This window comes from Aquarana catesbeiana, linkage group LG11 (genome assembly GCF_042186555.1).
Source record: "Aquarana catesbeiana isolate 2022-GZ linkage group LG11, ASM4218655v1, whole genome shotgun sequence".
Lineage (NCBI taxonomy): Eukaryota > Metazoa > Chordata > Amphibia > Anura > Ranidae > Aquarana > Aquarana catesbeiana.
In genome coordinates, this window is record NC_133334.1 from 262,040,722 (window position 1) to 262,112,810 (window position 72,089).

Genomic DNA, 72,089 nt, shown 5'->3' on the forward strand with positions numbered 1-72,089 from the left:
AAAAACAAAAAAAAAAAAACAAAACAAAAAAAAAAACAAAACAAAAAAAAACTTCTGTGCACTCCCAGCACACTCACCAGTGGGGGCTCAGAAAACTCCCAATGCAAACTTGCAAATCGTGAGCTTTTTGATCATGTGACCGCTGTGACAGCCAATCACAGAAGTGACGGCAACATTTAGCTTCCCAGCATTTAGAAAGCTCTTGAAGGGCCAGGAAGCGGTGGCAGTAAGGGGTTAAATAGTTTAGGTCAAGGAGGCCCAAATTATTTCCTGTACTAACAGATGCTTTTGCTGGGTGCAAGGTATTTACTGTATGTAGCCTCAACTACAGTATACTGCGCTGTGTACCAGCAGTGGTATAGGACCTTCCTTTCTCACTTCCAGAACAAGAGTCAGGCTGAGCACTGCTCAGCCAATCACAGGAAGTTTTATATTCTATAAATGAACACAAAGCTTCCTCCGATTGGCTGAGATTGTGACAGCCCACCTCGGCCAATCAGAGAAAGCTTTGTATTCATTCATAGGCGATGCTTTAAAAGCCTTTACAGATTACCAATTTAGAATGAAACATGAGCTTCGGTGTTCTATCAAGAAGTGCCTCCTGTCAAAAAATGCCTCTGATGGGTCTGCGCATGTGCAGTACCATACGACACTCCAGCTATGTTGATCAGCTGGCATGACAATAACACAGCGCATGCGCAGATTGTCGGAGCCATTATTCGACACTATGCAAACAGCGGCGGGGGGGGTTGGGGGACGTAGTTGTCAGATTGAGCCTCACTGTTGCAGGGCAGGTTTTGTGTGTTGCAACCCACCCTTACACACAGCCAAAACCTGCCGTTGGAACACACCAGAGCCGCCCTGCAAAACTAACAAAACACGCCCTTTAGCAGACGGGAAACCCACCCTGCAACAACGAGGCACAATCTGACAAGTACACTCTCCCTCTGCTGTTTGCGTAGTGTTGATGTCACACCAGCTGATCAACATATCAACTGGAGTGAAGTTTTGTACTGTGCATGTGCAGACCCATCAGAGGCATTTTTCGGCAGGAGGCACTTTGATAGAACACTGGCACTAGAATTTATGCTCTAGCGCTGACGGATGCAGCGATACCTCATGTGTGGCACATGTTTACTGTTTCCATGTGTGTGCAGGACCTACATGAGCATTTGCACGTGAGCATGGGGGTGCTTTCATTTTTATACTTGTTTTTCTATACCTTTTTTTTTTTTTTTAAACTTTATTGCCATCACAAGGGATGAACACGTTTGCCCACTGACAAATGATCAGTCTATAATTTTAATGGTAGGTTTATTTTAACAAAAATATCCAGAAAAACAAAAATTTCAAAAAAGTTATACATAGATTTTCATTTTAATGAGTGAAATAAGTATTTGACCCCTTTGCAAAACATGACTTAGTACTTGGTAGCAAAACCCTTGTTGGCAATCACAGAGGTCAAACATTTCTTGTAGTTGGCCACCAGGTTTGCACACATCTCAGGAGGGATTTTGTTCCACTCCACTTTGCACATCTTCTCCAAGTCATGAAGGTTTGGAGGCTGGCGTTTGGTAACTTGAACCTTCAGCTCCCTACACATATTTTCTATTGGATTAAGGTCTGGAGACTGGCTAGTCCGCTCCAGGACATTAATGTGCTTCTTCTGGAGCCACTCCTTTATTGCCTTAGCCGTATGTTTTGGGTCAGTCATGCTGGAATACCCATCCATGACCCATTTTCTGAGGGAAGGAGGTTCTCACCCAAGATTTACATGGCCCAGTTCACCCCCATAGCCTGTTTCCACCGCCATGTTTGACAGTAGGGATGGTGTTTTTGGGGTCATAGGCAGCATTCCTCCTCCTCCAAAAACACAGCGAGTTGGGTTGATGCCAAAGAGCTCGATTTTGGTCTCATCTGACCACTTTCACCCAGTTCTCCTCTGAATCATTCAGATGTTCATCAGCAATCTTCAGATGGGCCTGTACATGTGCTTTCTTGAGCAGGGGGACCTTGCGGGCGCTACAGGATTTCAGTCATTCATGGCGTAGTGTGTTACCAATTGTTTTCTTGGTGTTTATGGTCCCAGCTGCCTTGAGATCATTGACAAGATTCTCCTGTGTAGTTCTGGGCTGATTCCTCACCGTTCTCATGATCATTGAAACTCCACAAGGTGAAATCTTGCATGGAGCCCCAGACCCAGTTTGTTGTTTTTCTGCCATTTGCAAATAATCGCACCAACTGTTGTCACCCTCTCACCAAGAGGTCTTTTAGCCCATTCCAGCCTTGTGTAGGTCTAAAATCTTGTTCCCGACATCCTTGGACAGCTCTTTGGTCTTGGCCATGGTGGAGAGATTGGAATCGGATTGATTCTGTGGATCTTGTATACAGGTAACAAGCTGAGATTAGGAGCACTCCCTTTAAGAGCTAATCTCAGCTCGTTACCTGTATAGAAGACACCTGCGAGCCAGAAATCATGCCGATTGATAGGGGATCAAATACTTATTTCACTCATTAAAATGCAAATCAATTTATAACTTTTTTTGAAGTTTGTTTTTCTGGATATTTTTGACTGACCATTTGTCAGTGGGCAAATGTACAAAATCAGCAGGGGATCAAATACTCTTTTCCCTCACTGTAGCTTGGGCAGTGACAGGCCCTCTTTATGGAGAGATTAGGGGTCCAGTTAGACCCCTCATCCCTCCTCCGCAGCCAAACAGATCCATTTGATCAGCACTGAAACTCAAAGTAACAAAATCCTCATCACTTCCGGCTTATTCAACACAGAGGAGATGTGCCAACGGATGTTCCTCCAGCAGCTGATTTATGGCCAGTTCCAGGCTCCCCAGTGCAAGCTGTGAAAGGAGGGGGGCAGGGGGTCGAGGAATTGGATGGGTAGAGAGTTTTGGCACAGTAGGAATTAGGGGGGGGGGGTGTACAAAAAAACAAGACAAAAACAAAACAAAACAAAAAAAAAAAACACATACACACAACCTAAATATTTGGATTTCATTGAACTTTTATTCTGGACTTAAAATAAAAACCTTTTCATTTGCAGGGTACTCCAAAAAAAATACAATGTTGTTCTTTGTACAAGTACAAAAAGAAGGAAAAATATAGACACAACCCTGATCAATTGTCCAAAGAAGTCAGGAAAATTCAAAAGTATCATCACAGCAGTTATGCACAGGACAGTTCTTTCCAACAGGTGGCTGAGCCGATCGCACTGTCCCTCTTTCAATCTCGTGTAGTCTTGAATAACACTGTCATGTTTAGTCTGCAGACTCACAGCCTGTTGGAAACACCCTGAAGAGATAACTGCAGTGTTGTAGAATCAAACACTAGAAATGTCACTGCTTTAAATCAGCACTGTGCTTAAAGTTTCTATAGATCACCTATTTAGAGGATTTCAGGAGGGCGTTCACGAGAAGCAAAAGTGATATCACCACTTCTGAGTGAACCGTTAGGCTATATAATATTAAATCTCCCATCATGGCTTCTTCCAGTATGAAGGTATCACGCCTACCAAATCAGGATTTGAAGCCATAGTCCACTTTTCTGATCAATGTCACCAGGGCAGGGAAATCTTACAAGAAAAAAAAAAAAAAAAAGAAGAATATCCCATTTTGTCTCGTACTGCATTTAATAAAATGGTAAGAAAATATACCACACTTTGACCCAACGGTTCTCACCCAGTTTACAGGCGCAGGATAGTCGGTCAGTAGACAACACTGTAATAAACTGCAGGTCAGCATCGCAAGAATACCCCTGGACTCCACATGGCAGATGAGCGTTTTTCTGCAACAAACAGGTCTCCAGGTTCCAATTTAATGTGGAACTATTCCTATCCCTTTACAGCCAAGGAAGCTGCCATTCTAGCCTCAGCTTGATCTGCAATGGTCATTGTGCTGCACATGGGATCAGCTATGACAGCAGTCATTTAAAAGGCTTTACATTTTGGTTGAGAACAAACATAAGCACACTAGTAACTAATAGTTATTCAACAAATGCATTGCATGTAATTGATTCAGGAAATATTTAAATGTATTGGGTTTAGTTCCACTTTAATGGAGACGTGTGGGTGACCACTCTAAAAAAGGGCATTTTCACACTGATCCACTGCAAAAACGCATAAGTGTTTTTATGCCGCAATTTTACCACATTTGCAGTGCGGTTTTAGAAGACGTGACTCAAAAACCGCACCAAAAAACACATCACGGGCAAGTTTTTGCCCCGGTTTCCATTGCTTTGAATGGGAAGAGGTGGTTTTTTTTTCACCGCAACAAAAGTGCGCCGCCCCAGTGTGAACACATTCATTGTATTTTAAAAAAGTAATCATTTTTCTTGAGTTTTTCAGGTTTTTTTTTTTTTTTTTTAAATGCAAAAGCGCTTTAAAAAAAACTCTTCAGTGTGAAAGGGCCCTTAAGCAGTGTTTGTCCCACTTTTTTTAAAGCAGCAGGTCCCGTCACATTTGAAACCTTTTGCTTTTGAGCAGTGCTGCATTAGAATGCAAGAGGGAGCATACAACAAGCCTCGCCTACATGCACCCTTCAAGTACCAATTTTTCCCTCGGTGGAAAAAGGTTTATATTTTCTTCCCAGGGAAATTAATAAAGTCCACATTTATTGTCCCCTTAGTTTGATTGGGTCAAGCTAGCACAAGTCAACTATTTACTGCATTTGCTGGGCCTTCGCTACATACATTATACAGCACCGTGTCCAGCAGCGGGACAAGGCCTTACCATCTCACTACCAGAACAAGATAGAGTTGGGCTGAGCTCTGCTCAGCTATTCACAGGCAGGTGGATGATGTCACAGAACCACAAAGTGGATGATGTCATATCCCCAGAACCACAAAGCTTCCCATGAATGGCTGAACACTCAGCCTGACTATTTTGTTCCGGGAAGTCCCTAACCCACTGCCAAACACAGAGCTGTGTATTTTATGTAGCGGAGGCTACATACAGTTCATACAGCATGCCCAGAAAGCACAACAGATACAACATGCCCAGCAAGCGCACCAGATACTGCAATAGTTTGGCCCAAACTATTTAAAAAAGGGACATTAAATGTTGGTGTTAGGTTTGAGCTCATGTTCACATTGGTTCAATTCAACATACGTTTTGACATGCCAAATCAGAGCATATTGCCGGCAACGTCACTGTCCGAACCGGTGGAACGCCGATTTTGCTACACCGCAACGGATTCCCAAAAGTAGTTCCTGCACTACTTTTGGCAACTTCAGGGGCGATTTCAATAGATATCTGTGCATGAACGTGCACAATTTCAAACCCGCATTTAGTGTGAACCTAGACTTAAAAGACAGAAGAAATTCTGTGTCAATGCAAAATTTTATAGACAATGGCTGGGAACAGCTAGAAGCTGTGCCTATAGATCACCCACCACAGCAAGCAGTAATACATTTTATAAATTAGGAACAGGTAACCATCATACTTTACTGCCCCGACTTTAGATTTTCAGTTTTGCCAGAAAAATAGGATCTGCCTTATAGAAAACTATAGAAGCCATGCCAATTGAACCTTCGGTTTTTCAACATGCTATGCTGTCTTGGGTGTTGGCAGCAATAATCAGCCACTGTCTGCTTCCGCAGGCCTGTAATCCATTGCACATAAGTAGTATACCTGTAGAATAAATAAGACCTGACTAGACTGTAAAAGTATATATGTGGGCAAGATAAAAAAAACAAACAAAAAAACCACTGCAGTTACAGAAAACTGCGTGCCAGAATTTCACTAAGCTGCAAACTTCCTGTATTGAGCTGACAACGCTACACTGATATCCTAAGCATTGTTTTCAAACCCTGCCCAGTTCTCCTCTGGATTAAAGAACATATCCCCTTTATGACAACCCAACACATGGTGGCTTTAACACCCATTCGAGTTGCTGGGCGGCCAACATTTATGTGCCGAGACTAGCACAAACAGCCAGACTAAGACTCGGTAGCCGATAGGACAGACTTTTGGTCATGTGACTACTGACAGTGGTCACAATTGTCACTATCCTTCCCTCAGGCATTCAGAACTGTTTAAAAAGGGACACTGGGGTGGGCAGGAAAGGGTACTTGGGCAAAGCTGACAACACTGCTGGGAATACCAGTGCAGCAGTGGCAACAGTGTACTTTTTTTAAACTGCAGCATATTTAAATATGACAAAACAAAGAAAATGCCAGGTATTGCCGAGAGTTAGGCAGCCAATCAAAGCAAACAGTAGTCACATGATTGCCGCTATCCTTCCCTCAGGCATGCAGAATGATTTAAAAGGGACATTGGGGTGGTTTGTAGTCCAGGTGAGGGAGAATTAGAGCAGGGCTGACAACAGTGCTGGGAATTTCAGTGCAGCAGTGCCAATGTTGTCAGCTACTGCAGGAATTAGGATCGCTTTAATTTCTGGCAGATGAACAGGTTTTTTTTTTTTTTTCACCTGCAGCATTTTTAATATGAGAAAACATGGAGGAAAAATGCCATGTATTGCTGAGATTTATTATTTTGCCTTAAAGGTACATTTTAATAAAATAAGTTAGGAGACCAATCATAGCAAACAGTGGTCCTGTGGCTGAACATAGCTGCCAACACATGTTTTTGCAGGAGCATGTCTGATAGAAACGACAGGGATCCGATTCCACAATATCATGCTGGTTTTTTTTTTTCACTGCAGATCAAGCAAGGTTATTTGAAGATAGGTTTCAAGTACAGCTGTCCTTATTTAAAGTGCCATTATTTCCGCTTGGTTTGTAACCTTATCATATGTTTACATTGTTATCTGGGAAGAGTATATTAGTCTGTTATTGTCCCTTTGGTTGGGAGGACAGATTTTGTTACCAGAGTGGTCCATTACTGAAGTCCCACAATGGAAGGCAGGCTTTGCCACAAGAGACTTTAAACCTAAAAACGGGGGGTGTGCCTCACCATAAGAAGAGCTTATTGAAGACCGTCACTTTACAAAAAAGGGAACCTGTCAGAATTGAAAGATTGGGAGCTTCATTTGAAAAGTGCAAGCTCTTCAGCCATCATCCTTTGAGTCGCTGAACTAAAACAAGGATGCACAAATTGACATAAAACACGCAAGTCTAGCCAAAATTTTTTTTTTTTTTTTAATATATAGACTGTGGAATGATTAGAATCCTTTGCAGGTTTTTATTACTATCCAGGGCTCAGTGAGAAATTTTCACTTGCTGGCGACACAGCTCCGCTAGACAGAGTCTGCATCAGTAACACCAACAGAATACAATCTTCCTATGGTGCTTGGGTAGTGAAGTGGAAGTCTAAGGCAGGCCATAGACTAGATTGGTTTCCTTTCCTGCAACCACAGGCTCCAGGAAAAAAAGATGCTTGATTTTCCCCATCAGCAGTGTTTATGAGGGAATCCCTCCCACAGAGCTATTATGATTATTGCTAGCAGCTATAACAGCCACTAGCAATAATCGCATTCAAAATCTAACAGGCTGGTTGTGCATTCAGCCTGCCCATAATTTGAACAGTCTATGGCCAGCTTAAAACCCCTATCAGCTTTTTTTTTTTGCCATGTGTCTGTTCAAGATTCTACCTGGAAAATGTTTTTACAGGGACAACATGCGGGGGAAAATCCAACAGGGGTTCTAATCCTTTGACACTATCCAAAACTAAGAAAATAAATGTTGGCTTTAGATAGATTTTAATATAAACCTGTGCCCAGATCACACACACACACATTAAATTATTTACAGATTGTGAACAAGCAGTAAAAACATATTAAAACGCAATCTCTGCATCTATGAGCATTGGGGAGAAGCTAATCATTAAATATCACAACAAAGACTGAAATCTTAGTTTTTTTCCCCCTATTACTTTCACTGCTTGTTGAATATGTAAAATAGTTTACAGTCCACAGTCAAGTGCACTTAAAAAAAAAAAAAAAAAAAAAAAAAAAAAAAAAACACATTTTAATTGCTCAAGCCCCCTGACCTAAACAACCCCCCTGCTACAGATGCATGCTTATCACAACAGGACAGCCACAACTCAATTATGTCCAACGCCGCAAGTCTTCACGGTCCTGATAAGCGTACATATTCGCCAGCACACCATGGATCAGCAATTTTTCGTCCAAAAAGTTTTAATGAAAAAGATCACATCACAAAGGAAGGTGCAACGTTTCAGAGCCACGCAGGACCCCTTTGTCAGGCCTGACGAAGGGGTCCTGCGCGGCTCCGAAACGTTGCACCTTCCTTTGTGATGTGATCTTTTTCATTAAAACTTTTTGGATGAAAAATTGCTGATCTATGGTGTGCTGGCGAATATGTACGCTTGTTCGATGTTTCCAGGACCCAACTGGTAATCGCTGCAGCACCCACCATTTTATGAGCCATTTCTACCAGGAACGTGTGCGATAGGAATATTGATCAGTTCACTGTCCTGATCACGCCTACGTATTACAGTTCCAATGACTTTGATGAGACCGTCTGCAGCTCCATAGAAGTTCCACAAGGGAATAATGCACAGGTGCCTCCAGGACAGAGAAAACTTGGACGTACACAAAACAGAACTGCGTCCATCGGAAGACTTTCCGCACACCTAGTACTGCAGTTTTTGCTGTCCTGGCCACATATCAGTGCCCCACAGAACGCTACGGGGCTGTGTTCCAAGGCCATAGAAGCCTGCGGGCTGTAATGCACAGTGGCAGCCAGGCCAGTGAAGACTTGCTGTGCTGGATGTTAAATGCAGTCCTGGCCATGCCTGTACATCGGTGCCCCACAGAATTCTATGGGGCTGTGCCCTGAGGCCATAGACACATGCGGGCAGTAATTTACATGGGCAGCCAGGACAGCTGCTGGATCAAGATAATTATGCATCCACGGAGGGGGGGCAGTGGGTTAATTTAGGTCATGGGAACAGGCCAAAAAAAAAAGGATAAGGGCACTTTGTTTTAAAGTGCCCTTATTCTTTAACTGTCAGAAAGACTGGTTAAACTTGGTGACTTGCTAGGCTGACTGAACGAAAAAAAAAAAAAAAAAAAAAAAGCAATCAGCGCCAATGCCTTTAAAACCCTAAGTGGCAGAGGCATATTCTAGATTTGTCAGAACAAACTACTTTTAATCACAGGGCAAGGTGAAAAGTAAGCTCTTGCCACATTAAAAAAAAAAAAAAAAAATCTGCACTGCGCGACTTCAAACTTACAACTCTGATGAGAAAGATGCGGCTTTCAACATCATTGATATGATGGCACCCAAGTGCATTATACAACGAAACTCTAAGTGCCAATCACTGGCCTACATAAGGATAAAAGCCTGTGTTCCACCACAAGCAGTGGTTTTCAATTTACAGCAGTGGGCAAAGCTACCTTAAGTACTTCATTTTGCGCCGGCAAAAATCACTTTTAGCATTTAAACAAAAAAAAAAAAAAACAAAAAAAACACAATAAACAAATGAAAGTTTAAAATCCTACTAACATCTTTGGATCCCTTTATTTTATTGTTTTGTAGAACTAATACACAAAATGCCTCTTTTAGAAAGTAAATCTTGTGAGGGAGCAAAAAAAATATATAGTACAGGAGGCACCCAAACAGGATAACGTAAAGGTGTTGGCAGATCACTTGTGTCTTGTACTGTCTACACCAACTGATGAATTGTGCTCTATAAAAACGTATGCTGCTCAAACGAACTAAACTTCCACTCGGGTCTAGAAAAGACTTTTCAGAAGCTGGAAAACTCTTAAGTCAAACCCCACCTCTGGGCACCACAAAAAAAAAAAAAAAAAAAAAGTTTTTTGCTCCCCCAGAACTGCAAAGGATAAAATGCTTGTCAAGTCTATGTATAGAGTAATAAGCTGCAAGAGCTCATGGACATGGGTGCCGGGAGGAGAATTGTAAACCTCCTCGCATGAGCCACAGCCATCCAGAGAAAAATCAATCAATGGTCCTTTACAGATATACACTGGTATTTGTGTAAAAACACAGATTTGTTAGGATGTATGACCCCGGGTACAGATAGTCTCCATCCAGAGGCATATATCCATTATGCATGCATGTGTGCATAGAAGTGCTGGCATATACTTGTATGTGCCATAGCATTTTTTGTTGTTTTGGTTTTTTTTTTTTTTCTAGGTGGCTGCAGGCATCAGTGGTTCCTTGTCAGGAACATTCTTTATGTTGTGTTGTGTGGCTCCCGGCACCCGTACACATGAGGCCTGATACTTACCGCATTCCTTGCTCTGGCAAGCTTCCTCCGCACCACAGCCGGTCCCCCACTGCCTCTTCTCTAAGGCACGCCAACTGACGCTTTATTATCATATACAATGCAGGGCCAATAGTATTGCATTGTACAACGGGGATGGTGAGAGCCCGCTCACATCCCAGAGTGTGGGAGACAAGAGGTTAGCGCCAAAAGGAATGATGCAAGTATCTCATTCCTATACTTAGAGCATTTAACCCGTGGGGAAGGGGCACTACAAGATATTTTTTTTTTTTTTTTAATCCTGGAACCTTACATATCAAAACTAAAAAAGGAACCTTTTCCTCGGAATCTGCTACAATTACTTTTAGTTGGCCATCCACATGCACAGCAGAGAACCCTAGAAAACTAGCCTGTCCTTTTCCACAACAATCCAACAGCCATAAACGGCATCGTTCAGAACCCAAACGGCTCCCGCAGCGGTGCCATTATCCTCGGCAAGGACGCCATCATATTTACCGACATAATACAAACTCATCAACTATCGAACTTGTGACATCACCGAGAGCCGAAGTTCCTCCATGGCGCCTCTAAGATTGGATCAGAAAAAACTGGGGGCGGCCGGTCCCAGGCAGGCTACTTCTGAATTTGTGCACAATTTACGAACAGACAAAGCCCAAGACTAAATAAATTTTTAAACATTATGACACTTCAAAATATGCATTGCATCTCTGCCTATAGAAAAAGGACAAGTATACATCTAATGGAAGCGTTACAAAAAGACAAAAACTAGAATTGGCCCATAACAATATCAATTGTACACCCCATTAGATGTGCTGAATACAAAAAGGTATCGTTTTCCTCCATTTTTTTTTTCGTTTTTGTTATTTTTTTTTTTTTTACAGCTATACAAAGCTCTGTTTCTTTGGCAGTGGGAATATAATGCAATCTTGCAGCTATAGAAAACTGTCATTTGACTTAGAAACTGTACTAAGGATTTTTTTTTTCTCTTTACAACATCCAACTAACGTGCTGCTATCTGGTTTGTGACCACACGAGGGTCCGACTAGGATAACAAGCAGTAATGACAACGCTCTTACCCATCATACAGAGAATATACAAAAAGGATAAAACCTCACAGTATCAACGGCATTCTGGGTAGATGCTCGCAGCGACTACACAATACAAAGTGTTGAAAAGGAAAAAAAAATAAAAACCTCCCGTTTTCATCAACTGTGTTTTTCATGTTCTGTTAAACTATACATACCAAAAAAACTCAGTCTCCTATCTCAAATATGCTTAATGCTCAACATATTTCAAAGCTGCCCTGTCTTATTTTCTTTCAGAACTGCTGATCGCGCATCAGTCCTTTAGTGTTGCAGGGGCCACAAAAGACGCGAGGAAAAAAAAAAAAAAAAGTTCTGGTAGGACCCCGCGGCACTGAAGAAGCCCCGTCCGGTAGTCACAATTGAAGTGCTGGTGACAACTATACGGCAAGTTTAACCTCATTCTTCACAAAGACCGAAAACATCTTCCTGGGACTGCAAATGGTAAAAATAGAGAGCTTCATCCACAACTAAGCAGCCACCTTGTTGTCTTTCTGCAGGAAAAGGAGAGAAAACAAACAAAAAAAAAAAACTGTCAAAATTGATTCATAAATATATCAGAAATGTATAAAGGCTTCTTTGGTGCAAAAAGACCTTGGTGAATCACCAAAAATGCTTGGATCATAGAATAAAAACAAACAAAACAAATAAAAAACAAACAAAAAAACAAACAGGAATTCTGGATTTTGATAAATACAGAGTGATATTCCATAAATATATGTTATGTTGTACAAGGTGATATAGCGGAAGTGAAGTCGTCATTATAACCTGCCCGCATCTGCAATCACCTTATACATACCACTCATTGATGGCATCCAAAGCTGTTCTATCCACAAGGGGAAGATATGACACCTGGTGACATCACTAGCGCATAACCATTGTTCTCACATTGAGGGCAAGAGCCCCCTGCCGAGGTGCCCTCCTCATCTGTCTCAGACACTGGTACTCAGGTCTTACTTCCTGAAACCACATGTGAATAGCAAAATCACAGGGGTTGAAAAATAAAAAAAAAAAATTCTCTTAAAGCGGTAGTAAACGTTTAAAATTTTTTTTTAAATACTACCTCCTGCAGGGTGATGCCATAAGGTCTTAGTCTGCACAGCATACTAACACATTATGGCAGACTTAAATGTCCTAAAATGCCTTCCTGCTCTGTGCAGTCACTGAGCCCCCAGGTGCTTCCATCTGCGACTGGTTTTCCTTACAGATTCTGTTCTTTTGGTAGCTTAAATGGACCGGGCCGCAATTGCGTCACTCCTGCACATGCGAGTCACATCGCTGCGGCGCAGTTCTGGTGGCGTTAATGTATGCGGAGCTTCAGATGCAAGGCTCAATGTACAGTACAGCTGACAAGCAACAGGGAGCATTTATAGCAGAGGAGACTGATTGGTTCTCTGTCATAAAAAACACTCTACCCATCTGCAGTTTACTACCTCTTTAAAATGCCACCTTCTGAAGCTGCATGTGCACCTTGGAAGACACCTTCACCATTACAACCTTCAACTGAAAAAAAAACACGGCTTAGACTCTTGGTACATACCAGGGGGGATATAAAGCAATGATTTTTTTAAAATAAAAAAATTAAATAAAAAATATATTTTGGATAAAATGCTTTTGGAGTAAAAAACTATCTTAAGATAGTTTTCTATTTAAGATACATTAATAATTTAGTTTATTCAGCATGAAATGGAGCTTAGTTATATAGTATGAGGCTGTATATTCTGCAATATTTACATTTTTGGTAAACTCGTTCAATGAATCCAAGCTCTGCAAGCTGAGATAACATGCACTGCATTGATGCATTCACAAAATGTCACAGTAACCATGAGATAAACCAGGAATATTCCTTTATCCCGTTTTTTGCAAATCTATGTACACTACAAACTGTATGATTTAATCGGTTCTGATATCGCTGTTTTACTAACCTGACAGCTTATTCTAAATAGAATCTTTAATATTTGCAAACAAAATGAAGGTTTTCTAACTTTCTAACGACCAACTGTCATTTCAGATCCATTATGGCAGCACCTGTTAGCGGGAATCCACTCACCTGCTGCCGCCACGTCCCTCACCTTGTTGCATCACTGCCGCATCACCAGCCGTCCCACTAAAGTGAACGGGACTTTTGGTGAGCCAGCAGTGGGTCAGAGGAGGAGCCACTGCAAGACAGTTGCGGTTTCAAAATTACGATTTAAATAGAGTTGATGTAAATCAAGCCTTTTTACTAGTGATTTAAATAGATTTGATTTAAATCAAATCCACCCTGGTCCACACACCTGTAGGAATTTGACTAGATCCCTGGAAAGCAGAAGCAGCGATGGGGAAAGTAAATGTCTACAAGATGTTACCAGCTTCACCAAAAGTAGGGTAGAACAACAGCAACTTAAGGATACAAACAAAATTCTTGCGCATTTACCAAATATTTGCTAATCTGTGGAAATGGAGTGCTGAGTTTTTGTGGTGGAGAGTTTACTCCCGCTTTAAGACAGGTCTTTTGATTCACAAATTGACTAATAGATGGGGGGGGGCAATGATCGTAATAAACTGAAAATGTTTGGACTTGCATTTATTAGAGACTTTCACTTTGCCCGTATTTCTTTAGGATGGGAGGGGAGTTACAGAAGGGATCACTAACCCAAAGGACATGGGCTTCTTTAGACAGGAATTGGGCAGGACCAACATCTCCTTGGGTACAGATTGTTACCAACTCTAGATACCTGTAAGATCCTATGTGGCTGAAGCTTGCAGGTATTAGGCCCTACTAAAGGGTTCTGACCGCAGAGGCCAAAAAAAAAAAAAAAAAAACCCTCTTCAGGGGTCAGGTCTCTGTTAAGAAGGAGATAAGCAGGAAGTCAGGCCAACCTTGAAAATGTGGAAGGATAATGCTGAGGGTTACACCAATTGTCCCAGGGGAACAAGAGGAAGAACTGGAGGACTCATGAGTGCAGTTGTGCCCAAACAATGGCTGGTGTGCTTGCTGACATCAGGCCCAGCTCTTAGTACCTCCCTTCTGGAGCGTGAGGGGGCTTTCATCAAGTCCCCCACAGACGAAGCTAGTTTTACTACTTTGTCTTCTGGTAAGAAGAGTTTCTGTAGTCTGGTGTCTGCCGGGTAGCCTAGGAAGGTCTTGACCCGTTCTGGCTCAAGGAAGGATTTTTCCCATGCCGACTATCCAGCCTAGGGTCTCCAGGGCAGAGGTTACTATGTTGGTATCTGACCTGGGCCACTGAGGGACCAAAGATTAGCAGGTTGTCTAGGTAGGGGATCAGTTATACCCTGGAGATGCAGAAAGGCTACTGCTTCCGCTAGGATTTTGGAAAAAAAATCCTTGGGCTGCCTGTTAACCCGAACAGTAGGGCTCTGAACTGGCAGTGAAAAATCTCCCCTCTGTTGGCTACTGCGAACCTCAAGAATGCCCGATGATCCATGTGAATTGGAACATGCAGGGAGGCATCCCTGGAGGTCCAGTGCCATCATAAAGGCCTCCTTCAGGAGCTTTTTGCGTACGGAGAAGATACTCTCCATTGTAAAGCTTTTGTATTCCAAGCATTTGTTCAGATTTCTTAGGTTTATTATAAACCTTGGTATTGTTCTTTCGGTACAGGTACCACCTGCTGCTCTACCAGCTCCTGGTTTCCCTCCAGAAGGGCTGATCTTTTCAGAGCATGCCTGGGGGGGATGCGCAAGGGTGATCATGGAAGGGGGCTTTGCAGGGAATGCCAGGCAATAGACTTTTCGCAGGGTCTGTCAGATGTAGGCGCTGTCTAATATTTTTCCCACTTGGGAACAAAATGAGAAAGCCGGCCCCCCCACCCTGATCCTGGTGTCACTTAGCTTTTTTGGTGCCAATGCTGGGGGAGGAGAACAAAAATTGTTTTTCCTTCCCCTACAATTGCCCCACTTCCATTGGGGCTCTTTCTTTGCTGCAATTGCCCTGGGGGGGGGGGCAACAACATTTTTTATTTTCTTCCTTTTTGGGCTTCACTGGGAACTTCTTCCCCTTTTCAGAGGACCTAGACAGTGCCTCCTCTAAGCCCGGGCCGAACAGCAAAACCCTGAAAGGGAAGGCCACAGTTTAACTTTTGATGTGACATCTCCTTCCCAGGCCTTAATCCAGACAGCTCTTCTAGCTGAATTGATGAATGCGGCCGTCCTAGCCGAAGCTCTTGCAGATTCAACTTCCACATCCGCAAGGCATGCAACAGCCTTTCCTATTACTAATAGTCAAGAATGTCATCGGAATCTGATTCCTAAGACACTTGTTTGGTCAGCTTATAAATCCAGAAGTCTGCATGCCTGGCTACACAGGCTGCTGCTAGGGCTCAACTCATGGCCGAGGTATTTGCATCCCATGCTTTCCTAAAAAGGGACTCTGATCTACAGTCCATCAGGTCCTTAACCACTTGCTGCCCACCATAAAGCAATATGATGGCAGCAAAGTGGTTTAGTTATCCTGATCGAACGTCATATGATGTGATCAGGATAACAAGCCGGGGTGCGCAGCCCGGCGATCGGAGGTGCTGTGCGTCAGTCTGACACACATTGATCGTGGTATGGAGCCTCTGACAGAGGCTTCTTACATGTGATCAGCTGTGACCAATCACAGCTGATCATCATGTGAATCAAAATAAGGGAAGGATTTCCGCGCTCACGGACCTAGAGGCTTGCAGCCTCCCCTTGCACTTACCCCCGAAGGGGTGAGTTGAATAATGGAAGGAATTGATTAGGGGTGGATGGCGCTACCTTATCTGGGTATCTTGACTTATAATTTAATGAACCTCAAAAGGAACCAGGTACTATATAATAATAAATGCACCCCTTTATCCCTCATTAGGTAGTGGATCTAGATGTCCCACGTTACCTGAGTGGACTGTGCTAGCAAATCAGTCTCATACCTATATACAGGTGTACACCATGTGATTAATCAACACAAATTAATTAAGTGACAATTGATAAAAAAAACCAATAGTGGCAACCAAACAAAACAAAAATAAAGTTGAATAAAATACCACAGTACGAACTTATATTAATCCCCAAATGTGTCCAAATGTGCTTATAAGCAAAAATGTGAATATGAATAGTCCCAACATTAGACATATAGTGCAGGGTTGCTCATTAAATAATATAAAGCTGATGGAAAAATAATGGAAATTGGTGAACAACTTAGTGGAAAAAATTTTTTTTTTTTTTGATGAAAAAAATATATATAGTGTAAAAAGTGAAATAAAGTCCAATAGCAGGAAGTGAAAACGTCTGTAATCGGTGACTTTCGTGAGACCAGCTGATCAAATCCAGTGACTTGCGGTGCTCCCCCTCAAAGATCCCCACTCACCAGCTCCCTGCACCCCTGCAGGGGTAGTAGGCATGTAATAGTAGGCAGCAGTAAGATGTATATGGGTCATCAGGGTCCACCGCTCCAGCTGTAAGGTATCCTTCAGTGTATCCAATAGACTGGCATGAAATAGCATCCAATGATTTGCATTAGCAGGCAGTTGGAATCGTCATTGCTAGCGATGACTACAGATATAAATCTGCTCCTATATGTCCTGGATCAGCATGCTGATCCAGGACATATAGGAGCAGATTTATATCTCTAGTCATCGCTAGCAATGACGATTCCAACTGCCTGCTAATGCAAATCATTGGATGCTATTTCATGCCAGTCTATTGGATACACTGAAGGATACCTTACAGCTGGAGCGGTGGACCCTGATGACCCATATACATCTTACTGCTGCCTACTATTACATGCCTACTACCCCTGCAGGGGTGCAGGGAGCTGGTGAGTGGGGATCTTTGAGGGGGAGCACCGCAAGTCACTGGATTTGATCAGCTGGTCTCACGAAAGTCACCGATTACAGACGTTTTCACTTCCTGCTATTGGACTTTATTTCACTTTTTACACTATATATATTTTTTTCATCAAAAAAAAAAAAAATTTTTTCCACTAAGTTGTTCACCAATTTCCATTATTTTTCCATCAGCTTTATATTATTTAATGAGCAACCCTGCACTATATGTCTAATGTTGGGACTATTCATATTCACATTTTTGCTTATAAGCACATTTGGACACATTTGGGGATTAATATAAGTTCGTACTGTGGTATTTTATTCAACTTTATTTTTGTTTTGTTTGGTTGCCACTATTGGTTTTTTTTATCAATTGTCACTTAATTAATTTGTGTTGATTAATCACATGGTGTACACCTGTATATAGGTATGAGACTGATTTGCTAGCACAGTCCACTCAGGTAACGTGGGACATCTAGATCCACTACCTAATGAGGGATAAAGGGGTGCATTTATTATTATATAGTACCTGGTTCCTTTTGAGGTTCATTAAATTATAAGTCAAGATACCCAGATAAGGTAGCGCCATCCACCCCTAATCAATTCCTTCCATCATGTGAATCAGGAAGTGCCGGTAAATCCTAGGTGCACACCGAAAGGGAGAGCCGATCGGAAGCTCTCCCTGTCAGAGGGGGGTCTGCGCTGATGATCAGCACATTATTAGTGCAGCCCCCCATCAGATGTGCCCACCAGCTGCCAGCCTTTGCCCCATAACGCCTGCCAGTGCCCATATAAGTGGCAATCAGTGCCCCATCAGTAATGCCTGTCATTGCCCTTCAGTAGCTTCTCATAAGTTTTTTCTTTTTCCCAAAATGGTCAATTTTTTTTTTTGTTCATAGCGCAAAAAATAAAAACCGCAGAGGTGATCAATCATCACCATAAGAAATCTCTATTTGTGGGAAGAAAATTATAAAAAATTTAGTTTGGATACAGTGTTACATGACCACGCAATTGTCATTCAAAGTGTAAGACAGCGCTAAAAGCTGAAAATTATGGAGGGGGGGGGATGGGGGAGTGGCTGGTATTGAAGTGGTTAATTGGTTATTGAAGTGGTTAACCCAGCATCCTCAAAAGGAGAGGTCGAATCTTTTGTTAATTAAGACAGAGCAGCATAAAGTATGTCTCTTCATCACCCTCTTTAAACGGAACGTTTTTGGTCTGACCACTCTTTCAGGGTCTCTTTAATCCTGTAGGATCAGTCCTTTGGGGACTAATGGAGTGGAAATACCCTAGATTTGGCCTTGCCCAGCCCCTGTACACCTTGTCCTGTGCTGAGGTTTCTTTGGGGGTCTCTGGAATCTCTTCTGTGGCATACATCACCTGCAGGACCCCTTCCTGTGTTTCGCTTAATCGGTCTGGATCCACTTCCCCATCTGAGCTGTGGACTGATTTGACCTGACTTTCCATTTCTCCCCTGTCGTCCTGTGAGGGCAGGAGAACACCACTGGGCACCCTTCCAGAGAAACTTTCTTGGTAGGATGGCCCTTCCCTAGGGGCAGGCACCTCTGGGTCTGGGCCCTGGGTTGGTTGTCCAGCAGCTTCACGGAAAGACTTATTTGTTGCCAGTAATTCCATCTGCATTGGATGAAAGAAATGTCTTCATTAAGGCTGAAGCGGATTTCCCTGCTAGTTTAGTAATACATTTAAAGCAGAAGGGCTTTGAATGGGATCTTGGAAGCTTATCCCTGAAGTAACTACATTTTTTAAAGAAGCTAGGCCCTGCTGCGGCAGAAGGCTGTTTATTAGGGGCTTCCTGGGCTCCGCTGGGGGATTCTGTAAGACAGAGAGGTAGAGCATACCAGTAATTAACTCTTGCTGCCCCCTAACCGCAGGGGCCTATACTGAAAAGGGGAAGGGGATTAGGGGGACCCAACCAGTTCTGGAGACCCCCTCTGGTAACCAGGGCCCCTCACCTCCCTGGTGGGGGTTTACTCACCGGGCCCTGGCACAGACATGCTGGCAGTTGCCATTCCGTCCTGTTCCATGAGAAGGTTGGCTCGGTCCTGGGCTGCTGGTGCTTGGGTACATCTCCCCGATCACTTCCAGCAGCCTTGCTCTCTGATCTCCCCCCCCCCCCACGCCATGCCACTCTCCACGCCATTCTACTGGCGGTTTCCAGCAGCACTTCCGGGTCGCGCTGCTACTCCGATGCTGCCCACTTCCTGTGATGTGGCCGCGACCTCAGTGGTTCAGAGCGAGGCTTGGGGTGCAAGCCGTTCCTCTACAACGCGGGATGGCTCCTCCAGGAAGGATAGGAGCAAATTTAGTGCAGCCTTTCAAACCGACCTGTGAGAGGACGCCGTGATTGGCAGCCAGAGCTCCTAAACAGAATCATTACCGCTGGGTCCTAGTAGCTGCTTGTTTTTGATAGGGCGCATCTGGTTGATGTGCTCAATCCATTGCACATACACTGATGCCATGCATGCGGGCTGTATTCCGCAATAACAGGGATTTTCTGCACCTGCCTGTTTTAAGTTACTTTAATGCCTTTTGATTTTTAACGGCGGGATTCTGACGTTATATTGACGTCACAGGGTGGGGGTGTTACCATTTTTTCTATTTTTACATGTTCTGATTGGTGGTTAATATATTTTTATATTGCTTTTACACCGTTTCACTTTATCACATGCCTGACGAAGGGGCTCCGAAACATTACTTATCTCTGATCTCTTTCAATAAAAGAAACCTTTGGGCGGAAGTTGTCGATCCATGGTGTGCTGGCAAATATGTACACTTGCTTGATTTTCCAGGACTCAACTGATAAATCACTGCAGCATCCAACATGTCAAGAGCCATACTTGCCAGGAACAGGTGCAAAAGTAATATTGACAAGACTGAGAGGACAAGCCTGCATGTTAGTTCAGCTGCCCCCAGCTTCCCTAAGCCTGCCTCAACAGGGAACCATTCGACCTTCCCCTGTCATCTGGTCACAAACATAACAAACGTTTCGCTGAAGGGAGAAACAAAATACTGGGGAACAAGGGGATGGGAACTTATAACAAGCTGTCAATTGACTGTGTTTTCTGTAGGGAGGAGCCCTCATCTCTCAGGTGTGTGGCCCTGGAAGGTGATAGGAGAAAAGGTAATTAAATATTTACTAAAGTAACTGCATTTCTATGTACTGTGGGAGACCACAGTGAATGCAGGGTCCTGGGTTTAGTAATACTTTAGTAACACTAATGAATGATGGAGAATATTCTTTTAAGCAAACCTCCTCTTGAATAAACAAAGTGAAAGTCTCTTTAATAAGTGCACTTCCAGCACTGATTCTGAATTGTACCAGCTTTCTAAATCAAAAAAAAAATTAAAAAAAAAAAAAAAAAAAAAAAAAACAGAATTTTCGAACACAAGGATCTCCAATTTGAAATTTGTTTGTGCGCGTCCTTCCTTCAGCAGCTGCTCCCGGACACCAGAGGGAGCTAAATAAAAAAAAAAAAAAAAAGAAGGAGGTGCAACATTCCTACTGGGATATATGAAAATTTATCAGTTTTCCTTAAGCTCCCTCTTGTGGAGGCTGGGAGCAGAAAATGCAGAAAAGGATTTAGGTGTGAAGGTTACAGAAAAAAAACAAAACACACAACACCACACATTAATGGCCATGGGATGTTTAACAAGCTCATGGAGTAAGGATCAGGGTGTCCATAAACCATATAGTGTATGACAATTTCTGCAATTCTTCCCATTCCTTCAAATATGCCCTCAAGGGCCAAAACATCCCCCAGTATTAGCTAACTTAATGAAAACTTAAAAAAAAAGCAGAATATAAAATTGGCACCAAGAGATGAGATCTTCTGTCACACAAGGTCCCCTGAAATACTCTTCACTCACCCTGTATTCATAGTCTGTAAATTCCCTTCCCCCACGCCCTCCTCTGTAGCCTCCACGGAAACCTCTGGGTGCCCCAAAACCCCCGCCTCCTGGGGGGCCTCTCCTCTCGCCTCGCCCTCTTCCACCACGGTAGCCCATGTTCCCTCCTCGACCTCTGAAACCGCCACGACCTCTGGAGCGCAAAGGAACACCAAATGTCTCAACATTAATTCTTCGCTCCTCAGCCCACGTTGACCTTCGATCTCTGAAGTGTGGGGGGGGGAAAAAGAAACTATTTAGCATATTACAAGTATATACACACTAGTTTGTAGACACTACACTTAAACACAACAATTAACACTTATTGGAATTTTATTTTTTTGACATGACATGTAGCAGAAAACATTTTGGCCTAAATTTATAAAAGAAATTTGATTTTAATTGATATGTTTTTGAACTGAAAGTAGAAAATATCAGTTTTTCTTTTTTTTTTTTTGGGGCAATAAAAAAAAAAAAAAAAAAAAAAAAAAAAAACCCACACACCACACTCGTGTGACAAATACCATTAAAAAAAGCCATTTGTGTAAAAAAAAAACTATGTAGTGTTGCATGACCAAGTAATTGGCAGTTAAAGTAACAGTGCCGTATAGTAAAAAATGGCCTGGTCATGAAGGGGCAAAACTTTCCAGAGCCTAAAGTGTTACTAAACCCAGGACCCTGCATTCACTATATGTGGTCTCCCTCAGTACATGGAAATGCAATTACCGTATTTATCGGCGTATAACACGCACCCCAAGTTTAGGAGAGAATTTTAAGGAAAAAAACTTTTAGGAGGGAAGTTTAAGGAAAAGAAACTTACATTAAAATGCCCATCAATGCAGCCTTGTTAGTATCAGTGCAGCCTTGTCCCCAGTGTCCATGCCTCCTGCCGCCATACACATGGTAGTAGTTTTAAATATGGCGCCGCGGAGTTCGGAGGGACTTGGCGCCGGCGGAAGGGAACGAACGCCGCCGAGATACACATAGCCGAGGGTTCTCGGCTCTTTCCGGCGCCACTCACAGTCCCGCCCTATGATGGACATAACACAGGTCCAATGGCGGGACTGGGCGTGACTGTGAGCGGTGCCGGAAAGAGCCGAATACACCCGACTATGTGCATCTCGGCTCTGTGATTTCGGAGGCGCTCGTTCAGCACCGCCGAGTCCCTCCGAACTCCGCGGCGCCATATTTGAAACTACTCGCTATGTGAATGTCGGCGGCGATCGCCGACATTCACATAGCGATAGCGGGGATCGGCGTATAACACGCACCCACGACTTTCTCCTGATTTTAAGGGGAAAAAAGTGCGTGTTATACGCCGATAAATACGGTATTTTAGTAAGTATAACCTGCTAAAAAAAAAACAAAAAAAAACACCACAACAACTTCTCTCATCAGCAGTATACACCAGTCTTGTGACTTCTGTTTCTGTTAAAAACTTGTAGGAGGCGTTTTCATACTGCACAGAGCCATCCTATCAGGATCCATGGCTCCTGACCCTCTGTCTGGACAGTGCTGATTGGCCCTGTGCTGATCACATGCACTCTCCCAAGGAAAAAGAAAAAACTAGCAATACAAACTGAGCATATGCTGCCTGACTCCAGTAACTGTCTGTTATGAAGTCAGTGGAAGAACAGGAGGATATGTGCATACAGGATCAAGCAACCTTTTTACACAATGCGGAGGATTAACCCATTAAGTTCCACAGGAAGTATACCAAGCATGCTTTACTACATATACAGACTGATTTTACTGTTGTGGGTTTAGTAACACTTCAAGTGGTTGCGACAGCGACTGACCAATGAAAACTTCCACTCGTGATGAGCAGATACAGCGTAGTCATTACCTGTTATCATCACAAGAGATGTTGTCGAAGAAAGATTTGGTTTTATCGTAGTAACAAGGCACCTCTTCCTCTTCTGTGGTTCCTTCACTGGTCTGCATGTCCACTCCAGAGTCTCCTTTGTCCTCCCCATTAACTGGCTTCTCCACTTTGTCATCTGGAAAAACACACAAGCACAGGACACGTTTGCACAGGGTAAACAGTCATTCAAACATGAATTTCTAGATGTTATGGCACAAAGTTTGCAAGGGGCCCATTTAACCATTTTAAGACCTGGTCAATGCTGACATTTTATATTTATTTTTTTGTGTAAATCAAAACAGTATTTTTGCTAGTAAATTTTCTAATACATTTTTCAAAATGTATTTTATTTTTACACTGTCGCTTTTATTGCTAGTACAAGGAATGTAAGCACTAGCAAGCATGTAATCCCTTGTGATAATAAGCAGCGACAGGTCTATTAGACCCCCAATCTGCCCTGAAAGCTTCAGATTAAACACAGATCAGTTGGATCCAAAGCCAGTAAACAAAACACTGAATCAGGAAGTGATAAAAAAAAAAAAAAAAAAAAAAATAAAAACACACATTGTCGCTTCCAGTTTCGTATACCATAGAGATGATCAGGGACATTCAACTCTATGGTAAGCCGGCAGAGGGGAGAGCCTGAAGAGGCACCGGGATGACCCCTCCAATGCCTAATTAGCTGATAGGATTGCTTTTACATGAAAGCCAACTGTCTTCTAAAAAAAAAAAAAAAAAGAAAAAAAAAAAGCTGGGCTGGTGCCTGTAGCTGCAGGATTCTGAGGAAGTCACTTGACCAGCGACGCAACTCGCTGGGCGGAGCCTGTGACGTCACTTTCGGTGCCTGATACCCGGAAGGTGTTGAGAAAGCTTGTGCAATAAGGATTGCTGATGTTATAACAAACTATATGCTTTATTCAAATGTGCCATTGTGTATTTTAATAAAGTGTTTTATATAAATATACTGCGCAATGAGCAAACTTCTTTTATGCATTTAAGCCGTTTCCATGGAGTGAAGCAAGCCCCTTAACCACCGAGCCTCTTTCTGAGATTTGTGGTTTACAAGTTAAAAACCGTTTTTTTTTGCTACAAAATTACTTAGAAAAAAAATATATATAAATGTTTGGGGGGGTTCTAACACCCTAGAGAATAAAATGGCAGTGGTTGCAATACTTTGTCACACTGTATTTGCGCAGTGGTCTTACAAGCGCACTTTTTTTTGTGAGAAAAAATACACTTTTTTGAATTAAAAAACAAAAAAACACAACAGTAAAGTTAGCCCACTTTTTTTCATGTGAAATATAATGTTATGCCGAGTAAATGGATACCCAACATGTCACACTTCAAAATTGCACCCGCTCGTGGAATAGCGACAAACTTTTACCCTTAAATATCCCCATAGGCGATGTTTAAAAAAAATTCTACAGGTTGCATGTTTTGAGTTAGAGGAGGTCTAGGGCTAGAATTATTGCTGTCGCAATACAGACTGCGGCGATACCTCACGTGTGGTGTGAACACCGTTCTCATATGTGGGCGCTACTCACGTATGCGTTCGCTTCTGCACACGAGTTCGGTGGGACAGGGCGCATTTAAAAAAAAAAAAAAATTCACTTTTATTCCTATTACAAGGAATGTAAACATCCCCCGTAATAGAAAAACCCTCTCCCGCCACCGATAATAGTGATCATGCGGCAAACCCGCTGCAGAGTCCACCTTTATCTGAAAGCGGACCACCCGCTGAAGAAGAGGATACCGGGGTTATGGCAGGTAGCTGCTGCCATAAAGATATTCCTCTTCAAAGTACCAACATAAAACTGCGGCAGGCAGTCCATAAGTGGTTAAAGTGGAAAATACATTTGATGATGGTGTAAAGAGTCGCATTGTGGACCAACAAAATTGTTCATTAAAACTGCAATTACTGACCTTGTAGTCAACCTTCATTTGTTCAAAGTGTGGACTTTAAGCACTTATACGCTCATTATGGACAAAATATATCTGAGAGGACTTTCACTTATCCATCACTCAAGTAACTTTAGATTCAGATGGTTTCCATTCATAGGATGTTTCTATGTGGTTATATGACCAAGTTTTATTTAGTCACCGTTTATGCCGCATCACAGGGATGTGGTTCTTAAACCAAATTTGATTTATTCACTACATATACCTTTTTCATTATATTCCACAAATTTATTACCTATATGTTTAAGGGAACAGCACACTTTTTTTTTTTTTAAAGACTATAATCATCCCAGTATACATATCTATATATACACACACACTAGCCATCTATATGTCATACAATGACAAGTAAAAATCCATGCAGGTTTACCCTCCCCTACATTGCAAGCTTACTGGAGAGCCACACATTTACCCACCTTTAATTTTTAACTTGTTGTGAAACTCCTTGTCGATTTCTTCTTTGTTGAATTGTGCGTTGGCGCTTTCAAAGTCAAAGTCCTTCTCAAATTTCATGGGACCATCTCGTCTGACGTTAAATCTCCCTCGACCCCCTCTGTGACCACCACGACTTCTCCTGGGCTGGGATGTGTTTGATGCTGCAGGGACTTTGGAGGAACAAACCGCATGGTCAAAAAATAAATAAAAAGTACACTACACCACTCCAAATTTGCCTTCATGTACATGTATACTCCAAATTCTCTAGTTTGTGCCCCAATCTCTAACTGTAGATTCAGTTTCTCCAAGTTAGGCGCTATCCATTTCCCAACTACCAAAAAGGAACACAGTTGATGGCCATTAATAAGGCAGGGGAGGGAAAAAGGCTGCAAGTTGAATATAACACCCTGGTTCAGGGGCCTCTCTAGGAGCACACAAACTGTTGATCAAAGTACTTGCACTCATTTAAAAAATGCATTTCCCAATAACCACAAATGATATAAAATCATTTGCACCAAATGTTTTTGGAAACATTTTGCTTTGGGAATATAGTATCAACATACATGCTTTACATGTGCAAAAAGCAGAGCTGTGGGAGGGATCCATCAGGCCCCACTTACTACAGGCTGCCTGCAGAAAACTACATTAGTGGGCTTAGACCAGACCAGCTGCACAAGGAGAGAGCAGCAGTGAGCGGTCTTTAATATAGGAAGCTTGTGCAGTGAGGCAAAGTCTCACACTGGATTACTGCACAGACCTGGAAGAAATATACAGAGTTTACCGAGATTCAATCACACAAGTCTCTGGTATTTACACCATTTGCTTAGCCCAGATTTTTAGTTTAACCACTTGCCTACCGGGCACTTTTACCCCCTTCCTGCCCAGGCCAATTTTCAGCTTTCAGTGGTCACACTTGACAATTGTGCAGTTATGCAACACTGTACCCATATGAATTTATCATTTTTTTTCACACAAATAGAGCTTTCTTTTTGTGGCATTTTATTCACCACCAGGTTTTTTTATTTTTTGCTAAATAAATGAAAAGACCAAAAATTTTGAAAGGACAAAAAAAATAAATAAAAAGTCATAGTTTGTTATAAAATTTTGCAAACAGGTAATTTTTCTATTTCACTGATGAGGCAGCATGGATTATCAGTGCACTGATTATTATCAGTGTAGATGTCTTTCACACAAGCTGGCTATCAGGTCGGCTCTCCTCACGCTGTCAATGTAAAAAAAGGAATGCCAATAACCAGCTTGTGTTTACATCATAATCATCTGTTATTGGACACAGCTGATCATGTAGTAAAGGGCCACTGTGATTGGCACTTTACCTCAATCACAGGAGGACGTCATGACGTCGTCCCAGAACTGGTCGACCGCGCTGGAGCCGTCATTTGGCTATAGCAAGTGGTTAAACCCCTCATGTTCGCTTTCAAGAGAAAAACTAGTTTTCTAAGTGTATGAAAGTCTATTCTTACCTGTCTGCCTCCTGCTGGGGTCTTGCCTGTCGTTCCTGAGCATGTCTGCCTCGGCTCTTGCTACCTTTTGTGTCTCGCCTAGACAATAAAAATACACAAAACCTAAGACATCTGTACACTGTACAAGGATATAAATATACATAAAAAAAAAAAAATGGAGAGAGCTGGTGCTCACTTTTCCTTTGCTCTGAACTTTCCATGGCCTTTTGTATTGTGGATGGCAGAGACCTGGAAGGAACTGGACTCCTCCTGCCCACAGCTGCCGTCACAACTGGTTGAACAGTCGATGCCGTCTGGACCCCTTGTTCGAGGGTTGGACTCTTCCGTAACGAATCTAGCAGAGGACTTGCACGACCTACAGACAAAAGGTAACAAGTTACCAAAAAGGACACTGCAGAGTGTGTGTAGGTTCAATGAAGACGACAGGAAAGTGATCCATGTGCACTGACCAACTTTTCCAGCCTATGGGCCCCATGTACAAACTTCATCTGCTGTTCTAGGTGTTCTGGTATAGCAGAATATGAAGATAGCAGAAATTACAGGGAACATTTCAAATACATGTATCTAAAAGGTAACTTTTTTTTTTTAGTTTGTGGTGAGCGGCAAGAACCTCCTGCAGACTGCTGAAAGATCCCATCATTGCAGTTTCTCTGCCACTTTCCACAAGCTCATAATAGTGCAGCAGTCTTGCACATTGATTTGAGTATAGTACATTACAATGGCTGCAGCTGTGGAAAGAGTGACAATATATTGGCCTAGCAAATAAAATAAAGGCTGATGCTTTTATGGCCACTGAACTAAAATTCAAAGAAACCTCCCTCTGCCCCCATCCCTCCACCCAACAACTCAAAGCTCAGTTCACTCATAACTGTTTTATACGGAGAAAAATGCACCAACTGTCTAACTGAAACAGAGGTTAATGGTGCATAGATCATTTACCTCCAGCAGTAAATGCCATCATCTATAGCAACTGAAAAACCACTGAAGCAATTTGGACCCCATTATACACAAAGACATTAAGTAGCTCCCGCCCCTAAATAGTACATTAGAAAAAGGGATGAACTGTTAGAAATCTTCATCTTCAAATCCTGTTAACCCACAGTTATATCACAATCATACCATGCCTGCCACACGTTGTCAAATTTTTTTTCCCCCCACATCCTCTGGATAAGTTGCCTTGTAATACGGCATCATTGAATTCACCAGCCCTTTCCAGAAGGGAAAACTAGGGGCACCGGGTTTTCTCCAATGTAACAAAATGTAACAGAAGGTAACCCCAAAAATTTGGACCTGGAGGCACGCCCAGAAGATGTGGTCAGCAACCGCCAGGCGAAAAGGAACACCTCCATCAGACCACTGGGACAGACGGATAAATAAGAGGCCAATCTGGCTGGTGTATAATACATTGTGTGTAAAAATTTCATTCATCAGTCTATCTCTAGCAGAAACAAGATGCTGAAAGGGGTGGTCCAACATGTCATCCCACTCCTACCCTTCAATGTCAGACACCTCACCCTCCCAACGTTCCCCACACCATGGGATCTGTAACATGAGGCAATCTGGGATTCATCCACAAAAGGAGTTAAGGGAGAAAAGCACAGATGACTGGGACAAGCCAACCTAACCGCTACATCCCAAGTTTTAACAGTGGCTTTCATAGTCATAGCTTTCATAATGTAAGGGGAAGATCAGACTTGGGAACCCTATAGATGGCCAAACGCAGAGACTCGTACGATCCCAACTGAGCCACCTCCAATACTGTAGCTGAATCCACATCATCTGAAGTCAACCAGCGATGGGCAAACACCATTTGACTTGTTGATATTTCTGCCAATACGGCAAGGTTAGACCCCCGACCCCATGGCTCCTGCAATACCTTTAGCCCTATTCTGGGTGGTTTAGGGGCCCATCGAAATGAACTTGTGATTCCATCCATTTTTTTTTAAAAAGGATTTAGGAATCCATGTGGGGGCATTTTAAAAAAAATATATATATAATATGACCGGGAGGATTTTCATCTTAAGCAAGTTAATCCTCCCCATCAGGGGCAAGGGAAGCCTCTGCCAGGCCTGGACTTTAAGAAAGGTCACTAGGGGCGACAGGTTGAAGGACATAATCAGCAATATTTGCCGTGACTTTAGCTCCTAAACACGTAACGATAGAGACTCACCGCAGCGGCAGGTCAGGGTGTGCCACCTCCCTGGCCCCTTCGTCCAATGGCAAGATAGATGACTTGTTACAGTAAAACTTTCAAACCCGAGAAAGTAGTGAAGTTATTCATAATGTTCAGTGCCGCTTTCAGCGATTCCCCTGGGTTTTTAAGGAACAGCAAGTCATCCGCATAAAGTGCCAGGCATTCATTTATGCTTCCTACTCTAATAGATCATCCCTGGAGGTAGAGGCCAAGTGCAACCGCCAACGGCTCCATCATGAGAGCAAAGAGTAAGGGGACGGGGGATACCCCTGCCTAGTGCCCCTGCCCACTGAAAAGAAAGGGGAAGTAGTTATACCCAGCCATATCGTCACCCTAGGATTACTATACAATAAAGAGATCCATTGTCGGAAGACCAAACCGAAGCCCATCCTCTCCAGTACTCCAAGCATATACTGCCAAACGACTGAATCAAACCCTTTTTTCGACGTTGATTGCCACTATAATTCTAGTGGGGGAATCAAGATTTGGAAGTTGTAGGTTTGTAAAAAAAAGTCTTCGTAAATTTGTGTCTGTAGACTTACCAGGCATAAAGCCTGTCTGGTCAATGTTGACCAGGGAGGCAATAACCCCAGCAAGCCTGTACGCCAAACACTTTTGCTATTAATTTTTAATCATTGTTTAAAAAGGGCAATAGGCCGGTATGATGAACATTCCAGAGTCTTAACCAGGCTTTAACAATAGAATCATATAGGCCTTTAGCATCGAATCCTGAATCCTTTGCTGTTTCAAGCAATGCTCGAAGAGTAAATTAAGTCTAGGAGCCAGCACATTCACGTAAGTTTTGCGAAAGTCAGCAGGGAAACCATCTGGCCCGGGGGCCTTACGTGGAGGAAAAGCAAAAATAGCCGATACGGTGTCTTTAGGTTGTGATCTTGGCATCCAAAACAACCCTATCTGCGTCAGACAATCTCGGGAGAACAAGACCCTCCAGGAGTGTATCCAAGTCCATACTTCGGGATAGGTGCATTTAGGGACGAAAAGAAATCCATAAAATCAGCCATTATAACAGAAGGATCACTGGCTAAATCCTCACTCTTACATCTGATGACTGGAATATTCGTTATCTGATTATAATCAGCCATCACCATTGCTAGTAATTTACCATTTTTATCACCTTCAGAAAAAAACATTTAGCCCTATGACCAGCCTCTCTATATGAGCCAAGTTTGTGAAATGTAGGGAGAGAAGATACCTGGCCTCCAGCAGAGACTAAAAGGAAGTATCTAAAGGGTGACCAGCGTGTTCCTCCACACATTCCCTTCCTTTTTGTTACAATAATCTCAGCATTCTGTTCCACCCACACCTTCTTAATAGCAGATATGCACTCCCCTTGAACCACTGCTTTAAATACATCCCATACTATAGGAGGGTCCGCAGACTCCTCATTAGTTGACCAGCAAGAAGTAATCGAGTCCTGTAGATGAGAGGATTCCTGATAATTTTGTAAACAGCCAGGAGAAAGTCTCCATCCACCCGTCTTCCTCCTCGAAAGGAAGGTTAAGGAGAGAGAAAGCGGATTATGATTGGATATGCCCCCAGACATAGATTCAATCTCGTGTATAAATGGCAACAAGGCTGAATTGCCAAACGCTAAATCTATCCTAGCCGACGAGTGATGAGACACCGAGAGGAGCATGTAGCATCTATCGGTGGTGTTCCTTGAACGCCACAACTCAGTCAACCCGGTCACCGAAGTCCAGTAAAGAAGATCAAGAAATCCCATCCTACCCAGATTGGAGGAGTCCAATGCATCCAGAATAGCATTGAAGTCACCCATCATCACTGAAAGATGAACAAATGGGGCCAACTTAATGAATAGATCATACAATAATTGAACGTTAAATGGTGGGGTTAAGTAAACATTCACAAGCAACAGTTTGTGATAGTAGATATCCAAAACCACAGCTACATATCGTCCCGCAAGGTCAGAGAACACCTGGTGGATAGTACAAGAAATAGCCTTACTGATAGGAATCCTTTAACAAAGGTGAAAAATGTAGCATGAAAGGCTCTTTGTATCCAAGGCCTACGTAGAGCAAGTACCCCGTTACCATCCAAGTGTGTCTCCTGCAGGAGGACGACATGTGGCTTAGGCACGTGGATTGCCTAAGATACTGGCACGCCGAAGCCCTTTTAAATTTATTTAACCCTCTGACATTCTAAGACACCAATCTGATTGGGTTAGCCATGAAATTAACTCAAATACTGTAAGCCAGGAGAACGAGTGCAGTATCATATAAAGCGTTAAAGTGCTGTCAAAAATAGGTGAACAATGCCACACATAGCTGGTGCTAAAATTCCAGAGTGATCTTTGAACTGAGCTAAAACAATCCCCCTCTGCCATTATACCAGAACCCAAAAAGTAAACAAAGTCCTATATGCAGCTTAATCCCAAACAAAAACAAAAAGCAGTACTGGAAGTTAAACCATAGGTCCGACAGATCAAAGTGATATCTTTGTGATTCCACCAGAAGCCCCACTTAAAAAGGAGCACTTCAAAACATAAGATTGTCAGGAGAAGGAAGAAACTGGATAACTAGACATCTGGCACCATCTAGTTATACATAGCAAGTATGACATCAGACTAGAGGTCGACCGTTATATCAGCCGATATTTGGCTTTTTTTACTTAATCGGCATCAGCCGATTGTGCTGATAAAAAAAGCCAATTATAACTTCAGCGGGACTTGCAAATGACTTCTGTAATAGAAGTCAATTGCAAGTTGTCTGAAGGTTTCTTCTCTCCTCCTCTGGGCAGCCTGCCAAGTCTGATAAGAAGATACATTTGTATCTCTTCAGGTTCTTTTATCAATAGACTGAACTCCATGTGAAGAAGTTCTCAGTTTAACCATTTAAAGACAATCTTTTTTGACATTTGTTGCTTACAAGTAAAAATTCTGTATTTTCTGCTAGAAAATCACTTGGAACCCCCAAACATTATATATTTTTTTTAGCAGAGACCCTAGGGAATAAAATAACGGTTGTTGCAATATTTTATGTCACACGGTATTTGCGCAGCGGTCTTTCAAACGCAATTTTTTAAAATAAAATACACTAATTAAAAAAAAAATATAAGCAGTAAAGTTAGCCCATTTTTTTTCGTCCAAAAGTTTTGGTTACCTGTTTTTGTGTATTTAATATTTAAGATAGTTTTTTTTTTAATCTAAATTATACATACAAGTGAACTGATTGGAGGTTTGTTTTGTTCAATGTATGTTTAAATGTAAAAAATTTTCTGTATCACTTATTACTTAAGGTTGCTTTCACACTGGAGCGGGCAGGCGTTGACGGTAAAACGCTGTTAGTTTTAGCAGCGCTTTACCGTCATTTTAGCGGCGCTATTCGGCTGCTAGCGGGGCGCTTATAACCCAGCTAGCGGCTGAGGAAGGGGTTAAATGCGCCCCTGAAGTGCTGCTGCCGAAACGCTTTGCAGCCGCTTCGGCAGCGGTGCGCATTCATTTCAATGGGCAGGAGTGGTGGAGGAGCGGTATACACCACTCCAAAGACATCCTGCCAGCGCATCGCCTCAGTGTGAAAGCACTCGGGATATCACACTGAGACTGTAGGGAAGCTGTTTTACAGGCACTTTACAGGCGCTATTTTTATCCCAAAAGCGCCTAAAAAAACGCCCCAGTGTGAAAGGGGTCTAACTGTTAGATTTTATGAGATGAAGGGGAAAAAAAAAAAAAAAAAAAAAACATCGGCCTAATATATCGCCCCCCCCCCCCAAAAAAAATAAATAAATAAATCGGCATCACATATCGGCCACCGCGATTTCTAAATATCGGCATCAGCCAGAGAAAAACCCATATCGGTCGACCTCTACATCAGACCCAAAGTTGTAATAAGAGCAAAATGAATGCTAGGATCATTGCAAGCAGTTGCATACTGTAAGCCCAGGAAAAGGCACAACAGGTGCAAGGATACATAGAGGCATGCAGCCCCTAGGATCCCTCAGGTTGCAGTGTAAAACAAAAAACAGATCACAGCCCAAAAGATATTCAAGGATTCCTGTCAAGCCATTCACAAGCCTGAAGCGGGTTATCTAAAAATTTCACAGCTCCTTTATATTGAATTGCATTATAAAGAATGCTAAAAATCAGTTTAGGAAAAAGCTGGCCTATAAATACCAACTAAAAACGTATAGTGAAAAATCTACTCTATTAAAGTAAAACAAAAATAACTGAAATTGCTATTTACCCTGTGACAATTGTGGTTTTTGGGTTCTTGTGTCTTGGTTAAAGGAGGGCACAGTGCTGGATGAGCCTAGAGAAGAAGCACTAGATGCCGAGTCGGCACCAAACGAGCTCAATGCGCTTCCAGCTAGAAAGAAAAAAAAAAAAAAAAAAAACCAAACATTTAAACCAGTTTAAGGCAAATGCTACAACATACTGTCCAAATACAATATAACATTAGATGCCTACGACCAAAAATATTTTAAATAACGTAATTGGTAGAGAGAAGGTATGACGTTTGTATGAATTGATCAACTCTGCTAGTACTGGATTTAATTCCCAGTTTTAAGCAAAACGTTTCATATTTAAAGCTAAAATGTACATAGAATACCTTCCCAGGCCTTCAAATGATATTGTGGAGATGAAAGTTTGTATGGAGGGAAGAGATACAGGAGAAAGAACAGAAAAAAAAACACCTAGATCAAGGTTTGATCTGGGTCAGTGCTTGGGGAAAGTAAGGGTCAAAGGGTTGAGGCCAATATATTTTGGGCAGTTTTTTTTTTTAACTTTTTTAAAATTCGAATCTGTGTGTTTTAGGTAGGGAAAAAAAAAAAAGAAAATAAAAAAAACACCCCCCCCACAAATTAACCACTTGCCGACTGCCTACCGCAGATATACGGTGGCGGGTCAATAGACACCGGGGGCGTGCGCTGATTGGACAGAGGGGGGAGCCAATCTTTGGGTCCGACGAACCCAATGTCAGGCAACCACTCGCGATCGCTCCCCAGAGAGGCAGATCGCCGTTCTGACAGGGAAGAGATTGATTTTGTGTTCCTGCTAAGCAGGAACATGGATCTCTGTCTTCAACCAGTCAAACCATTCCCCACACACTAAGCAAACACCAACTAAGGACACACTTAACGATTTGATTGTCCGATGTTAACCCCTTCTCTGCCAGTGCCATTAGTACAATAACAGTGCATATTTTTAGCACTGATTCCCAAAAAAGTGTCAGGTGTCCAATTTGCCCGCTGCAATGTCCAGTCCCGCTAAAAAACGTGCCGAAAAAAAAAAAAAAAAAAAAAAAAAAAAATTTATAAAATATGCCATAAAAATATCCCATAGTTTGTAGACGTGATCACTTTTGCACAAGCGAATCAATATACGCTTATTGGTTTTGTGTTTTTTTTTTTTTTACCAAGAATACGTAGCAGAATACATATTGGCCTAAAATTGATGAAGAAATTTGATTTCTTTTTTTAAATTTATAGAAAGAAAAAAAAAAAAAAAAAAAAAAAAAACCACCACGCAGAGGTGAGATCAAATACCACCAAAATAAAGCTCTATTTGTGAGGACATCAAATTTATTTGGGTACAGCATCGCATGACCCTGCAATTTGCCAGTTAAAAGTAACGCAGTGCCGTATCGCAAAAATGGCCTGGTCAGGAAGGGGGTAAAACCTTTGAGGCTGGTTAACCACTTACCGACCGGCGCACGCCGATGTACATCGGCAGAATGGCACGGCTGGGCAAATGGGCGTACCTGTACGTCCCTTTGAATTTGCCGCCGTGCCACTGCGTGCGCCAGCCGGGAGCTCCGTGAGTCGGGTCGCGGGTCCCGCGCACTCAATCGCCGTGGGGATACTCACGATCGCCTCACGGACAGGACGAATGGGGAGATGCTAATGTAAACAAGCATCTCCCCGTTCTGCCTAGCGACAGTGTCACTGATCTCTGCTCTCTGTGATCGTGAGCAGAGATCAGTGACGTGTCACACGTAGCCACACCCCCCTACAGTTAGTAACACTCCCAAGGACATACTTAACCCCTTCACTGCCAGTGTCATTTACACAGGAATCAGTGCATTTGTATAGCACTGATTGCTGTATAAAATGACAATGGTCCCAAAAATGTGTCAAAAATGTCTGATGTGTCCACCATAATGTCGCAGTCACGATATAAAAAAAAAAAAAAAAAAAGCCATAAAACTATCCCCTATTTTTTAAACGCTATAACTTTTGCGCAAACCAAACGCTTATTGCGATTTCTTTTTTACCAAAAATATGTAGAAGAATACATATCGGCCTAAACTGAGGAAAAAAAATGTTTTTAAATATTTTTTGGGGATATTTATTATATCGTAAAAAGTAAAAAATACGTTTTTTTTTCAAAATTGTCGCTATTCTTTTGTTTATAGCGCAAAAAAAAAAAAAAAAAAAAAAAAAAGCAGAGGCGATCAAATACCACCAAAAGAAAGCTCTATTTGTGGGGAAAAAGGACGTCAATTTTGTTTGGGAGCCACATCGCACGACCAGGCAATTGTCAGTTAAAGCAACGCAGTGCCAAATCGCAAAACGTGCTCTGGTCAGGAAGGGGGTAAATTCTTCTGGGGCTGAAGCGGTTAAACTATGTTTTCTGAGCTGTACTACGGGTGCAAACAACAATGAACATACACATATGTGGTAATGCTGCGATCGTCAGGAGCAGGAGAATTTGAGTGGAAGGTTATTGTAGTAACAAGAAATATACAGCTAAATTTAAAAAAAAAAAAAGATTTTTTTTTTTTTTTTTTACTTATTATTACTATCTTGGGCTACAGTTTTCCTTCGATAAGCAAATGAAAAAAAAAAAAAAAAAAAACACAACTAAAGCAAATAAAACATGCATACCAACAGCTCCAAACTGCTGAGGCATCAGGGGGCCTGAGTTGAACTGGCTGTACGCCGGCATCCTACTGAAAGGAGCGTAGGAGCTTGCAGTCTGAAAGGAGGAGGTCACAGAGGATCCTAGTGAAGACTGGAGAAAAAACAAAAAAACAAAGAATCACTAAAGTGTGTCTGGGCAAAAATATCTCAGCAATACATGCACACTTCCAGGCTTCCACACAAACCGTGGTGTGTTGCAATTCAGTTTGAACGGCACTGCAATGCAGTACAGTAGTAGCAGGCAGCACAGCGGTGCACCAAAACACAACGTGTGGTGTACAAATAAAATGCACCTTTCCAGCATGACAAAAGCGCATGAAAAATGATTTCCCCTTACATCCTATGTCACTGTTCACATTAGTGCAGTGCGTTTTTAAAAGTCCTGCACGCTGGCATCTTTGGTGTGTTTTTTTAAAAGTGCACTTTCCATTGTAGTCAAGAAAACCACAAACACATTAAAAGATGCATGGGAAACTTTTGTTGAATCACACTTATTCGGTCCGGTGCTGCATCTGTACCCCTGCCAGGTTGAACACTGAAAAATCGAGCGATCAAACACCGTTGATTGCTCAGTTCCCAGTGCTCCCTGAGCAGAGCGCTAGTCACAGTCACTGCTCTGAACATCCTCCTCCCAGTCTGCTCACTGGAGGGCTGGACTTTTGCACAGAGTAGCCTGGACCCTCCTCTTCTTGGGTCCCTCTTTGCTGCTCCTGGCCTCTCCCACCCATCTACCAGCAGCTTGCTATGGGGGCACCCGAACAGAGTCACAGCTTCGTGTATCCATTCAGACATGGAGCCCCAACATGATCCCGCCCCCTCTCTTCCCTAATTGGCTAACTGACTGACAGCCTCGGGAGAGCCAATGCCGCCGCTGCTGCGTCTCAGCCAATCAGGAGGAGAGTCCTGGACAGCTAAGATACTCGTGAACATCGCTGGGCAGAAATGGGGCCCAGGTAAGTATTAAGGGTGCTCGGGAGGCTGCTACACACAGATTTTTTAATATCTTAATGCACTCTAAAGCTTGCTTTAAAGTGGATGTTAACAATTCAAGAAATTTGAGCTGGGCACATATCTGCAGTGTTTTCTTATCTCTCTTCAAAGCACATGTCTGTAGGTTTCTCCTGCCCCATTCTTCTATTATCAGCATGAGAACTACTGACAAGTTCTCCAACACAGGAGATAAAAGCAGCCAAAGTTTTGTAGTTTTGTGTTGTGGAGGATGCTATAAATAGATTAGCAGAGGGCTGAAGGATTCAAGGAACAGATCTGAAAGTCTCTACTCTACCTATAGGGAGAGGGGGTGTGTGCCTTTCCTCCAATCAGCTGTCTTGGTTGTATGCCCAGGCTTCACTGCAGTGCTGACTAGGAAGAGAAAATCTCCTAACAGGATCTGAACTTTCTAAAAAGGAACTGTACTCGTGTATATATAAAAAAATGAAGACAGCAGAGATACATGTAAAACTTTGGTAAGGAGATTTGTTTCATCCCTGTGTATCATCTGAGGCTGTTCACTCCACTGGGTATATGTGAGGGTTTACATCCACTTTAAAAGCTTAATTTAGAGCTTGCTAAGAATGTGCAAATATTCCAACGTCCACAGCCCGAACACAGCTTCCATTTAAGACACTGAATTGACATACAAGTTGAGAGGTCATTTTAGCATGCCTTCAAGTACACTTCAAAGTGTATGTCAGGGGGTATAAAACACCACACAACATGCAGTACATCTCTACATTACATGTATGTTTCTTTAAAGAGGAACTGCAGTCTGCTCACATAATTTGTATTAAAAACATCTTTGCCATTCTGAAGCTTCCCTCCAACCACTTTGCATAATATTTTATGTATACTGTGATTCTGTACTTGCCAAATATGTTGCAGAAATCTCCGAGTCTGGCTGTAACCATTTTAACTGTGGACAGCTGAAGCTGCTGCCTGTTCACTACCTGGATTTACACAGAGGCACACCTCCAGCTCTCATTGGCCCTCTTATGACTCACCCCCCCTCCCTGTCCTACGAGAGAGAGCGAGAGATGCATGATGTCATAAGCCTAGGCTTTTTACCAGACAAGAAAACAGGAAGTGTGCTGTATAAGGTATTTACTGGCAGGAAAAAAAAAAAAAAAAAAAAAGTTTTACTATCAAAGTTAAAACCAACAAGGGCAGAAGATTTATTAGATGGAAAGATGAAAAAAAAAAAAAAAAAAAAAAAATGAAGGTCCGCTTTAAGGCTCCAGTCACACTTGTGCGACTTGGCATGCTACTTTGGACATCAAAGTCACATGACAAGTCGTTCCCCATATTTTCTAATGATAACCGTTCATATGTGTACGGCTTAAAGTCGTAGCGACTTCAAAGTAGTTCATGCACTACTTTGGTCCGACTTTCATGCAACTTGAGGGCCACAGACTTCAATGTTAATCCTCAAAATGAAAAGCATGAAAGTCATACCTGAATGTTATACAGTGCAACAGTTGGCCATTATCGATCAAAGCCAAAGCCGTACCAGAATCGCACCCATCCAAAGTTGCATAAAAATTGCGCAACTTTGAAGTCATACAAGTGTGAATGGAGCCTCAGGACAATTTTTTTTTTGTACCTGCAAGGTAAAGGCATAATGTGCTAGTATGCATTGCATACTAGCACATTATGTGAAACTTACCTTAAAACGAAGCTCTTCCAACACAGATGTCAGCGCCGCAGGCACTGTCATCTTCACTCGTCTTGCTTCCGGGTTCACGGACTTCGGCTCTGTGACTGACTGGAGCCACGATGACGTCACTCCCACGCATGCGTGCAGGAGCAATCATTCATGGCACGGGGCTCTGAAGAAAACGCCACAGGAGGCCATTCCTTTTAGAGCACATGCACCAGTGATGTCACCGGCTGCATGTACAGTAAATATCTCCTAAACGGCACACGTTTAGGAAATATTTACACTACCTATAGGTAAGCCTATAATAAGTCTTACCTATTAGGTAAAAGGTAAAGATTGTACAAGTACAGAAAAAAAAAAATGCTGGTCTTTCACAAAAAATGCATACTCTGCTTTTAAGAATACAACTAAAGGCAAAGTTTTTTTTTTTTCCTTGGATAGAGTGGAGAGGTATTAAAACCGCCCTGTTTTTATTGCTGGCTGTGCCCAATTAGGGAGATTCACTATTTGTCCTGTTTACCGTTATCCTCGAAAGTGGAAGTAAACCCCCCCCCCCTCCCAAATTTCAGTTGTCAGTTTCCCCAGAACAGTAATAGAGGAGGAAATCTTCCAATGGGGACATTAGTCCGGTAAAAACCAGGGATACCCTCATTTTGAAGGAATTTCATCCCACTCCCCATTTTCGCTGCTACCCGACATAGCTTGAGCAGGAACAGTCCATGGAGTGAGTCTGACGACTCAACCTGCAGGCCAGGAAACACCTCCCAGCGGGCCGGATGTGGCCCATGGGCCGTACTTTGGAGACCCCTGCTCTAAAACATTCCCCTCTGCTCATTATTTGATGTGTGCATGAAAATGCCAAACGCTCCTAAACACCACTTTTTGCACGTTTGAGTGTTAGGCATGAGTTCCTCTCAAAATTATTCCGAAGTGGGGTTTTTTTTGTCTGCCTCCAAATACTCCTCTGAAAATATGCCTGTAAACGCCCTAATGTGCATGAACAAATGGGCAATCGTAAAGCTGATTCTACAGGCTGAAGGAGATGACAAAACAATACAAAAAAAATAAGCAGCATTTTTTTTTTTATGCCCAGAGTGCATGGACCCCATAAGGAAAGGCTTTCAATGTTCTATTTAAGACCCCAAAAGATAGCAAAGAGCAAGTTGTTAAAGTTGACAAACTGGTTTAAGAAAAAATAAAATTCTTTGGTGGTATCTTGTTGATAAATCTTGCCCTCTATACATGCCTTCTTGTAAACATAGCGCCCTCACTGAAAGCATGCTGCAATTTCCTTCCACACCAGGCACAAAACTAAACAGCTATTTGGCAACATGACAAGCAGCCAGCAATGGACAGATAAGATGTACATACCTGGACTATGGCCGGATCTTGAGGCAAGGAGCATTGCGGCTTCGGAGGTTCGCACACTGTCAGGTCTTTGATATCGCTCCCCCGGAATATGATGTATTCAAACACTTCATCTCGAGGAGCTACAGGCCGCTCCGTTGGCCGATCCTCCGTTCCAAAGGAACGAACTGGAACAAAAAAAGGAAAGAAAACCAATTGTGAGCAGAAAAAGAAACACATGGCCAGCTGTTTACTAACAAAGCCATGTGATCACCACGTCACAGCTGATCAGGAACCATGCTGACTGACTCATGATCTATAGTAGAGGCTGGAAGATGTCAATTTACGCGTCTAAATGGAATGTGGATTAAAGACGAACTCCAGGCAAACAGCTGAACACACCCCCTATCCACCTCCTAGTACCCCCTTTTAGAAAAAAAACAAAAAAAAAAAATAGAGCCAATCACTTTGTGGTGCTTAGTAGTTTGAATGAGATGTGTTAAGAAAAGCAATAAAGTAGGTCCCCTGCCGCAAGAAACAATAGCTGAGCCCGCGAACACCCCCCCCCCCCCCAAAACAATAGATGCCCTGCAAAAAAATACACAACCCCAACCCCCCCCCCCCCAATAGAGCCACCCCAGGAAGTTTTAACCCCCCCAGCAACAACAGATCCCCTCCCAGACCAGCATCTAGCAATAATAGATCCTACAGCAGCCAGGAACAAGACACCCCCCCTCCCAGCAACAATAGAAATCCCCCCCCAGCACCCCTTGACAATATATACATTCTGTGCTGGGACTGCATTTCCCCGCTGAAAAAAAAAAAAAAAGGCGTGGGGTGTGTAAAATTTTATATATATTTTAATTACACACAGGTTTTACATCTCTCCATCCAGTCCTAATATTTACACAGCTCGGTCAGGACAGATTTTTCTCTGCTGCATTTCAGTAACCAGTAATTCTCTCCTCCAGGCTGACTGGACAGTGAAAGTAGAAGTAGCAGAACGATTAGCTCATCACTGTCACTCTGCTCTCTCCTCCTATTAACATAATACATGTGCTGCAACGCAACCGATTGGCTGATTTTGCTGCTTATCCCTCTCCCAATCTGAGCTGTTGTAAAGGGCCTGCAAGAAGCCGATTATACAGGTCAAATTCAGGTGCTTACACTGCATGGATAATATTAATAGAGAGATAGATATATATAGATAGAGATAGAGATATATATATATCCTCCGCTGCTTACTTGAGCGGCAGAGGCATTTGGGTGCTCTTAAAGCAAGTTTAAAAAAAAAAAAAAAAAAAAAAAAAAAAAAAAAACATTTTAGTGTAAATATGATTATCTGAGGTCTTTCTCACCCCAGATCTCATATTTAAGAGGTCCTGTCATGCTTTTTTTTCTATTACAAGGGATGTTTACATTCCTTGTAATAGGAATAAAAGTGACACAATTTACAGTGAAAAAAAAAAAAATTTAAACACACCCCATCCCGCATATGAAAACGATGTTCAAACCACACCTGTGAAGTATCGCCGCAATCAGTAGAGCGAGAGCAATAATTCTAGCCCTTGACCTCCTCTGTAACTCAAAAAATGCAACCTGTAGAACGTCACCTATTGAGATTTTTAAGGGTAAAAAAGTTTGTCGCCATGCCACGAGTGGGCACAATTTTGAAGCGTGACATGTTGGGTATCAATTTACTTGGCGTAACATTATCTTTCACACTATAAAAAAAAAAAAATTGGGGTAACTTTACTGTTGTCTTATTTTTTAATTCAAAAAAGTGTTTTTTTTTTCCCAAAAAAAGTGCGCTTGTAAGATTGCTGCGCAAATACGGTGTGTGACAGAAAGTATTGCAACGACCGCCATTTTATTCTCTAGGGTGTTAGAAAAAAAAAAAAAAAAAAATGATGTCTGGGGGTTCTAAGTAATTTTCTAGCAAACGAAAAAAAAAAAAAAAAAGTTTTTAACTGGTAATCTCAGAAACAGGCTCGGTCCTTAAGTGGTTAGAGTCGCAGCGATTTTGAAAAGATGTCTGGACTACTTTGTGGCCACAGAACGTAAAGTCAGTTTTTAACGTCCCACTGGAAATTGTGCGACTTTGGAGACGCACTAATGAATAGAGTCCAATTTCCAGCACCTTGATTTTTCTGTGGGGGTTTTTTGCACCTATTTGATGCAATTTAGAATCACTGAAGTAATAATTGAAGTTATATATTGAAATATCAACGGATAGTGGAGGCAATGTCAGACTACTGAAGACTCTCCTTCCAGCTTTCTGCCCGTATCTCCACATAGGCTGTTAGAAAGCTGGAGGAAGATTCAATGGGCTACGAGTGCAGAGATTTTGGGATGGAGCAGACTGATTCACTGTGATGGCGCTGACCAATCAGAATTGATCGGGTCCATCTCAGAAGCAGTGCACAGAGAAGAGGGGGGGGGGGGGGAGCGTTGTTAGTTCACTTTTCCTTTTCTAAAGGAGGGCTAACCTTTTAAAGCCGGGAATTTGAATTTTTCTTCTGAACACCTTTTACTCCGGGCAGGAAAAAGCAGCACAAGCCACGTATCGTACATATGTTTAGGTGTATATCAAGTGTTTTAGCATTTAAGGATTCCATTGGCCAGAATATTAATAATTTAATAGCGCTAAATGTGTCTAATGCTCAGGTGCGTCAAGCGTTTGGCTTTAAAGTGGAGCTCCACCCTATTAGGAAAAGTTCCGCTTTAAGGACTCGCCCCCGGCTCCTCTTGAAGAATTGGCACTTTTGAGAAGGGCGGGGGAGGGGCAGATACCCGATTTTGAGTACTCGCTTTTACTTCCGTTCTGAACCACCTAGGCCGCAAAAGTCTCAAAGTGGCGGCCCTCCGGCTGTTGAAAAACTACAAGTTCCATGAGGCATAGCAAGGCTGACAGCTACAAGCATGACTCCCACAGGCAGAGGCATGATGGGACTTGTAGTTCCGCAACAGCTGGAGGGCCGCCAGTTTGAGACACTCAGACTAGCCAGTTGGAAAAACGGAAATTCTCTTCCCGCCCCCTGCATCCACGATACGCACCTCGACTCGCGCAGCGGGCACCCGGCTGTGAAGCCGCAAGCTGTCACAGCCGGGTGCCCATTAGTGAAGATGCCGTCATCAAGGAACGAAGACAGCGGGTGCGAACGACTGGGGTGAGCACACCTCTGGATCGGGGGCCTGTTTTTTTTAAAAAAGTCAGCAGCTAAAGTTTTTGTAGCTGCTGACTTTTTTTTTTTTCACAGTTGGCTGGAACTTCGCTTTAATGTGTTAGTCAAGTCCATCTAAATCTTCTAACTAACCCATCCCCCAGAGTGACAAGACTGCTGTCCAAAGGTGCCGCCATTGCCCCTTCATCCAGAGTGAGACATTCTGAAACAGGAGGCGAGTCGCTGGCCAGATCACCACATGACAATAGAAGAAAAAAAAATAGAAAACTAGTGCAGCCACCATCTAATGTTTAGTAAGCTGCAATATATTATACTTTAAAACGCTAAAATAAATATAATATATATATATATATATATATATATATATATATATATATATATATATATATATATATATATATAAAAATGCAAGATCTCCTTTTCATAAAAAAGGTGAGCACTTTGCGCGCCCCCCCCCCCCCTTTTACAGAGGTGGATGACTAGTAATTACTGCCTATGCAGTGGTCTGGGGGATTTGAAAGCCCACCCTTCTCCTACTTTCCTTGGAGCTTCAGGACAGATCAGAGTGGTGCTGATTGGTCCCATGCTGCCATGTGACCACTTTGACCAATCGGAATCACTGATCTGCACTGGAAGCTCCAAGGCAGCGATGGTGACCGGCCATCTCTAGTGCGCATGCCCGGAAACAAGTCACGGCTCATTCAGTGATGTCATTGCGCCTGACGCCGCGCTCAAAGCCATGTTGCGTTTCACAGTCTGTTTGTGACGGGGAGGGGGGAGGGGAGCGGGGAGCTCCCCCTATAGAAGACTCCTAGAGGGGTCATTACTGTAGCCGGTGTGTGATCTCCTCCCGGGGATGGGACATATGGCGGGGTGAGCGGAGTTCTGTCCTCCGGGCTTACTAGTATTCCCAATGACTGCCTTCCCTTTGGGACTCCACTGAGTGTATATTATGGGATGTCTGGTTGTAGTGATTCCTGGAGATCAGGCTGCTTTCTATCCTTGTAGAAGTGATCTTTAGTGACATTATTCCCCCCCCCCCCCCAATATATCAGGAGGAGTGATGACTGCTCTACACATACCTGTCCTCTGGACGCAGTCAGGGGGGGGGGGGAGAGACGCAGGAGCATGTCAAATCTCCCTCTCCCCCGCAAATCTCACCTTTGGGGGAGGGGCAGGTACAAATCACCCCCCCTCCCCATTTCCACCATTGGGGGAGGAGCAGGCACAAGTCAATCCCCCCCCACTCTTACCTTTGGGGGAGTGAGAAGCGCACCCCCCAACTCTCGCCATTGGGGAATGGGCAGGTACAAGTCAAACCCCCCGCCCCCCATTTCCACCCGGGGGGGGGGGGAGCAGGCGCATGTCAATCCCCCCCAGTCTTACCCTTGAGGGAGGGACATGTGCAAGTCAACCCCCCCATTTCCACCCTTGGGGGAGGGGCAGGCACACGTCAATTCCCCCCACTCTTACCCTTGTTGGGGGAGGGGCAGGCAACACACCAATCCCCCCCCCCCCCCAACTCTCACCCTTGGGGGAGGGGCAGGTACAAGTCAAACCCCCCCATTTCCACCCTGGGGGGGGGGGGGGGAGCAGCAGGTGCACGTCAACCCCCCAACCCCACTCTTACCCTTGTTGGGGGAGGGGCAGGTACAAGTCAACCCCCCCATTTTCACCCTTTGGGGGGGGGGGGGTGAAGGCACACGTTAATCCCCCCACCCACTCTTACCCTTGGTGGGGGGCAGACATATTATACTGAATCTCACAATGGGGGGGGGGGTGGAGGGGAAGACACAATATACCCCCCACTCTCACATCTGGGGGAGGGGTAGAGACCCAAATGCCCCCCTCCAGTCAGTGTCAGGCCTCCCCTCCCCCCTGTATATAGAAGTGGAATGTTCACACTCGGGGTTCTCCCTCACAGTCACCCCCATCTGAGGAGAACTACAAGTCCCAGCACACCCCGCCTGGCACCTCACACAGGCCTCCATTCCAGGCTGTGAAAGGCTCCAGCAGGCCGCTCTCCCCTCCCCCCTCCGGGGGTCCGGGCCCCTCTGCGTACCTTTGGCCAGGGCCACAGTGGAGTTCTCGGTGTCGATGGTGTACAGAATCCCCTCATATCGGATCTCCGCCTTGGAGATGAGGCTGATCTTACTGCCGATGTACGGCGTCCCCCCGCTCATGGTGTCTCCCCGGCTGGATGGACGCGGATTGAGATTCAGCCTCGGATGAGAAGTTCTCCTTCCTTCCTCTCAGCTCTGCTGGACGCGGGCCTAATCTAACATGGCCGCCACAGCCTTCATCTTCCTGCGCGGGGCACGACGGGAAAGCGCGGCTGCTGCGCTGTCTTCTCGCGAGAGCTGGGCCGCCATTGGTTGGCAAAGCGTCGTCAGCGGTCTGCCAACCTCGCGGCGCGTCAGCGTCCCCATGGCAACCGGTCCGTCAGGGCTGAGGCGCTTCGTCAGATTAGGCGACCAAAACACCCAGGGGGGAGGGGATGGGCGTGGGGATACTGAACCTTTATGTATAAAGTTATATGGAAAAAGAAAAAAACGTTATTTGAGAATGTGATTAATAAAGAGAACCTGTCTGTGGATAGGAGATGTGGGCGATAGCAGTCTACTATTGTCAGCAATGGGTTAAATGACCAAAACTGCCCACAAACTGGGGTAAAATGGTTCAGCATTGGACTACATTTGTGGCACTTGCCTACATTGCATAAAACTGCCCAACAATGATGCAAATGACCAGAATTGAGAAAAAAATGTCAAACACTGGCAGAAATAATGAATACTGAGGTAAAATTGTCCAGTGATTGGTTAAATAACCAGAACTGAGGTACATTCGCCCAGCACTCGGGTAATAACCAGAACCGGGGTACATTTGCCCAGCACTCTGGTAAATAACCAGAACTGAGGTACATTTGCCTAGCACTCAGGTAAATAACCAGAACTGAGGTACAATTGCCGCCCAGCACTCGGGTAAATAACCAGAACTGAGGTACATTCGCCCAGCACTCGGGTAAATAACCAGAACTGGGGTACATTTGCCCAGCACTCTGGTAAATAACCAGAACTGAGGTACATTTGCCCATCACTCGGGTAAATAACTAGAACTGAGGTACAATTGCCCAGCACTCAGGTAAATAACCAGAACTGAGGTACATTTGCCCAGCACTCTGGTAAATAACCAGAACTGAGGTACATTTGCCCAGCACTCTGGTAAATAACCAGAACTGAGGTACATTTGCCCAGTACTCAGGTAAATAACCAGAACTGAGGTACATTTGCCCAGCACTCAGGTAAATAACCAGAACTGAGGTACATTTGCCCAGCACTCGGGTAAATAACCAGAACTGAGGTACATTTGCCCAGCACTTGGGTAAATAACCAGAACTGAGGTACATTTGCCCAGCACTCGGGTAAATAACCAGAACTGAGGTACTTTTGCCTGCACTCAGGTAAATAACCAGAACTGAGGTACATTCACCCAGCACTCGGGTAAATAACCAGATCTGAGGTACATTTGCCCAGCACTCGGGTAAATAACCAGAACTGAGGTAAAATCATCCAGCAATGAGGTAAATTGGTTAAATCTTCTATGTGTCCTACTGCATTTCACCAGCAAAATGATCAATGAGGGAAAAGTGACCAGCAATGCAATAAATTACCAGAACTGAGGAAAACTTGTCAATCCATCAGATAAATAATCAGAATTGAGGTAAAATCGTGAATGAATCAGGTAAATAATCATTACTAATGTTAAATTGTCTTTAAATTGGGTAAATATTCAGAATTGAGGTTACATTTTTACACCAGTGGAGCAAATCACAAGAATGGAGGAAAAAAGTAACCAGCAATTGGTTAAATCACCAGAAAAGTGTCAATCGATTGGGTAATTACCCAGAATGAGGAAAAAATTACCAGCAATGGGTTAAATAACCATAATTGAGGTAGGATTGTCCAGTATTGGAGCAAATAACCAGAATTGGTTAATTACATAATTGGATAAATACATTACCAATATTGAGGGAAATAGGGTAAATAACCAAAACTGGGGTAAAGTCACTCAGCAGTCAGACCAGAACTGAGGTGAAATTGTTTAGCACTAGGGTAAATAATATGAATCGAAGTGAAATTGTCCAGCAGAAGATTCAATTACTAGAATGGAGGAAAAATGACCAGCAATACATTAAACAGCCAGAACTGAGGAAACATTGTCAATTAATTGAATAAATATAATTGAGGTAAATTTGCCGGGAACATAATCAGAACTGGGGAAAAAAGCAGAATAGAAGAAGATATGACTAGCAATGTTAAAGAGGTTAAGAAGGCTAAAAAGTCAAAACTGGGGTAAAATTGTCAATAAATGAGGCAAATAGCCAGAATTGAAGTAAAATTATCCAGCAGTGGAGTATATAACATGAACTGAGGAGAAACTGTCCAGCGATAGGGTAAATAACCAGAATGGAGAAAAAGTGACCAGCAATGGGTTAAATAGCCAGAATTGTGGTAAAATGTACCAGCAGTGGAGTAAATAACCAGCATTCACTTAAAATTGCCTATCAATAGGATGAATAGTGAAAATTAAGGTAAATTTGTCCAACACACACTGGGGTAAATAACATGAACTGGAGTATTGTCCAGCTATGGGGTAAATACCCCAAATTGTAAGGAAAAGTAAAATAAAGTATGACGTAAAATTGTAAATAAATTGGGTAAATAGTCAGAATTGGAGTAAATTATCCAGCAATCTGGATACATGGTGAAAAAATAGGTTATACAAAAACATTCCACCAGCGCACTCTGGATATACAAAGGAAATAAATATGTGAAAAATGTAAACAAAAGAGCAGCCCATAGTAAGACTCAATAGTCAAAAATATAAAAATAAAAAAAAATAATTTCTATACTGTGCTCCTATCATAAACAAACCATGTGCAAACCAACATATGTAAAAATATTAAATGTTAATAATAAATGTTGTATATAAAATGTTCATACACCGCCACCAGATGTCTCCAATCAAGTGAGAGTGAAGTAATATCTTCTTAAAAGTTCATGTGTAGAACAAACAAAAGTGCTTTCTTTCACCAGCCCCTAGGCAAACATCCTACTCACCAGACATATATGACACCCATCACAGGTAGTAATAAAAAGCAGTGTGACAAAGATGTATCCTCCAGTGAAATGGCCCAGAAAGATGTACGCCTGCTGGATGAGGGTTTGGTCAATCACATATATCAATGAGAAAAAAGAAAAGCTCCTCATAGTGTAGTAGGTAAATATTTTATCTTACTGCAATAAAAGTATCACTTACAGTGTAGTAGATCTTTAAAAGTCCATAAAAAAACAAGCAGGCAGGATTGCGTTCCTCCTGCGTTCCAAAGAGATGACAGAAGTGACGTGTCATGCACTAACCGATTTAACGCGTTTCGTCAGCAGCGCCTGACATCATCGGGGGTCATATGATCGGACTTGTCACTTCCTCCTAGTTAAATACAATCGCCATAACTTGGATATCCAATCCACTTCAATATAAAGTGGCCAATATAAAAACTATCAATCAATACAATACCTTATCACCTACTTTAATGTTAAATTATAAATTAAAATTATATAAAAATATAAAATTAATATTTATACCTAATCTACCCCTTAGAGGTTAAAAAAACTAAACTAAACCCAATGGATGCTACACCCTCTAGTGGAATCATGGTAAACTAACACAGTGGATGCCACTATGTAAAGGCGCCATTATGTTGCTCCATCTTGTAGATAGAAATAATAATACATCCAAAGGCTAGATTAAAAATCTTATCAGATGTACCTTATTGCCCAAAAAACTGCGGAATTGAAGCATGATTGAAACACCATAACAATCAATAATTAGAAATATAACAATTTACATCAACATCCACATTGATACCTGCAGTATAAGGAGTATTTAATTAAAAAATCCATTCCGTCTCATTTTTAGATAATTTCTGTCTCATGTTCGCCCCCCCCCCCCCCGCCAATGTGGCTCAACCCTATCAATTCCACAAAAAGAGGCTAAACAAGGGTCTCTATTGTGGTGGTATCTAAAATGATTCAATAGACTATGTTTAAACATAAAAACACAAGGCGCCACTCTAAGTGCAGAATGCTATAAAATTTATTAAACAAATAAGGAAAAGTAGTACTCACAAAAGTACATGTTTAAAAAGCATGTTAGTAGTGTTGCTGAAGTGTCCTAAGCAGTTCCTGATCCAGTCTGAATGGTGCTGGTGTCCGATGGACAGGCTCGGCGGTGGATGCCGTCGCTTCCTGCTGCTGGAACGCACACTGTAACCCAGGAACCAGAGGGATGAGATCACTTCCAGGTAGAGGGGACGTGAAGGCGACGCGTTTGCGGAGCTACGCTCCTTCCTCAGGCCTAACATGTGATCTGATTGGGCTGAAGTTAAAGGCTTGTGGATGGCGCTGATTGATGATAACAGCGCACTGTGTTTTGATTCTGTCTGCAATCACTCAAGTTGGCACACGGGCTAGCCGATACAATTACATAAAACAACAACTGCTGGGAATACTTAATGAAATATATATATCTACAATTATTTCATAAGAATGACATCATAAAAACTGTATAGAAGATCTTTTTTATAAAAGATGTAAATAATATTGAATTATGAGGTGATGACATGAATAACCACATTAAGAATATAGCTGGTGCTACATGAATACAAGACCTACACTAATAATGGAGGATTGCACATATAAAAATCCAAACAAAGAATTAGAGCAAAATTATCTTTTACTATATGTGTATAATGGGAATGATGCTAATGTGAAATAATGAAAATTAAATAAAAAATGAAATTGTGAAATAGAAATAATAATAAAAATAGTAATAAAAATAATAATAATAATAATAAAAATAGAAATAATAAAAAAAATAAAAAATAAAAAATAAATAAAAATGGAGGTAGAATTCTCCATCAAACTCAAAATAAATGTGGGTCAGGCAGAATTCTGTGGCCTCCAAAATGAACTCTGCCTGACCCAGATTACAACCCCTTGCAACTGGCCTTCCCTCTTATATCCGTGATGGCACTCACCTTTTGGAATTATTGGAACACTACACATGGAAGCCCACTTACATGTGGGCCTCCCTTGATGTAAACTCCCTTTATACTTCCATCCCACATGACATAGGTTTAAGAGCAATTGCCCACTTCCTCTCTTCTGATCCTCTGTTAAATCCGGGTCAGGCAAAGTTCATTTTGGAGGCCAGAGAATTCTGCCTGACCCACAATTATTTTGAGCATGATGGAGAATTCTACCTCCAACAAAAAGGCACAGCAATGGGGGCTAATTTTGCCCCCAGTTATGCTAATTTAACTTTGGGGTTCTGGGAGGCCAGCTACATCGAGCTCAACAATCCCTATGCCTCCCATATAGTGTTTTACGGTAGGTATATAGACGACATTATCATCATTTGGGATGGCCCAGAGCCCCTATTCCTAGACTTTTTGTCACACTGTAACAACAATGAACATGGTCTCACAGTTACCTCAGAGCACCATCCCCTTTAATTGGCATTTTTAGATTTATCACTATTTCATGAGGACGGCAAAATTCTGACAAAAAATTATACTAAACCAACGGCAGGCAACTCATTCTTACACCATCAAAGCTGCCACCACCCCAGGTGGATTTCAAATATTCCAAAGAGCCAATTTTGCCGTCTACGCAGGAACTGCACTAGACAATCAGATTACATCACAGAAGGGTCCCTTTTGAAACAAAAATGTATTGATAAAGCTTTCACACCAAAAGTAATTGATGAGGCTTATGATTTCTACATGTCAGAGCGTCCTACATGTACCAGAGATTTAGACCAGTCCACGACACAACCTGTCAGATTTGTGACCCAGTTCCACACTCGATATAAAACTATGGAACGTATCCTAAATAGACATTGGCCTATCCTACTCCAGGGTCCGCAATTAAAATCAATCATCACACCGAGACCAAAATTTACATACCGGAAAACAAGGAACATTAAAAACTTGATAGCACCTAGTAAATTAAAATCCAAATCAGGTCCCAAGATAGCATTCCCATATCTTATTCCTCTCATTGGGATGTATCAGTGTTGCAAAAAATTATGTTTAACATGTAACCATGGTCATGGTTTTTTCAATTGTTCTACAGAATTTGTCATCTACTGCTTAATTTGTCCTTGTGGGCTCTATTATGTGGGAAGAACTATACTCACTCTGAGGAAAAGATTTGGGGAGCACCGTCATCTCGTAGAGGCAGGAGACGACACTCACAGTGTTCCCTTACATTTCCTCCAAAACCACCAACACTCTTCCTCGGGCCTTAAGGTCTGGATCATCGAGTCCATCTCTGGTGCGTTCCCACTGGCAGAGCGTTTTAAACGTCTCTGCCAGAGGGAAACGTACTGGATATATACTTTGGACTCTCTTGCCCCTGGTGGATTGAACGAGGAAATAGAGGTGAGCAGCCTTATTTGACTGTTTTTCTCCATTTTCATTCGTTAATTCATCAGACAGACATCATCTTACATTTCATTTTCATTTTTCATTTCTCTTTTTCTTTCTCTTTTTCTTTCTCCCCTTTTCTTATTATTATTTTTATTTTTATTCTTCTTATTATTATTTTATTTCTATTTATTTTTATATTTATTTATATTTTTATTATATTTTCATATTCATTATTATTTCATTTTATTTTAATTTTTTTTCATTTTAATTTTTTATTTTTATTTTTATTTTTATTTATTTTTTATTTTTTTTATTATTATTATTTTTATTACTATTTTTATTATTATTTCTATTTCACAATTTCATTTTTTATTTCATTTTCATTATTTCACATTAGCATCATTCCCATTATACACATATAGTAAAAGATAATTTTGATCTAATTCTTTGTTTGGATTTTTCTATGTGCAATCCTCCATTATTAGTGTAGGTTTTGTATTCATGTAGCACCAGCTATACTGTTAATGTGGTTATTCATGTCATCACCTCATAATTCAATATTACTTACACCTTTTATAAAAAAAGATCTTCTATACAGTTTTTATGATGTCATTCTTATGAAATAATTGTAGATATATATGTATATTTCATTAAGTATTCCCAGCAGTTGTTGTTTTATGTAATTGTATCGGCTAGCCCGTGTGCCAACTTGAGTGATTGCAGACAGAATAAAAATACAGTGCGCTGTTGTCATCAATCAGCGCCATCCACAAGCCTTTAACTTCAGCCCAATCAGATCACACGTTAGGCCTGAGGAAGGAGCGTAGCTCCGCAAACACGTCGCCTTCACGTCCCCCCTACCTGGAAGTGATCTCATCCCTCTGGTTCCTGGGTTACAGTGTGCGTTCCAGCGTCAGGAAGCGACGGCATCCACCGCTGAGCCTGTCCATCGGACACCAGCACCATTCAGGCCGGATCAGGAACTGCTTAGGACACTCCAGCAACACTACTAACATGCTTTTTAAACATGTACTTTTGTGAGTACCACTTTTCCTTATTTGTTTAATAAATTTTATAGCATTCTGCACTTAGAGTGGCGCCTTGTGTTCTTATGTTACAGCACCCGGAGGACTACTTCTTTTCTTTAATCAGGGCAGCCTTCTAACGTGGTCAGTATTTTATATTTATTATGGACATCTTTTCAGCTTATATGGACATTATAAAATACATAATAATTTTTCGCTGATCAACCTATGTTCATCCATCTTTATCCAACATCGGTATTTTTTTTTAACTGTTTGTAAAACTATAACTGTGTTGGGCCCAGCGCTCACTTCTACCTGTTGTAATAGACTATGTTTAGGAAACCCTCTCTTTATATTATTCAGATGTTCATTTATTCTTATCCCTAATTTCCTGGTTGTGCGTCCCACATATTGGAGCCCGCAAGGGCAGGAATCCAGGTATGTTACATGAGTGGAGTCACAGGAAATACATTTATCAATTTTTAATTGTTTACCAGTACTATGGGATTTAAAAGTTTCTATTTTCCTTTTTCTAAATTTTGTTGTCCTACAAGCTTTGCACCTTTTACAATGGTAAAAACCCGTAGTATCTAGAAAGGTGCATAACTTTTTGGGGGGATGATAAATATTCAGGGAAATTTTATCTCTTAAGGTTGGTGCCTTTCGATAAATAAATGTAGGTTGTTTGGGGAGGAAGCCTGCTAATGTCTTATCTCTCAATAGAATAGGCCAATGTCTTCTGACAATGTGTTCAAACGATCTATAATCCCTATGGAAATCCATCAAAAATGCTATGTTATTCGTATATTTATTGGACCTTTTGGGTTTATCTTTCAGTAGGCACTGTCGGTCCATATTTCTTACTTGTGCCTGAATGGGTGCTAAAAGTTCATCATGGTAACCCTTTTCTTTAAATTTATTTATCACAAGTTCAGATTGTTGGACATAATCATCTAAATTGGCACAATTTAGTCGAATACGCATATGTTGCCCTTTGGGGATCGCTCCCAACCACCTAGGGTGGTGGCAACTGGCTGTAGGGATGTACCCATTCCTATCGGTCTCCTTAAAGAAAGTTTTAGTAATTATACCCCCATTCGATTTAGTATGTACTAGATCTAAAAAACGAAGTTGGTACATGTCCCAGGTCCGGTGAATTTTAGCCCATAGCTATTAACATTTATATTAGCGAGAAACCTAGATAGGTTCTCCAAAGAGCTATTCCAAAGAATGACAATATTGTCAATATACCTTTGTAAAGAGTAATCTCTGGAAGGTTCTCATTAAATATAGTCTGTTCTTCCCATTGGCTTAACAGGAGGTTAGCTACACTAGGGCCATATTTAGCCCCCATGGCTACGCCCTTGATTGATTGTAATAAGAGCTATCATGCCAAGAATAGTTATTTGTCATGGCAAGATCTAATAAAGCCATTAGAAGCTTTTTTTTCAGTTTTAAGACCAGTGTAGACATCCAATGCTTTCTTAGAAGTAGAGATAACATCCTGATGTCTTAAACTTGTATACAGCGACTCCACATCTATGGTGACGAGAATCGTGTCATCCCCGATGGCAGTATCCTGCAACAAGTTCATCAGGTGCTGTCTCTAAGGTAAGATGGACAGGTTTGGACAATAGGCTGTAAAAAATATATTTCTTTGTATAATTTAAGTTTAACATTTTTTCTGTATTTTTCACATATTTATTTCCTTTGTATATCCAGAGTGCGTGTCAGCGCTGGGCTCAACCCCTCCTTCTCTGAGCTGGCCGCTCAGCTGTCGGCTAATTGCCAGCTCCTATCTCTCCATAGTGACTCACCTGTTGATGATATCCTGCTCGTCAATCCTGCCTATTTAGGCCGACCAGCCCAGATGATCTCTGCCTTCACCTTGGTCAAAATCACAGAGACTGTGGAGAGACAGGAGCTGGCAATTAGCCAACAGCTGAGCGGCCATCTCAGAGAAGGAGGGGCTGAGCCCAGCCCTGACAATTACAGTATATAATTATAGTTATTTGACCGCCTCAAGGGAGCAACGGTTTTCACGAAACTTGATTTGAGAGGGGCATACAATCTCGTTAAGATTAAGGAGGGCCACGAGTGGAAAACTGTGTTTAATACCAGAACAGGCCATTATGAGTACCCTGTAATGCCTTTTGGCCTTTGTAACACCCCGGCAGTTTTCCAAGAATTTATTAACGATGTCCTCCAAGATTTTTTGCGGTTATGTGTTGTGGTTTATCTCCACGATATCCTTATATTTTCCAAGTCCCTGGAGAGCCACCACACAGATGTCTGTCGTGTGCTTCAGAAACTAAGAGAGAACAATCTCTATTGTAAATTGGAGAAGTGCGAATTCCATCGTGAACAGGTTAAATTCCCGGGGTATGTTATTTCCACTGCTGATTTTTTGATGGACCCAGAGAAACTTTCAGCAGTCCTACAGGTGCCCCGCCCCGTGGGTTTACGTCCTCTGCAGTGTTTTCTTGGCTTTGCCAACTATTATTGGAAGTTTATTCGTAACTTCTCGTCTCTGGTCAAGCCCCTGACTGATATGACCAGAAAGGACTGTAACCCACAGAGTTGGTCTCTGGAGTCCATTAAGGCCTTTGAGTTTTAAGGCTGCCTTTGTTTCTGCTCCTGTGTTGGCACATCCTGATCCTACCTTACCTTTTATCCTTGAGGTTGATGCTTCTGAGACTGGAGTTTGTGCCCTTCTGTCTCAACGTCCTACCTCTGAGTGCGCTATGCATCCTTGTGGCTACTTTTCCAAGAAATTGTCACCTGTGGAGTGCAATTACGAGATGTGACAGAGGTGACAGAGAGCGATCATTTTAGCCCTGAAAGAATGGAGACATCTCCTCAAACGTACCACTGTGCCGGTTCTCATTCTTACTGACCATAAGAATCTCACCTCTCTCCCAGAAGAGCACGATGGGCTCTTTTCTTGTCTAGTTTCAATTACATTGTCTCATTCTTTGTGACGCTTTGTCACAACAATTTTCCTCCACTTCCAAGATGGAGTCAGTTCCGGTTCCTGTGATTCTTCCTGATCGTATTCTGGCTACAGTTCGCACCAGTCTCACTTCTCCTTTGTGCGACAAAATTCTTGCAGCTCAGGTCCATGCTCCTCCTGAGAAATCTTGTGACTGCTGCTTTGTCCCAGAGAGTCTCCGTACTGCCGTGCTCCAGACTTACCATTCTCTCAAGGCTGCTGGCCACCCTGGGAAGAATCAACTCTTTTGGGCCATTTCCCAATAATTCTGGTGGCCTAGTCTATGTGCTGATGTAACCGCCTTCGTAGCTGCCTATTCCGTGTGTGCTCAGAGTAAGACTCCACGACACCTTCCAGTGGGCCTCCTACAACCCATACCTAATGGAGAGAGGCCCTGGACCCACCTGTGTATAGATTTCATTGTGGAGTTACCCAACTCCCAGGGCAACACAGTTATCCTTATGGTGGTTGACAGGTTCTCGAAATGTTTCAATGGATTCCGCTTAAGAAGTTGCCCACTTCTAAGGAACTGGCTTCCGTTTTTGCTCGGGAGATCTTTCAGATACATGGGCTACCCAAGGTGATTGTCTCGGACAGGGGTAGTCAGTTTGTGTCGCCGTTCTGGCGAGCCTTTTGTGCACAGTTGGGAATTCAGCTTGTTTTCTCCTCTGCGTATCACCTGCAGTCTAATGGGGCCGCAGAACGAGCCAATCAGTCCTTGGTGCAATTCCTACATTGCTATATTTCTGACCATCATAACAACTGGTCAGACCTCTTACCATTTGCGGAGTTTGCTCACAATAGTGCCTTGAATTCTGCTTCTCGATTGTCCCTATTTATGGCAAACTATGGTTTCCAAGCTTCCATGTTGCCTGACTCATTTGTTCCGCAGAGCATTCCTGCGCTAAAGGAGCATCTCCGTGGTCTTTGTTCCACTTTGGCACAAGTCCAGGAGGTTTTGCGACATGCTAATGATAGGTACAGACTCCATGCTGACCGCAGACGCCCGCCTGTGCCTTTTTACCAGGTTGGGGACAGGGTCTGGCAGCCTTTGAGCTAGTTAAGAAGGCCCAGGTTTCGGTCAATGTGTCCCAGAGAGGGTGATGTTCCGATATTCCACCCTGCCAGGCAAAGGAACCCCTGGGCAGCCGATGAGGTAGATTTAGGTCCCAGATTCAGGTTAGGGTATTCCAGAGGGGTGATGTCCTAGTGTTCCACCCTACTAAGCACAGGGACCTCTGGGCAAAGAAGGCCTAGGTTCTGGTTAGTGTGTCTCAGAGGGGGTGATGTCCCGGTAGTCCACCCTGCCTTGTACCTCTCCTGTACTGTATGCTTGTTGATAAATAATGAATTTGAAAAAAAAAAAAACAGAGGGTCTGGGTTTGAATTAGTGTGTCCCAGAGGGGTGATGTCCCAGTGTCCCACCCTCCCAGACCCGGGAACCCTAGTTAGCCGATGGACAAAATAAAGGGCCCAGGTTTCAGTTAGGAGGTCCTAAAGGGGTGGTGTCCAAATGTTCCGCCATGCCAGGCACATCGACCCTATGCAACCTAGTTACCCTGGAACACCAGAGGGCCAGCAGAATCACCCAATCCGACCAGCAAAGGGTGACTGCTGCACTATATTATGTCCTGCAGCACAACAGAACTTCCCTGGATAAGGATACTGTTGCTGTATATTGTGGTAGCAGAATTTTTTATCGTGCAGACTTGTAAAGTTACTGACAGGTCCACTTTAAGGGGGGGGGGGGACTCATCTTCTAGTAACCAAAAAGCAGACAAAACATAATTACTGGAATAAAAGAATTGTTGTTCATAACAATTAGACACTTGCTCTCAGCATCTATTTGGCCCTCAAATAATAACAGCTGGAATCTGGTTGCCGCCAGCAACATAAACACTTTCTGCACATCTCTATTGCCCCCCCCCCCAAAACATTCAGCATCGGTTTCTCATTATTACTCGCTTTTGGTTGGGTAATTCGTCTATTGTTAAATTGCTAGGAAGTAACTACCGATCCCCCAGCCCCCTTATGGCATTCTTAAACCACTTTATTTAGGCTCCCATAAGCGTGCTCTAGCCGCATCCATATGCCCCATTAGATCAAAATGATATTTTATTACAGAAACAAAACATTTCCGCAGAAAATATAAAGAGAGTACAAAAAAAAAACAAAAAACTTTTGTCCCGCAGCTTGTAAAATTGCAACATTTATAGAGCCAATTCATAATGACAAATATTGTGTTTTACTGCTGTGAACAATTGTTTTTAGCAGCACTTTATATGTTTCTTAATATTCATCGTGATGGCTGATCAAAGGAAGACGATGCTTTAAACTAAAACAAACATCTTGTTTAGCATGCTGAGCATGAAACCGTCTACGGGAAGTGAATTGTCTTGAAGCAAGCGTATAATTGACAGAAGTTCTCGTTTTTCAAAACCGCCATGTATCTGCATCCTGTCAGAAGCAGAGGGCTTGTCACTTTAACTGCCTTGTTGTATCTTTCGGGGGACCGCGGGGCAGAAAATGTGCTCCTTTTGGGCATGATTAAGCTGGAAAGGCCACATCTTCAATAATTTAATTCCTCTCAGTCATCTAGATTTAGACAAATTGATATTGGCCTAGGACGGTTGCAATATAAATAAACAGTTCTTGTAGTGTGACAGGCAAAGCCAGCGCATAACAAGACACAGTCAACTGTGTAGCTGTTTATTAAGTTCTTCCTTCAATCTGTTCGTCCAAAAGATTTATTTCTGACTGAGTTTATAGTTAATTATTTGGAAAGGTTTTTTTTCCCCCATAACTTGTACCCTGTAAGAGTATTTTTTTAGCTATTTATTTTAAAGCTGAATTCCAAGCACAAAACCTTTCATTTAGCCCTGATTCACACTGGTGCGATTTGATATTCGATTTGACATATCAAATCGCATGCCAAATCGGCGGCAATGGCACCGTTCTAAACGATGTGACGCTGCATTTGCGGCGCCGCACCGATTTCAAAAAGTAGTTTCTGCACTACCTTTTGCGATTTCGGGGTGCGAATTCCATTGACATCTGTGCAAAAACCTGCACAGATGTCTATGAAATCACCGCTGAAACCGGGACTGACATGCGGGAGTGAGCTTCATTCCCGCAGCTCAGTGTGGACCTGGGCTTAAGGCCGGGTTCACATATGTGTGGCTGCCGTTCCCAGCATGGGGTCCGGGGCGTCCCTGTTCACTAGTTCAAATGCACATCAGGTTACAAGCTGGTTAGCTACCCTGCACAGCTGCACCAGATTTTGCATTCTCCAGTTTTAGTAAATCAATCCCTTCTTGTTTAATCTTGTAAAAATCTCTATTTTTTAACTAGAAAATTACTTAGAACCCCCAAACATTATAAATATATATATATTAGCAGAGGCCCCAGAGAATAAAATTATGTGTTTTGCAATTTTTCATGTCACACTGTATTTGTGCAATGCACACAAACACAATATAATATAAAATATAGTGTTATGCCAAGTAAGTATTTACCAAACATGTCACACTTTAAAATTGCGCACGTTCGTGGAATGGCAACAAACTACGGTATTTAAAAACCTTTAAAAGCCTTTACAGGTTACCAGTCTATAGTTACAAAGGAGGTTTGGTGCAAGAATTAGTGCTCTCCCTCTCATGTTCGCGCCAATACCTCACATGTGTGGTGCAATCGCTGTTTACATATGTGTGCGGGACCAACACATTCGCTTTTGTGCACAAACGTCGGAGAAATGGGGGTGCTTTAAACATTTTTTTTTAATCATTTATTTTATTTTTTTTTATTTTTACACTGTTTCTTTAAAGAAAAAATGTTGATCACTTGTCTACTAGACCCCAGGTGTCTATTCTTCCCTTAAAAACTGAGATTGGTGTAATCAGATCCTTGCACTATTTAAAAATGGCGCTGTTTACATCAGAGGAAACCTGAAGTGACAAGCATTTTTGCCACTTCCGGTTTCCCCAGATGTAAACAGCACCATTTACTATACCATAGAGCTCATCTGAGACCTTCTGGTCCTCGACAAGCTCTGTGGTAATCCGGTGGAATTGCTGACCTCATTCCGGCCTTGCCGGTGGGACAGCAGAGCCTGGAGATGCATCGGCAGCCAGCCGGAGGGGGGTGTGACCCTTCCTGCCATCTGTAAAAGCCATCCAGCGCCTAATAATCCACTAGGATGGCTTTTACATGAAAACCGATCGCCTCCTGAAAAAAAACAATACTGGGATGATGCCAGGCATCATCCCGGTATAACCACCTCAAGTAAATCAAGTAAATCACGAACATCTCCCTCTTAGATGAGTAACCACTGAAACCATTGAACTTTTTAGCTATCTGCAAGGGGGAAATTCTTCCCAATGGCCACAAATATAAGTACAGCGGTGCCTTCTTGAGGGTCGCAAGATATATCAATACCCCCCCTGGTTGCCCTGACCCTGTGAGTCCTCTGCCACCTCTGACACTCTGGGTTCATACATTTTTTTTTCTCTTCCCTTCAAATGACAGCAAGAAGAAGGAAATACACCAGAATTGTTTGAATCAGCAAAAATGACTTAAAGAGATAGGAGTAAAAGAAATCAGAGCGTCAACTTAAGTTTACACTTTAAAATGTTGTTTCCTACAGGAATGCTATTAATAACTAAATAACAATCACCTATAAGATTTAAACATTCACCAGTGAACACTATAATCTCTGTGCTCAATTGAGTGCATATAATGCCTATGTGAACAGGCTACAGGAGAGCAGAGGAATGGCTCTTATGAGTGTCAGACCCCTCTCTACTGCTCCTTCACACATGAATGCAGAACAGTAAATAGCAAGTACAACCTTAGCAAAGAGAACTATATTGCAATTCAACCTGCTCTTTCAGAGAGTTCTTCAGTAAAATAAATCCCTAAAGTGGGAAGGGAGGCGAATGTAGTCCCGTGTTGCTGTGTGGCAAGCCTGTTAATTCTCAGATAGCTCTTTGATGTGTAGTGGCATGCAAGGTGTTAGGATCAAGTTCGCCTGCTGGTGGCACTGTGCTGCTCTGGGCTGTTTGCTGCAGCTCCAGTGTCCACCAGCGGGTGTCTCCCAAGAGCCACCTGGGTTCAGCCATTAGATGGCTATTTAAAGTTGTTGTAAACCCTCTGGGACCACTTTTACCTACAGGCAAGCCTAGATTAAGGCTTACCTGTAGGTGCAACAAATATCTTCTAAACCTACACGGTTTAGGAGATATTTGCAAAAGACTGGCACCAATGTCTATGGCGCATGCGCCGTAGACAGCGGCGCACAGGCGCACTGAGCATGCCGCTGCTAACGGCGATCATGCCGTTAGTGGCGGCTCCCTCACGCATGCGCGGGAGTGACGTCATCGCGGCTCCGGCCAGTCACTGCGGAAGTCACTCCGGGATAGATGGCGGCGATGAAGGAGAAGAACGAGGGTCGCTTCGGGGGCTTCCATCTCAGGTAAGTTATTCATAATGAGCTAGTATGCTATGCATACTAGCTCATTATGCCTTAGCCTTACAGGGTGTGTTTTTTTTTTTTTCCTGCCTTTACTTCCTCTTTAAAGAGGAGTTCCAGCGAAAACATTTTTAATTTTTTTGTGTACTATTTTTAGTGCTAACTAAATTAAAATAAAAGTATACAATGATCTAGATATCATATTGTAATAAATAAATTCCTTACTGTTAAATTTGTTTCCTCCGTATTTGGCTGTTTCCAGTGTTAATGTGGGCATATGAAGCCCAATTGCGATTGCTTCCTGGAATATGCATGGAGAGGTGCATGCTTTGATCTCGCGCATGCGCGATTTAGCGGCGGCCGTAGCGCCGATTGTTTGTAACGTTGCCATAACAACTTGCGGCGACGGAGGAAGGTCCCGCCCCGTTGTTATGACAGTGGTTTCGAAGTAATGCAAAAACATGCCCTCGGCGCTGCCCAGTGACTCCTGGGAAATGATGACAGACATCTCCCAGGAGCACTAGAGAGCACAGGCACCTGGGGAAATGACGTCAGGTGCCTTGGTGAGGAAGAGGCAGATCGAGCGACCCCCTAGCAACAGACTTGAAAAGTAAAAAAAAATGTTTTTTCCCAAAGGTTGTTCCTTGTATTGATTGCAGCTGAATAATGTTAAATTTGTTTTCTGACTGGAACTCCGCTTTAAGGCTGCTCCTCCCTTTCCCCGGTGCGTCACTAATTCTGTTTGCCCCCTTGTTGCCAGAGAGCCTGTTCCAGCCTTTACCCCTCTGCCTAGCTCCTGTCCTCCTCTGCCTTGCTATGGCTCTCTGCTTAGTACCTAATTTGTCATCCGCTACCTTGTATCCCTGCATTCCCTGTACCCTTGTCAGTACCTTGTATATGGTTGTACTTAGTCAGTAGGTTAGTTCTTTAGTGATTTAGTTCAGTGGGGTTTTGTTCTTGTTTGCTGGGGTTTGTTTATGTTTACTGCATAGGTGTGCGCAGCCTAATGCATTAGGGTGTGCACCCTTAAGCTCAAACACACATGCATGTGTATGTATCTACATATATATATGACCCCGGCACATTGATCTGTCTGCTGGCACAGTGAAAGAGAAAAGAATAAACACTTCTCTTATGGCAGAGCCGGTAAGAGGGAGATCTTTCCCATGTTCCTGTTGCTACACAGAACGATAACACTAATGCGCATGGGGAGATTAGGGTGTGCCTAGGCACACCCAGCACACCCTGTGCGCACGCCTATGATTTACTGTTTGCTGTGTTTGCTTATTGCTATGTTCAATGTTAATAAATCTCACTTCTCACTACTAAAGATATATACTTGTTTGCTCACAGTTTCTATGTGTAGCTACGTATCTGGTCTCCTTGCTGCAGAAACCTGACACAAGGAGACTTTGGATGGTAAAGCAAAATAACTGAACTCAATCGGTTGTGAATAAACAGCAAACAATCTTCTTGTGTAAATTAACCACTTCAATACATGGCATTTTCCCCCCTTAACTGCCCAGGCAAATTTTAAGCTTTCAGCGCTGTCACGCTTTGAATGACAATTGCGCGGTCATAGAACACTGTAACCATATGGCATTTTGATAACTTTTTTTTTCCTACAAATAGAGCTTTCTTTTGATGGTATTTGATCACCTCTGCGGTTTTTATTTTTTGCGCTTTAAACAAAAAAAGACTGACAATTTTGAAAAAAACACTTATGTTTTACTTTTTGCTATAATAAATATCCCAATTTTTTTTTAAAAACAAAATTTTTTTCCCCCAGTTTAGGCCGATATGTATTCTACATATTTTTGGTTAAAAAAATCGCAATAAGCGTATATTGGTTTGCGCAAAAGTTATAAAATAGAGCATAGATTTGTGGCATTTTTATTTATTTATTTATTTATTTAGTAGTAATGGTGGCGATCTGCGATTTTTGTCATGACTGCGATATTGCGGCGGACAGATCGGACAGTTTTGACACTATTTTGGGACCATTCACATTTATACAGCGAACAGTGCTATAAAAATGCACTCATTACTGTATAAATGTCACTGGCAGGGAAGGGGTTAACACTAGGGGGTGATCAAGGGGTTAAATGTGTTACCTAGGGAGTGATTCTAACTGTGGGGGAGGGGACTGACTGGGGGAGGGGACCGATCATGTTCCTCTGTACTGGGAACACACGATCGGTCTCCTCTCCCCTGACAGGACGTGGATCTGTGTGTTTACACACACAGATCCACATCCCTGCTCTGTGACCGGCAATCGCAGGTGCCTGGCGAACATCGCGGCCGCCAGGCACACGCATCAGCTCCTGAATGACGCGGTGGGCGCACGCACGCGTGCTCGTGCCCCCTAGCGGCCGGGAAGCCGAGGATGTCATATGACAGCCGCCCAGGATAAGAGAGACAACTTGCGGCCGTCATTTGACTATACGCGGGATGGGAACAGGTTAGACTGTAACTGGATTCACAGGGATCACTGACTTAAAGATGTTACTTTCTGTGGAACTACAAGCAACAGCAGAACAATGGAGAGCAAAGATGTCTGTATATAGTGTCTATTGTGTTTTAGTTTAGACCCTTGAAACTTGATAAAATGATAATGGTGTAGGAGACAATGGTGTCTATATACAGTGTCTATAAGACGGGGCTATTGCCCACTCACCACACTGGAACAGAAGATGATAATGGTGATGGTTATGAGGATGATGATGATAGTGGTAGTAATGATCTCTCAGGAACGTGGCTCAAGGGATGACGTCTAGCCTCCACTGCACCACGCCTCACCCAAATCTTAAAATCTCTGCATGATGGTAGGGATAAGAGCGACCTCCAGATAGCCGCCAGACAGCTAAAGGGAGCTGTCCGCAGGTGTCCCTCCAGATATCCACTGGATAACTTTGCCAGAGCAGGCTGCGACTCAACTGCAGCTCACACTCTCACAGATTCCCTGCATACAGATCTGAGCCGGTCCCAAGAGAGAACGCTAGGCCTCAATCTATCTGTAGATATAAAATTATTAGTAGAGGTTCCCTGAGCCTGGAACATATTTTCAAGGGTTCCTCCATGTTAAAAGGGTTTAGAAAGGCTGCTTTATCCCCTGGCCTCCCATATAATGTACATGTAGTTTGCACACCTGGAGTCCAATTAATGAAATTAATTTGGAGGTGTGGTTTAGAGCTACTTTGATTGTTAAAATACATTCAAACATTTTAGGATTGCTGTTCACAAGGAGCATCAGCTGATATACAGCCATTGGCAGCTAAAGTTTCTATGCTCACTGAGCGCTCCCTACACAATGACCAAGCTGTCATAGACAGCTACTGGTCTCAAGTAATGATTGGGAGCCTGGCAGAAAAAAAACGCTAAACGTGTCTAAACGCTAGAACAAAAAATGCTCAAAATTCCTCTTTTTTTTCTGCCAAGAGTACTGGCATTTTTTTAAGTCAATGTGCATGGACCTTAATACTACTTTAAAGTTCTGTTACTAGTCATTCTTAGACAAAGTATTCAAAGCTAAATAAAGGGTTGGATGTAAATTAATGATTGGATTTTGCAAAAGCCCAGGTGTGATTGGCTCCTCTTAGAAGTAATTCTGTCAGTAACTTTTCAAGTCTGCATGAAGTTCCTTATATGACATGTTGCAGGGAGCTGGCTATATTACCTGCAGTATCAAAAGACACTTTGCAACATTGTTGCAATGAGACTGTTTCCCTCTAGTGCCAGATAAGACTGTGTCATCACATCCTGTCAGCAGAGTGATTACCATCAGGGAGCAAAGCATAAAGGGAATTGTAGTTCCAGAACTCAGGTTTCACATTCAGATTGAACTGTATGGAACTACAAAAGACCAGCTCCTTTCCTGCTCTGAGGGCAGGAAAGGAGAGAATCTATTTTGATTTCCTTAGGAGAATTCAGACAGCACGAGGCGGTGGAAGAGATCAGAACTAAGGGAGAGGTACTGCCCCTAGGTGATTTCACCACGGGATTTAGGCCTCCATCGCCATTTGGGACATCCAGCCTGAGAAGGGGATCCCAGGTGCACATACAGGAGCACCTTTACCGACGGTGAAGCATTCCAGTGTGAGGTCGTCAGGAGAGCCTGCTTGTTCCAGGACGTTTGTTTGGGCCTTGACCGCAGGTTTGGGTGAGGGGGCTTTTGTCCATTTGCAGGAAACAGGGACACTGCACCACAGAAGAAATTAAATGGACACTGTATACAGACATCATTGCTGTTAGTCATCTTGCTGACAATTGTAGTGCCACAAGGCTAAAAGGATAAGGTCATCCATTTACAGGGACACTGTATACAGACACCATTGTCCTTTCAGCTTGCTGGGAAAGATCCTGCCTTCTTCACTTGATAATCAGGGCAAGTTGTGTTGTTTGGCCCTGCTATTCAGGAGTTTAAGTGCACCAACCAAAGTGGCTAGCGGAAGACACAAAGTTTTATCTTTTCTTCAAAAGGACTGAAGCTACTAGTGCCATACAGGCCCGCACACACGTATTCAGGGCTCTGTAAATGCAGTGGGTGTGTGGGACAGTTTATCTAGAAAGTTAAGCCATTACATGCTGATTTGAATAAAGTGTTTAAAGTTGGGCCTGTGGTGTCAGGGGACAGAAGAGAGAGACCTGACACAAAGAGGGTCATCCCTCTGCTCTCCTCCTGCCTGGACTCATAGAGCTGACCTAAGTAAAGGTAACCAATCTGGTACAGATTGCCATATTGTGATTTATTGTTATTGGAGTGTTTGCTTCTGATCTTGTGGTTATTCTCAGGTTTTGAATCACCTGAAAGCAGCCTGAATATAGTATTGAGCTATAATGCTCATAACCTCAGGTATTGCTCTCCCATTACATTCTCTGAACATATATATTGTTATTGTTACTGTTTGTTACTTTCCCACAGAAATAGTGCAGTAAAGACAATTTTTGTGTTTTAACCTAACGTTTGTGTTTCTCATGATTGGTTATTGCAATTACACTATTGCCAGGTGTCCCAGATGGGGCTGAGACTGTTACTGGAGTTGAGAGGCAGAATAACGGACTAAAAAACGTAAGCATTTCCACCGGGGGGAGCATGCAGACATAATATACCGCAACAGTATAATTTTTCAGAAAAGCTCCATCTTTTATAATAACGGCTTGTTCACACATGCTTTGGTTTCAGAAGAGTCATCTGCATTCAGATTGACAGGCGGTGGGGAGGTGATACAACACTAGGGTACTGCAACCCTGTGCATTGCACACGGTTGTGGGGTGCTTCCACAGTGGCCCCATTCACTTGAATAGGTAGTGTTGGGCAGCTGCTATGCCCGCTGAAAATGACAAGGGGTATCATTCCTGCCATATGCATGTGGCCACTCCCGGATGCTGCCCCTGCAGTTATAGGAGATAGCGGTTTAGGGGAGGTAAAAGCGCTGCCCAGCCACAGAGTTTTACCACCTTTTGAGTTGATTTGAGGGTTAGTCTTACTATTTGAGTTATAATGCTAGAGTAAATGATGCACTTTTAGGCTCTACTGCGAGTTGTTGTGTGACTTAACACATGTGAAGTCGCATCACAAGTCAAAACCCATGTATTCCAATAGTCCCCGTTCTAATTGGTGCGACTCAAGTCGCAGCGACTCCAAAAAAGGTTTTTGCACTACTTTGTTCCGACTTTAGGGCGACTTGTTCTCACATGGTTTTCACCGGTCGCATGACATCGCATCAAAAATTTGCATAGCAAAGTCGCAGTGTAAACTGCGCGACTTTGGGGACGCAATAATGGAAACATAATCTTAGGTGTTTGTGTTTATTATTGCCATTTTAAAAACCAGATGCTGTTTTTAAGAAATGGTTTTAAAGGAAAAGTACAGCCAAAGCTCATTTGACTGTACTTCTCCTGTGGATTACAGGAGTGCAGATCATTCTGCACTCCGGTGACCAGTTTTGAGCCGGCAATGGGCTGAAGCCCGCTGTCGGCTGACGTCACAGAGCCGGTCCAGGCTGGGGCAAGATCGTGACAATATGGATCCGCCCACATGCCTGGACCAGCACCCAGCTCAGCCTCTCAGTGAGCCGCTGAGAGCCTGAACCGGCCGCTCTCACCCCTCCACAGCCCAGTGCGCCAGTGAGTAGGGGGGGGGGGGCAGGCAGATCAGAGAGCCGGTGATACAGTTACATCTCTCTGCTCATGAAGCTCTGAAAACCGAGCGATCGGTGGTGTTTGATCACTCGGTTCTCAGCCTTAGAGCCAGCACGGGACAAATACAGCATCCACCTAGGTAAGTATGATTTAAAAATAAAAAAAAATTCCCACACTTCTCTTTTAAATACCATAATAAATATTAAATCCACTCAGGTAATCTTAGCTTTTAAAATATCATTCCACAGTTGCTCAGATTGGTACCCTAGGATCTATTCTGTACATATAAACATTTTTGTGTTGCATTCGATTTGGCTTCCAGAGGTTTTCTCCTATTAAATGTATATTAGGCAACATCTCAAAAATATGTTTCATATCAAGGAAGTTTGAGTGGAGTTATTTTTTTATTAACACGTTGTGAAAACTTTGTGTATTGCTCCAGGCGGGGGTCATTAAACTGTGCTGAGGGCTAGAGGAAAGACTTTTCTTTCATGGTCTGTCAGCCACGAGCTTCCCTAGATCTAGGACTGACAGCTGAACAAAACAGTTCTGATCTGTGGAGCCGAGCTATGTTCTAGGTAACTGGTATTCATAAACTGATATCAAGCTGTTGTGCTGCTTGAAGCCCAATTCTACCTTTGTAGCAAATCTAATCTAAATCGGGTCATCAGAATAATCCATATAGAATATAGGATATAGATGCAGGTGAGCTAAACGACCAACTTACATCATTCCCAGAAGCTCCAGCCGGAAGAATGCAGCACCTGAGCAGGCATGGACATGGACTAGTCATTTTTAACAGTAGATTATGTTTTTGCCCAAAATATCTTTCTATGGGGCACTTTCACATTGACAAGGTGCACCTGCACTTTGCCATATGCTTCTATTAGATCAGGTGGTTTTGGTGCGTTTTCTCAAAGCACACCAAAATTCCTGCATGCAAGGCTTTTGGTGTACTTTCAGAAAATTCAACAAAACCGCCCAATCTAATTGAACTCTTTGATAAAGCCCAGGTAAGACGCACGAAAAGAACATGTAGGACCCTGATGTTTAGGCAGGGTTGCTATCAAATTTAGTTGCCAGGCGGTAGTTGCCTTGGCCAATTGTTAGGAGATCAATTGATTCCTCTCTAAATCTGGACTTGTTGCACCCTTTCTCTTCTGCCACTAGGTGGTGCTATGCTCGTGACATTAGATAAGACAGGGGCTTTGCAAGCTCAGACATGAATGGATGGAGTGTTTCAGCCAATGGGCAGGGAGGTTATTTGGTCCCTTGGCCTCCTGGGAGAGCCTATTTATTTGGGCGGAGTCAGGTGATCAGGGTTCTGTGCCACCTGGACGGCTGTCTGGGTGGACATGTGTTGTACTGCCCCGGGTTGCTAGGCTGGAAGCTTGAGGCCTATCCCAGGGACATCTGGCTGCTAGGCTGTCTGAGGCCTATCCAGAAGGAGGAGAGAAGCGTAGGGTTGGCTGGATGGGGAACAAGCTGTGGTTGGAGGTAGAAGGGGAAGCTGTCGCCACTAAGGGAACGACCACCTTGTTACCAGAGACCACTGTGAGTAAGCTGAAGTCAGTACCAGAGCAATCTTCTCTCTAGCCGGGGACGGTGAAGAAGTGGAAAAACTTCAGTGAGTGCCAAGCCAGGGACCCAGCGAGACAGCAGAGGTGACGCTTGCGGAGCATGAGTGGGTGCCAAGCCAGAGACTTAGCAAGTCAGCAGGGGTGATGCTTGAAGAGTATCTGTGAGTGCCAAGCCAGGGACCCAGCAGGGAAGCGGGGGTGACGCTTGAGGAAGATACTGAGCACTAAAGTGGAAGAGCGCAGGGGATCCAGTGGCCATTGGATCCGAAGTCTAGTGAAAGACTGGAAGTTCGTTACGTAAAGACCTACAATGAGTGACTGTGGAGTAAGCGGAGAACTGTTTGTGTTGCCAATAGTTGAATATAACTACCGTTAGTAACTGCTACAAGATTGTTGCCATAGGAGACAGTGGTCCTACCTAACCTGAGTCTGACAATTACCATTGCATCTATTTAAGGGTGTCCTGGCCCTAACCTTCTCTGAGCTGCACTGGCGCTGTGGAAAAACGGCACCACATCAGTGTGAAAGCGTCCTTATTATCTTTCTCTCTATCTAAATCTTGTCATGTTGACCACCAATGCCGCGTACACACGATCGCACATTCCGACAACAAAATCCATGTTTTTTTTCCGACGGATGTTGGCTCAAACTTGTCTTGCATACACACGGTAATACAAAGTTGGTTGGAAATTCCGAACGTCAAGAACGCGGTGACATACAACACGTACGACGAGCCGAGAAAAATTAAGTTCAATAGCCAGCGCCATTAGAATTCATACGTCCGGCGCCCTGCATGTAAATTAGGAGCCGAGCGCATGGATTGGGGGGGCGGCACTCCTGCGCCTTGAATGGATGGCCGCCTCTGAATGATCGTCTTCTGTTGAACGGGCATGTTGGAAAACATTTGCTGATCAGCAGGTGCAGTACCACTGTCAGGATACAACGGCACAGCAGAGGGGATTCCTCCATCAACCTCACCTGTGTGATTGGAGGAATCTGCTCTTTTTTTTTTTATCTTTTGGCCCACTGGTCTTAAGCCCCGTACACACGATCCGAAAATCGTACGAAAAATGCCGCATTCGAAACGATCGTACGATAATCGGATCGTTAGTACAGAGCTTTCGAGAGCCGATCAGGACAGTTCATCCGATATTATTCTATCGGACATGCACGGAAATTTTTCCCGTACGATGCCCGATCGTACGATTTTCGTCTAATCGGTACAGCTATCGTTCGAAAATGCAATACAAATGCATTGCAACACATGACATCGTTTCCGAATTTTTATTCTGTCGTACGGGAATTTTCGGGACTTTAGTAAACTCATCAGATTCGATGTGAGATTAGCAGGCAAACAAAAACGGACGATCATTCGTCCGATATTCGGATCGTGTGTATGGGGCTTTAATCTTTGAGCAGCTCAAGAGCTGATACACTGATTACATTGCTTTGCCAATAAACAAAGCCCCCTTTCTAGATAGATTTGTCTGTCATTTCAGACTGCAGACTGTGTGCTCTGCAAACTGAGCGTCATGTATGCACACTATAATTAAAGTTTATCTAAAGCTAAAACTTTTTTCTTTAGTTTTGGATAGCATTGTATAGCGGTTAGAACCCTTCACTGGAACTAAGGGGCCAAGCCCAACCTCTGAAAAACAACCCCACACCATAATCCCCCCTCCACCAAATGATTTGGACCAGTGCACAAAGCAAGGTCCATAAAGACATGGATGAGCGAGTTTGGGGTGGAGGAACTTGACTGGCGTACACTGGCCTGACCTCAACCCAATAGAACACCTTTGGGATGAATTAGAGCGGAGACTGCAAGCCAGGCCTTCTCATCCAACATCAGTGCCTGACCTCACAAATGCCCTTCTGGAAGAATGATCAAACATTCCCATAGACACACTCCTAAACCTTATGGACAGCCTTCCCAGAAGAGTTGAAGCTGTTATAGCTGCAATGGGTGGGCCAACTCAATATTGAACCCTACGGACTAAGACTGGGATGTCATTAAAGTTCATGTGCGTGTAAAGGAAGGTATCACAATACTTTTGGTACTATAGTGTATCTGGTACTGTCGATCCTGACACTTTCTGTCCATGGGGAGGTGAACTGTAGTCCACAGAAATACCTCAGGAAGGGCTTGTTTGAGAGTTTGGTGCAGAATTGTCAGCTTGCCGTAGGAAGTTAGGAAATCCATGAAGTCCTAGCAGGATCAACAGGCACACAATTAGGTTTGCCACCTGTCCAGGATTCACCGGGACAGTAAGGGTTTGGAATCATGCGTACGGATTTCAGGTTTGCTGGCTGCAGTTGGCTAAGCTGAGAGTGTCTGTTACACTCTTTTTCACACTGCCCAAAGCCAGCACTAACAATACTAACAATATCCCCACCCCCTGCCCCCCCCCACACTGACGGGAGAGGAGAGAGGGCTCGATCTGCACCTCTTTCTCCCTCCCCTACCTATCTGTGTCTGCCCACACTCCAATCCCCCGGCTCTGTGCCTCAGAAAAGGATAGTTGGGGTCAGAAATTGGAAGTCTAGCAGCCTCAGATACATCTGAATGAGAGTTGCTGACTGCCAAAGGGTGAGTGAGCTCACCATCCATCCCTGTCTGTGACTGAAGTTTCCCCCCTTCTCTCTCCTGCCTCAGAGTGAGTACATTAAGGTAAATCAGGGTTCTCAGAGCACCCTTTACATAAGAGTTCCCCTTTACACCAGAGGCCACAGTGTTCCCGCTTACAGCAGAGTCCTCTCCATACATCAGAGTGCTCAGTGTTCCCCCTTGAATCAGGGTTTCCAGAGCATCCCTAAGAGTGCCCAGAGTTCTCCCTTATATCAGAGTCTTCAGATGTCCCCCCTAACAGTGAAAGGGAACTCTGTGAGTTCAGATGTAAAAGGGGAACTCTGTGATTTCAGATGTAAAAGGGGAACTCTGTGGACTCTGATGTAAAGGGGGACTCCTTTTATTAACGCCATATGATAAGAAATGTTATTTAATAGCAAAATATATGTATAGTTTATACTATAAAAAAAAAAATAGCTGTGTGCCGCTAAAGTGTTCGGGTTTGATTTGAAGAAAAGGTGGCAACCCTACACATAATAGTCTGTTCTGACTGGGTGAAAATACAACAGTAGCAACTCCCCTGGACAAGACATGGATGAGACTTTCTCTCACTTTACTTCCTCCTTCCTGGTTTGCTATTCTAGACCACAGGGACAGGAAGTGATGTACATTATTATACATACAACTGTGATACTAGTAGCTAACAGTAGATGGCAGTAGAACCCCACACAGGAATAAAAGATAAATCTTCCAATAGGGACACTTGTTCCAATGACAATAATCGAATAATTCCTCATTACTCTGGAAAGATTTCCTGTTGTGTGTACAGAAGAG

The 72,089-nt window shown here is 42.9% G+C and overlaps 1 protein-coding gene across 1 annotated transcript; it reads right to left on the reverse strand.

The window, feature by feature from the left end:
* Positions 1 to 9,437: 9,437 nt before the first annotated feature.
* LSM14A (LSM14A mRNA processing body assembly factor) lies at positions 9,438 to 45,328 on the reverse strand. The gene is made up of 10 exons (XM_073605768.1): positions 45,050 to 45,328; positions 39,827 to 39,990; positions 35,764 to 35,890; positions 33,120 to 33,242; positions 26,881 to 27,060; positions 26,706 to 26,783; positions 25,206 to 25,394; positions 22,813 to 22,966; positions 20,949 to 21,192; positions 9,438 to 11,762 (listed from the first exon to the last, which is right to left on the reverse strand). Exons 1-10 carry the CDS (start codon positions 45,168 to 45,170, stop codon positions 11,739 to 11,741), a joined length of 1,404 nt encoding a protein of 467 aa, XP_073461869.1. The 5' UTR covers positions 45,171 to 45,328; the 3' UTR covers positions 9,438 to 11,738.
* Between the last annotated feature and the right edge of the window lie 26,761 nt (positions 45,329 to 72,089).

What these genes read in the sequence shown, in the direction of transcription:
- LSM14A (XM_073605768.1), bottom strand. Translation starts at nt 45,170, where the DNA reads ATGAGCGGGGGGACGCCGTACATCGGCAGTAAGATCAGCCTCATCTCC. An exon ending in TCAGCAGTTTGGAGCTGTTG is followed by an intron (nt 33,243 to 35,763) that starts GTATGCATGTTT and finishes TTTTCTTTCTAG; the next exon opens with CTGGAAGCGCATTGAGCTCG. An exon ending in TTACAGACTATGAATACAGG is followed by an intron (nt 11,763 to 20,948) that starts GTGAGTGAAGAG and finishes CTTTTCCTGCAG; the next exon opens with AAAGACAACAAGGTGGCTGC.